Source organism: Callionymus lyra, chromosome 6 (genome assembly GCF_982586985.1).
Source record: "Callionymus lyra chromosome 6, fCalLyr1.hap1.1, whole genome shotgun sequence".
Classification (NCBI taxonomy): Eukaryota; Metazoa; Chordata; class Actinopteri; order Syngnathiformes; family Callionymidae; genus Callionymus; species Callionymus lyra.
In genome coordinates, this window is record NC_141823.1 from 2038189 (window position 1) to 2110277 (window position 72089).

A 72089-nucleotide genomic window follows, 5' to 3' on the forward strand; every position below is an offset into this window, starting at 1 on the left:
AGTGACGTCATGTTTCTGTGACTCTAGAGAAGAACCTGAAGTGACGTCATGTTTCTGTGACTCTAGAGAAGAACCTGAAGTGACGTCATGTTTCTGTGACTCTAGAGAAGAACCTGAAGTGACGTCATGTTTCTGTGACTCTAGAGAAGAACCTGAAGTGACGTCATGTTTCTGTGACTCTAGAGAAGAACCTGAAGTGACGTCATGTTTCTGTGACTCTCGTAGAGAAGAACCTGAAGTGACGTCATGTTTCTGTGACTCTCGTAAAGAACCTGAAGTGACGTCATGTTTCTGTGACTCTCGTAAAGAACCTGAAGTGACATCATGTTTCTGTGACTCTAGAGAAGAACCTGAAGTGACGTCATGTTTCTGTGACTCTAGAGAAGAACCTGAAGTGACGTCATGTTTCTGTGACTCTAGAGAAGAACCTGAAGTGACGTCATGTTTCTGTGACTCTCGTAGAGAAGAACCTGAAGTGACGTCATGTTTCTGTGACTCTCGTAAAGAACCTGAAGTGACGTCATGTTTCTGTGACTCTAGAGAAGAACCTGAAGTGACGTCATGTTTCTGTGACTCTCGTAAAGAACCTGAAGTGACGTCATGTTTCTGTGACTCTCGTAAAGAACCTGAAGTGACATCATGTTTCTGTGACTCTAGAGAAGAACCTGAAGTGACGTCATGTTTGTGTGACTCTAGAGAAGAACCTGAAGTGACGTCATGTTTCTGTGACTCTAGAGAAGAACCTGAAGTGACGTCATGTTTCTGTGACTCTAGAGAAGAACCTGAAGTGACGTCATGTTTCTGTGACTCTAGAGAAGAACCTGAAGTGACGTCATGTTTCTGTGACTCTAGAGAAGAACCTGAAGTGACGTCATGTTTCTGTGACTCTAGAGAAGAACCTGAAGTGACGTCATGTTTCTGTGACTCTCGTAGAGAAGAACCTGAAGTGACGTCATGTTTCTGTGACTCTCGTAAAGAACCTGAAGTGACGTCATGTTTCTGTGACTCTCGTAAAGAACCTGAAGTGACATCATGTTTCTGTGACTCTAGAGAAGAACCTGAAGTGACGTCATGTTTCTGTGACTCTAGAGAAGAACCTGAAGTGACGTCATGTTTCTGTGACTCTAGAGAAGAACCTGAAGTGACGTCATGTTTCTGTGACTCTAGAGAAGAACCTGAAGTGACGTCATGTTTCTGTGACTCTAGAGAAGAACCTGAAGCGATCAAACGCGCATTATTTTGTTCGATATATTATTTAAAAAAACAAGCTTATAATTCTATATCGTTTTTCTGAATTGCGTAAAATGACTGTCGCACGTTTTGCTATTTTTATTCTCGATTCATATGATCTTTTCCGTGCATTCAGTGGAAGAGGCGGGAGCTCTGATTGGCTGCTGTGCATGTCAATCAAATTTTCAACCAATCGGCACAATAACCATTTGATTGATATGCACAGCAGCCAATCAGAGCTCTCTTTACTATTTTCTTATATCATATTTTATTAAATCACGCGATCGACGTATTGCCCACCCCTGAAACAAGTGATAATATTTTATGTTTTATCTGAAAAGCCGAAATCTGCGAGCCAGATGCAATCATCAAAAGAGCCACACCTGGCTCGCGAGCCATAGGTTCCCGACCCCTGGTCTAAAGGGTACACCCAACAGGAAGTAGTTAAGTGTCCACCCAACAGGAAGTACTAAAGGGTCCACCCAACAGGAAGTAGTTAGGTCTCCACCCAACAGGAAGTAGTAAAGTGTCCACCCAACAGGAAGTAGTTAAGTTTCCACCCAACAGGAAGTAGTTAAGTGTCCACCCAACAGGAAGTAGTCAAGTGTCCACCCAACCGGAAGTAGTTAAGTGTCCACCTAACAGGAAGTAGTTAAGTGTCCACCCAACAGGAAGTAGTTAAGTTTCCACCCAACAGGAAGTAGTTAAGTGTCCACCCAACAGGAAGTAGTTAAGTGTCCACCCAACAGGAAGTAGTCAAGTGTCCACCCAACAGGAAGTACTAAAGGGTCCACCCAACAGGAAGTAGTTAAGTGTCCAACCAACAGGGAGTACCAACCAACAGGGAGTACTGGTTGGAAACTTAACTACTTCCACCCAACAGGAAGTAGTTCAACTTCGACCCAACAGGAAGTAGTTAAGTGTCCACCCAACAGGAAGTGGTCAAGTGTTCAACCAACGGGAAGTAGTTAAGTGTCCACCCAACAGGATGTACTAAAGGGTCCACCAAACAGGAAGTAGTAAAGTGTCCACCCAACAGGAAGTAGTTAAGTGTCCACCTAACAGGAAGTAGTTAAGTGTCCACCCAACAGGAAGTAGTTAAGTTTCCACCCAACAGGAAGTAGTTAAGTGTCCACCCAACAGGAAGTAGTTAAGTGTCCACCCAACAGGAAGTAGTCAAGTGTCCACCCAACAGGAAGTACTAAAGGGTCCACCCAACAGGAAGTAGTTAAGTGTCCAACCAACAGGGAGTACCAACCAACAGGGAGTACTGGTTGGAAACTTAACTACTTCCACCCAACAGGAAGTAGTTAAACTTCGACCCAACAGGAAGTAGTTAAGTGTCCACCCAACAGGAAGTGGTCAAGTGTTCAACCAACGGGAAGTAGTTAAGTGTCCACCCAACAGGATGTACTAAAGGGTACACCCAACAGGAAGTATTTAAGTGTCCAACCAACAGGGAGTACTAAAGGGTCCACCCAACAGGAAGTAGTCAAGTGTCCACCCAACAGGAAGTAGTAGTCGCGCTAACGTCGCGGAAGAAGGAAGCAGTAGAACGTCACACAAACAGGAAGTACCTAAAATATATCAGATGAGGTTTAAAGTCACAATAGTTTTACTTTATTTCTCTCACTGAGCTGTTAGTTCGCTGTTATATCCTTTTTATTTACCATCTAAGTTCCTCCAACAACAACTTGAATGATGTTCAGGAAGTTTCTCCCTCAGCAGCAGTTATGATACGATCAGTGAGAGAATATTGTTGTGTGTTGTTGACAAACATACTTCAGTTCAGCACTTTTCCACCAGACGCCGAACGAGCGGCTCAGTGTCGCCACAACAGGAAGAGAACCTGTGGTGAGAAGATCGTTTTCTCAGAAGTCTATCAATAAATAGATCGTTTTCTCAGAAGTCTATCAATAAATAGATCGTTTTCTCAGAAGTCCATCAATAAAAAGATCTGGTGTGTGTTCTCAGAAGCTCTTGAAATCCTTCCTGATTTGATCCAGTCGCGGTTTTGTGTTGAAGGTTCATGTGAGGTAAGAATTGACGAGTCAGTTTAAAGTTCAATCAAATATCAGAAGAACATGAAGCAACGAGATGTTTCCAGAAGAAGAAGAAGAAAAAAGATGTTTCCAGAAGAAGAAGAAGAAAGAGATGTTTCCAGAAGAAGAAGAAGAAACAAGATGTTTCCAGAAGAAGAAGAAGAAAGAGATGTTTCCAGAAGAAGAAGAAGAAGAAACGAGATGTTTCCAGAAGAAGAAGAAGAAGAAAGAGATGTTCCCAGAAGAAGAAGAAGAAGAAACGAGATGTTTCCAGAAGAAGAAGAAGAAAGAGATGTTTCCAGAAGAAGATGAAGAAAGAGATGTTTCCAGAAGAAGAAGAAGAAAGAGATGTTTCCAGAAGAAGATGAAGAAAGAGATGTTTCCAGAAGAAGAAGAAGAAAGAGATGTTTCCAGAAGAAGATGAAGAAACGAGAGACGTCACCGCGAGCAGATGAGACTCTATTTATATGACGCTGCTGAATTATTTAAACCTTCAGGTGTTTTCGTGGAGATGTTTTAATTGCTCATGAATAATAGAGCGACTGAAGTAAGACCAGGTGGAGATGAAGGTCTTCTGAAGCTCCAGGTTGATGATGTCATCAGAATAGTGTGACATCATCAAGAAGCGCCAGCCTGGACATTTCCTTCACTGTTTAGTACCAAGTCGGGCTTTGAAATACTCGATACACTTTTTTCAATATTCAACAGAACTTTATTGATTGTGAACTATATTTACTGTAATGGTTACTGAGTATTATTGTTGATCATAGTTTATAGTTTTATTTTTCATTAAAGTCTCTTTAAAATAAAATAATACATTTCAAAATATTTATATACAATAAACAAGAAAATATACACTGAGTTTCGTGTTGCAATCAAACATCCGGCCTCTAGATGGCAGCAGTCATTATGTCCTCAACAGCTAAAGGATGAATGATGACTGAGGACGAGAGGATACAGTGAGTCCAGCAGCTTGTAAAACTGATGTTTGGACATATTTTGGTTTGAAAACAAAAGAAAGTAGTTACGACTTCGTCAAGAGTCATGTGGTCTGTAAATACTACAACACCAGAGTCAAGTACTGGACAATACTACACATATATACTTGTTACTACACTATCACAACACCAGAGTCAAGTACTGGACAATACTACAAATAAATCCTTGTTACTACACTATCACAACACCAGAGTCAAGTACTGGACAATACTACACATATATACTTGTTACTACACTATCACAACACCAGAGTCAAGTACTGGACAATACTACACATATATACTTGTTACTACACTATCACAACACCAGAGTCAAGTACTGGACAATACTACAAATAAATCCTTGTTACTACACTATCACAACACCAGAGTCAAGTACTGGACAATACTACACATATATACTTGTTACTACACTATCACAACACCAGAGTCAAGTACTGGACAATACTACACATATATACTTGTCACTACACTATCACAACACCAGAGTCAAGTACTGGACAATACTACACATATATACTTGTTACTACACTATCACAACACCAGAGTCAAGTACTGGACAATACTACACATATATACTTGTTACTACACTATCACAACACCAGAGTCAAGTACTCAACAATACTACACATTTATACTTGTTACTACAGTATCACAACACCAGAGTCAAGTACTGGACAATAATACACATATATACTTGTCACTACACTATCACAACACCAGAGTCAAGTACTGGACAATAATACACATATATACTTGTTACTACACTATTACAACACCAGAGTCAAGTACTGGACAATACTACACATATATACTTGTTACTACACTATCAAAACACCAGAGTCAAGTACTGTACAATACTACACATTTATACTTGTTACTACAGTATCACAACACCAGAGTCAAGTACTCCACAATACTACACATATATACTTGTCACTACACTATCACAACACCAGAGTCAAGTACTGTACAATACTACACATTTATACTTGTTACTACAGTATCACAACACCAGAGTCAAGTACTCCACAATACTACACATATATACTTGTCACTACACTATCACAACACCAGAGTCAAGTACTGGACAATAATACACATATATACTTGTTACTACACTATTACAACACCAGAGTCAAGTACTGGACAATACTACACATATATACTTGTTACTACACTATCACAACACCAGAGTCAAGTACTGGACAATACTACACATATATACTTGTTACTACACTATCACAACACCAGACTCAAGTACTGGACAACACTACACATATATACTTGTTACTACACTATCACAACACCAGAGTCAAGTACTGGACAATACTACACATATATACTTGTTACTACACTATCACAACACCAGAGTCAAGTACTGGACAATACTACACATATATACTTGTTACTACACTATCACAACACCAGAGTCAAGTACTGGACAATACTACACATATATACTTGTTACTACACTATCACAACACCAGACTCAAGTACTGGACAACACTACACATATATACTTGTTACTACACTATCACAACACCAGAGTCAAGTACTGGACAATACTACACATATATACTTGTTACTACACTATCACAACACCAGAGTCAAGTACTGGACAATACTACACATATATACTTGTTACTACACTATCACAACACCAGAGTCAAGTACTGGACAATACTACACATATATACTTGTTACTACACTATCACAACACCAGAGTCAAGTACTGGACAACACTACACATATATACTTGTTACTACACTATCACAACACCAGAGTCAAGTACTGGACAATACTACACATATATACTTGTTACTACACTATCACAATACCAGAGTCAAGTACTGGACAATACTACACATATATACTTGTTACTACACTATCACAACACCAGAGTCAAGTACTGGACAATACTACACATATATACTTGTTACTACACTATCACAACACCAGACTCAAGTACTGGACAATACTACACATATATACTTGTTACTACACTATCACAACACCAGAGTCAAGTACTGGACAATACTACACATATATACTTGTTACTACACTATCACAACACCAGAGTCAAGTACTGGACAATACTACACATATATACTTGTTACTACACTATCACAACACCAGAGTCAAGTACTGGACAACACTACACATATATACTTGTTACTACACTATCACAACACCAGAGTCAAGTACTGGACAATACTACACATATATACTTGTTACTACACTATCACAATACCAGAGTCAAGTACTGGACAATACTACACATATATACTTGTTACTACACTATCACAACACCAGAGTCAAGTACTGGACAATACTACACATATATACTTGTTACTACACTATCACAACACCAGAGTCAAGTACTGGACAATACTACACATATATACTTGTTACTTCAGCAGCTTCTGTCAGAGAATGTTTGAGTCGGAGACAAAGACGGATCAAAACACCTGCTCTGTCCAGAACCTGTTGCCATAGTTACGCCATGAGTTTCAGAACCAGACGATATTTCCTTCTTTCTCTCTCAGAATAAGTCGTTAGAACCTCAGACCACGTCTCTGTCAATCACAGTGTTGCCGTGGTAACATGATGGTGGAGCCCTAACATTATGACCGTCTTGAAGAAAACTGCAATATATGTAAATCATAAAACTGTTAATGATGATATGAAGTTATTTAAACTGTTGGACATGAATAAATAACATTATATAATATTGTTTTATTAAATCATTTTAAAATGATGCCCTTTTTAAAAATAAATACTTATCTAAATAGATTATATTTGTACCACAGTTTCAAAAACCCGTCACACTTTTATTCTTCAAAGTGTTTATTTTAAGTGACATCACAGATGGCATCAATCAAATCCTGGCAGGAGCCGAGGTCTCAAACCATCAAGTTAGATAGTGATTGACTTTACTTACACATGAAGTTTGTTTTAACCATAACTTTAACTTCATTAACCTGTAAACAAATAACTAAGATCAGGGCTGTTTGAATTTAAATGTTGTTTAAGAATTAAATGATATAAATATTATTATAGTTTGATACTTTGAAAAGCTGCAGGAACACTGTGGCAGATCCTTCAAACCACCACTAGACCTCGGACCATTAACATTAGTGACGACTGCTTTTATTTCTGTCCTTTCATGAGTTTGACAAGAGATAATCCAGTCAGATGGAGTCATCAACACCTTTGTTCTCAATACTGCTGAACCATGGCCATGCTAGGTCACCCCCCGGGTAGAAATGAACAATCTGTCACTTCTAGACCATTCCTAGGAGTTGTCAACCTGGGATGATACTACTTTCGGCTGGTGATATATAATCTAATCCTGGTCCATCTCTATAGGGGCTAACTAGGCAACTACACTACACAACTACATGGGCTAACACCATTTTAGCTAGCTGGGCAACTTGGGCTACCACCTCTGCAGCTACCTGGGCTACCACCTCTCCAGCTACCTGGGCTACCATCTTTACGGCTAGCTGGACCTGGGCTGCCACCCCTGCAGCTACCTTGGCTAACATATCCACAGCTGACTGGACAAGCATCCTTGCAACTACCTAGGCTACAATCTCTGCAACTACCTGGGCTACAATCTCTGCAACTACCTGGGCTACAATCTCTGCAGCTACCTGGGCTACAATCTCTGCAACTACCTGGGCAACAATCTCTGCAACTACCCTAGGTACATTCTCTGCAACTACCTGAGGTACAATCTCTGCAACTACCTGAGGTACAATCTCTGCAGCTACCTGGGCTACAATCTCTGCAACTACCTGGGCTACAATCTCTGCAACTACCTGAGCTACAATCTCTGCAACTACCTGGGCTACAATCTCTGCAACTACCTGAGCTACAATCTCTGCAACTACCTGGGCTACAATCTCTGCAACTACCTGAGCTACAATCTCTGCAACTACCTGGGCTACAATCTCTGCAACTACCTGGGCTACAATCTCTGCAACTACCTGGGCTACAATCTCTGCAGCTACCTGGGCTACAATCTCTGCAACTACCTGGGCAACAATCTCTGCAACTACCCTAGGTACATTCTCTGCAACTACCTGAGGTACAATCTCTGCAACTACCTGAGGTACAATCTCTGCAGCTACCTGGGCTACAATCTCTGCAACTACCTGGGCTACAATCTCTGCAACTACCTGAGCTACAATCTCTGCAACTACCTGGGCTACAATCTCTGCAACTACCTGGGCTAAAATCTCTGAAACTTCCTGGGATACAATCTCTGCAACTACCTGAGCTACAATCTCTGCAACTACCTGAGCTACAATCTCTGCAACTACCTGGGCTACAATCTCTGCAACTACCTGGGCTACAATCTCTGATACTACCTGGACTACAATCTCTGCAACTACCTGAGCTACAATCTCTGCAACTACCTGGACTACAATCTCTGCAACTACCTGGGCTACAATCTCTGCAACTACCTGGGCTACAATCTCTGATACTACCTGGACTACAATCTCTGAAACTACCTGGGCTACAATCTCTGCAACTAACTGGACTACAATCTCTGCAACTACCTGATTTGTTAAAACTCACCTTTTCAACCTTCTCTCAGAGGTGGGCGTGGCCAAAGTATTTGTCGTCACGCGTCAACAAGTAACTTTGTTCTGAACTTTTCATTTCACTGACGAGGAACGTTTTCTACGTAATGTTCTTGTTGAAAATCACTGACTCAGGATCTCTGATGTCTGTGGATGACGTGGAGCTGATCCAGGAACTCTGATGTCTGCGGATGACGTGGAGCTGATCCTGGATCTCTGATGTCTGCGGATGACGTGGAGCTGATCCTGGATCTCTGATGTCTGCGGATGACGTGGAGCTGATCCTGGATCTCTGATGTCTGCGGATGACGTGGAGCTGATCCAGGAACTCTGATGTCTGCGGATGACGTGGAGCTGATCCAGGAACTCTGATGTCTGCGGATGACGTGGAGCTGATCCAGGAACTCTGATGTCTGCGGATGACGTGGAGCTGATCCAGGAACTCTGATGTCTGCGGATGACGTGGAGCTGATCCAGGATCTTTGATGTCTGCGGATGACGTGGAGCTGATCCAGGATCTCTGATGTCTGCGGATGACGTGGAGCTGATCCAGGAACTCTGATGTCTGCGGATGACGTGGAGCTGATCCAGGAACTCTGATGTCTGCGGATGACGTGGAGCTGATCCAGGAACTCTGATGTCTGCGGATGACGTGGAGCTGATCCAGGAACTCTGATGTCTGCGGATGACGTGGAGCTGATCCAGGATCTTTGATGTCTGCGGATGACGTGGAGCTGATCCAGGATCTCTGATGTCTGCGGATGACGTGGAGCTGATCCAGGATCTTTGATGTCTGCGGATGACGTGGAGCTGATCCAGGATCTCTGATGTCTGCGGATGACGTGGAGCTGATCCAGGAACTCTGATGTCTGCGGATGACGTGGAGCTGATCCAGGAACTCTGATGTCTGCGGATGACGTGGAGCTGATCCAGGATCTTTGATGTCTGCGGATGACGTGGCGCTGATCCAGGATCTCTGATGTCTGCGGATGACGTGGCGCTGATCCAGGATCTCCAGAGATGAAGCGTGTTCTCATCTCAGGGTTTATTTTTACGAGTGAGCGATTGACGATCAACGGATCAGTGAGAGTCTTCAGCTGAGGTGAATTAAGAGCTGAGCTAAGAGACAAAGGTCTCCACTGACAGTGCTTTTCTAAAATGAACCGACCCTGACGAGTGGTGCTGATGTCTACAGTATAAAGTCACGTTCCATGGAATATTCTCTGAATTCTATTCTCAAGTAACTTTGACATGGATGATAAACCAGTGTACCCGGAGTAGACTGGGTCGAGCTCTGCAGACAGAACCATGCGTGAGATGATGCTTCACTAATGATTCTTTCTCTCCAGCTTCACATTCGTGGCCCAATAAGATTAAATCTCCTCGGTTCATGTTCAGGTCCTCGGAGACGTGAGTGGTCGCGAGCGGTAACACAACACCCGCTATTATCACAACAAATGAGTCAGAGTGGAACTAATGAGTCCTGAGAGGACCAACAAGACTCTTAGTGGCTCCAGAAGATGCTGCTCCACGACTCCTGACCACTGCGGACGTGACTGCGGATCCATGCTCTGCTGCGAGACTGAAGGTCAGTGACACAGATGGACATGAAGAAGAGAGTGTACCTGAGAAGCTGCAGTTCTCTGGTGACACCTTGTGTCGAGTCAGTGTAACTGCAACAGAAGTTCATACTGTGATACAAGCGAGTACTTTACTGTATTTATCATATTAATATATACGAATCATACTCAGACTGATAGTTTGACACAGAAGTTACACTTTTCTTCAAGACGACACTAAAATAATTTACAACTCTATGTATTTTGTGTCTCTGTTGGACTAAACACATTCGTTTAGTTAGCATTAGCATTAGCATCAAACATGTAGCTTTTCGTTGACGACAATTTTGACGTTTTGAATTTTAATTTCCTGTAAAAGATAAATCAACTTTATTAAAGTAGAAACAAACACCAGAGTGTTTCATAAACGTCATAAATAAATTAAAAGAGACTCAATCTGGGAAACAACAGACATTCTTCAACTGACGCCTGGAGCTGCACTGCCTCTAGTGGACGAGCGAAGAGCTACACATCTTCCTCTCCTTCCCGGTTACTTCAGGGCCACCGTAGCTGACGGACCAGAACCTTCACACTCGACTCAAACCATGGATTCACAGACGTTCGTTCCCACCTCCTTTATTTAGACGAGAGTTTCCTTCACAATCAACAAGAAACGTTCACATCGTCAATCATTTGATTATCAAACGTCATAAGAATCTACTTTGTAGACAAAAGTTGGTCCAACACGTCCGTGTCAGTCGTGGAGCGGGTTCACATTACGACGAGGGGGGGGGGGGGTCCGAGGGCTCCTCACTGGTGGGTCGGAACCAGAAGAGTGGGTCACAAAACTGCTTCCAGATTGTAGCAGAACCCATGATGTGTTCGGGTCATGGAGGTTCTGCTGGTCCAGCTTCTGCAGGTCCAGGTTCTGCAGGTCCAGCTTCTGCAGATCCAGCTTCTGCAGATCCAGCTTCTGCAGATCCAGCTTTTGCAGGTCCAGGTTCTGCAGATCCGGCTTCTGCAGGTCCGGTCCAGCAGTGGGTCGAGGCCCGTGGATCCATAAGGCTGAGTGACATGTTTTCTCAGGATCATCAATGGTTCGTAGATTCATTGATCAGCGAAGTCGTACTTTGATCACGTGTCCTCATGTTTCAAGGTCAAGGAGGTCAACAAGGTCAACAAGGTCAACGAGGTCGACGTCTGAGAACATCAAATCAACGGTAACAACACAACGGACGTAGATGGCGAGAGGACGACGGAGCGCCCCCCGGTGTAAACATGAAGAAAGTGACAGTGATGCAAACATTTAAGACATTTACGGTGAACACAGTTCGGTCCCCGCGCGGCCCTGAACGGGACCACGAGCCCCGCGGGTTGGTCGGGCGTAGAAAAAGTGACTTTAAAGTTTACAAGAGATTTCAGCGTAAATCGACGCTCAGTAGCTTCGTCACATGACGCAGTAACCAGCGCGGAGGAGGATCAGCACCTCCAGGTCTGAGGGTCTTCACCGGTGATGAAGTGTCATAGCAGCTCCAGGTCAGAAGGTGGCGCCAACAGTTTCAACATGGTTTCAACAGACGACGGAGAGCGACCCCTAGTGGACAAATAAGTACAGTCCTTGTGTGTGTTTCACTTAATGACTTTGATTTAGGTGTGTTTGTGCATATGTGTTTGATGTGTGTTATGTTTTTGTGGGTTTGATGTGTTTTTTGTTGGTGTGTTTTGTGTTGGTGTGTTTGATGTGTGTTTTTTTTATTTTGTGTGTGTTTATTTCTTCAGTGTGTGTTGAAGGGTGTTTGTGTGAGTTTTAAATGTGTGTTTTTACAGCATGTGTGTTTAAAGTGTATTTGAAGTGTGTTTTGTGCGTGTGATTTGTGTTGGTGTGTGCTTTTTAATTTTGTGTGTGTTTATTTCTTCAGTGTGTGTTGAAGGGTGTTTGTGTGAGTTTTAAATGTGTGTGTTTAAAGCATGTGTGTTTAAAGTGTATTTGAAGTGTGTTTTGTGTGTGTGTGTGTGACCTGATTGTTGACCTCATGACAACAATCCGACAGGGAAAGGTCAACATGTAAATGTCTTTGTTGTACATGTCGCGTCCGTCGCTATGGTTACGCTGGCATGTGGCGAGAGCTACTGGCGCAGGTGAGTGACATCATCAGACCGCAGCGGAAACATCTCGACGGTGAGTCATACAAGGTTTTTGATGTCAGTGGTTTGGAATGTAGGGGGCGCCATCTGGTCTGAAACCGGGGTGTAAAGTGCAGAGCGCCTCCTGCAGGTGGAGCAGAGGAACAGCACCTGCACCAGGTCAGTAGAGGGCGCTGTCGTTGTAGGAGCTGGAGCTGGGGAAGCTGGGCGTGGGCTTGTTCCAGGGCAGCGAGCCAGAGGGGTCCGAGGTGGGCAGGCTCAGCATGCTGGCGCTCCTCAGCTTGTTCTTCAGGCCCCAGCTGATGAACGACGCCTTCTTGGACACTTTTCGAGACTTCTTGTCCTCGTCGTCCAGGTCCAGGTGGATCATGGAGTAGGTTTTCGGGAGGTTCCCGGAGAAGGTGGCGCTTTTGGCATTCTGCAGAGACCAGAGTGTGTCGTCAGTCCAGGTGTGTGTGCGTGTGCGTGTGCGTGTGCGTGTGCGTGTGCGTGTGCGTGTGCGCGTGCGCGTGTGCGTGTGCGTGCGTGCGTGCGTGCGTGCGTGCGTGCGTGTGTGTGTGTGCGGCAGGACTCACCATGGAGGGCAGCATCTCCATCACACTGACCACTTGTATGTCCACTCCATCTTCGTCCACGTCCTTCAGCAGCTTCATCACTTCACTGATGCTCATCCACTTACAGTCAGTGTCGCCCACGGCAACAACAAAGTCTCCTTCTTTCAGCCCGTCAGCCTGACGACACACGTGTGTAGAGGTCATGAACAGTCGGTAGAGGTCAAGTACAGTCGCATAGAGGTCATGAACAGTCACGTAGAGGTCATGAACAGTTGCATAGAGGTCAAGAACAGTCACGTAGAGGTCATGAACAGTCACATAGAGGTCAAGAACAGTCATGTAGAGGTCATGAACAGTCGCGTAGAGGTCAAGAACAGTCACGTAGAGGTCATGAACAGTCGCATAGAGGTCATGAACAGTCGGTAGAGGTCAAGTACAGTCGCATAGAGGTCAAGAACAGTCACGTAGAGGTCATGAACAGTTGCATAGAGGTCATGAACAGTCGGTAGAGGTCAAGTACAGTCGCATAGAGGTCAAGAACAGTCACGTAGAGGTCATGAACAGTCACATAGAGGTCAAGAACAGTCATGTAGAGGTCATGAACAGTCGCGTAGAGGTCAAGAACAGTCACGTAGAGGTCATGAACAGTCGCATAGAGGTCATGAACAGTCGCATAGAGGTCATGAACAGTCGCATAGAGGTCATGAACAGTCACGTAGAGGTAATGAACAGTCGCATAGAGGTCATGAACAGTCGCGTAGCGGTCATGAACAGTCGCGTAGAGGTCAAGAACAGTCGCATAGAGGTCAAGAACAGTCGCGTAAAGGTCATAAACACTCGCGTAGAGGTCAAGAAAAGTCGCTTAGAGGTCAAGAACAGTCGCGTAAAAGTCAAGAACAGTCGCGTAGCGGTCAAGAACAGTCGCGTAGAGGTCAAGAACAGTCGCATAGAGGTCAAGAACAGTCGCGTAAAGGTCATGAACAGTCGCGTAGAGGTCAAGAACAGTCGCATAGAGGTCAAGTACAGTCGGGTAGATGTCATGAACAGTCGCGTAGAGGTCAAGGACAGTCGTATAAAGAAACAGTTGTGTAGAGGTCATGAACAGTCGTGTAGGGGTCATGAAAAGTCGCATAGGGGTCATGAACAGTCGGGTAGGGGTCATGAACAGTCGCGTAGAGGTCATGAACAGTCGGGTAGGGGTCATGAACAGTCGCGTAGAGGTCATGAACAGTCGGGTAGAGGTCATGAACAGTCGTGTAGAGGTCATGAACAGTCGGTAGAGGTCATGAACAGTCGGTAGAGGTCATGAACAGTCACATAGAGGTCATGAACAGTCACGTAGAGGTCATGAACAGTTGCATAGAGGTCAAGAACAGTCACGTAGAGGTCATGAACAGTCCCGTAGAGGTCATGAACAGTCGGTAGAGGTCATGAACAGTCGGTAGAGGTCATGAACAGTCACATAGAGGTCATGAACAGTCACGTAGAGGTCATGAACAGTTGCATAGAGGTCAAGAACAGTCACGTAGAGGTCATGAACAGTCGTGTAGAGGTCATGAACAGTCGGTAGAGGTCATGAACAGTCGGTAGAGGTCATGAACAGTCACATAGAGGTCATGAACAGTCACGTAGAGGTCATGAACAGTTGCATAGAGGTCATGAACAGTCGGTTAGCGGTCATGAACAGTTAAATAGAGGTCAAGAACAGTCACGTAGAGGTCATGAACAGTCGCGTAGAGGTCATGAACAGTCGCATAGAGGTCATGAACAGTCGCGTAGAGGTCATGAACAGTCGCATAGAGGTCATGAACAGTCGCGTAGAGGTCATGAACGGTTGCATAGAGGTCATGAACAGTCGCGTAGAGGTCATGAACAGTTGCATAGAGGTCATGAACAGTCGCGTAGAGGTCATGAACAGTTCTATAAAGGAACAGTTGTGTAGAGGTCAAGAACAGTCGTATAAAGGTATAAAGGAACAGTTGTGTAGAGGTCAAGAACAGTCGTATAAAGGAACAGTTGTGTAGAGGTCAAGAACAGTCGTATAAAGGAACAGTTGTGTAGAGGTCAAGAACAGTCGTATAAAGGAACAGTTGTGTAGAGGTCAAGAACAGTCGTATAAAGGAACAGTCGCATAGAGGTCAAGAACAGTCGCGTAAAGGTCATGAACACTCGCGTAGAGGTCAAGAAAAGTCGCTTAGAGGTCAAGAACAGTCGCGTAAAAGTCAAGAACAGTCGCGTAGCGGTCAAGAACAGTCGCGTAGAGGTCAAGAACAGTCGCATAGAGGTCAAGAACAGTCGCGTAAAGGTCATGAACAGTCGCGTAGAGGTCAAGAACAGTCGCATAGAGGTCAAGTACAGTCGGGTAGATGTCATGAACAGTCGCGTGGAGGTCAAGGACAGTCGTATAAAGAAACAGTTGTGTAGAGGTCATGAACAGTCGTGTAGGGGTCATGAAAAGTCGCATAGGGGTCATGAACAGTCGGGTAGGGGTCATGAACAGTCGCGTAGAGGTCATGAACAGTCGGGTAGGGGTCATGAACAGTCGCGTAGAGGTCATGAACAGTCGGGTAGAGGTCATGAACAGTCGCGTAGAGGTCATGAACAGTCGTGTAGAGGTCATGAACAGTCGGTAGAGGTCATGAACAGTCGGTAGAGGTCATGAACAGTCACATAGAGGTCATGAACAGTCACGTAGAGGTCATGAACAGTTGCATAGAGGTCAAGAACAGTCACGTAGAGGTCATGAACAGTCGCGTAGAGGTCATGAACAGTCGGTAGAGGTCATGAACAGTCGGTAGAGGTCATGAACAGTCACATAGAGGTCATGAACAGTCACGTAGAGGTCATGAACAGTTGCATAGAGGTCAAGAACAGTCACGTAGAGGTCATGAACAGTCGTGCAGAGGTCATGAACAGTCGGTAGAGGTCATGAACAGTCGGTAGAGGTCATGAACAGTCACATAGAGGTCATGAACAGTCACGTAGAGGTCATGAACAGTTGCATAGAGGTCATGAACAGTCGGTTAGCGGTCATGAACAGTTACATAGAGGTCAAGAACAGTCACGTAGAGGTCATGAACAGTCGCGTAGAGGTCATGAACAGTCGCATAGAGGTCATGAACAGTCGCGTAGAGGTCATGAACAGTTGCATAGAGGTCATGAACAGTCGCGTAGAGGTCATGAACGGTTGCATAGAGGTCATGAACAGTCGCGTAGAGGTCATGAACAGTTGCATAGAGGTCATGAACAGTCGCGTAGAGGTCATGAACAGTTCTATAAAGGAACAGTTGTGTAGAGGTCAAGAACAGTCGTATAAAGGTATAAAGGAACAGTTGCATAGAGGTCATGAACAGTCGCGTAGAGGTCATGAACAGTTCTATAAAGGAACAGTTGTGTAGAGGTCAAGAACAGTCGTATAAAGGTATAAAGGAACAGTTGTGTAGAGGTCAAGAACAGTCGTATAAAGGAACAGTTGTGTAGAGGTCAAGAACAGTCGTATAAAGGAACAGTTGTGTAGAGGTCAAGAACAGTCGTATAAAGGAACAGTTGTGTAGAGGTCAACACTCACAGCGACTGGGCTGAGGGGGTCCAAAGACACCACCTGGACAGGTGATCCTCCCTTCAAGGTAAAGCCGAGGTCTCTGTCTTGGGGGCGGAGCCTCAGAGTCCGCGGGGGCGTCCAGCGCTGCTTGGCTGAGAAGACTGACGGAGGACCCTGAGAGGAACCATTGTGAGTCTTTGTGCGACTGCTTCAGATGTGTATCAGTGTGACTTAGTTTGTGTGTGTGTTACTGTTGAGATTTGTGTTGTGTTAGTTTGCGTTTGTGTCAGAGATAGTAAGTTATATGTGTGTTTGCTAGAATGAATTTGTTTGTGTGGGTGAGTGTGTGTTCAAGAGTGAGTGTATGTGTGTGTTCAAGAGTGAGTGTATGTGTGCGTTCAAGAGTGAGTGTATGTGTGTGTTCAAGAGTGAGTGTCTATGTGTGTGTTCAAGAGTGAGTGTATGTGTGTGTTCAAGAGTGAGTGTATGTGTGCGTTCAAGAGTGAGTGTATGTGTGTGTTCAAGAGTGAGTGTCTATGTGTGTGTTCAAGAGTGAGTGTCTATGTGTGTGTTCAAGAGTGAGTGTATGTGTGTGTTCAAGAGTGAGTGTATGTGTGCGTTCAAGAGTGAGTGTATGTGTGTGTTCAAGAGTGAGTGTCTATGTGTGTGTTCAAGAGTGAGTGTCTATGTGTGTGTTCAAGAGTGAGTGTATGTGTGCGTTCAAGAGTGAGTGTATGTGTTTGTTCAAGAGTGAGTGTATGTGTGTGTTCAAGAGTGAGTGTATGTGTGTGTTCAAGAGTGAGTGTATGTGTGCGTTCAAGAGTGAGTGTATGTGTGTGTTCAAGAGTGAGTGTCTATGTGTGTTCAAGAGTGAGTGTATGTGTGCGTTCAAGAGTGAGTGTATGTGTGTGTTCAAGAGTGAGTGTATGTGTGTGTTCAAGAGTGAGTGTATGTGTGCGTTCAAGAGTGAGTGTATGTGTGTGTTCAAGAGTGAGTGTCTATGTGTGTGTTCAAGAGTGAGTGTATGTGTGTGTTCAAGAGTGAGTGTATGTGTGCGTTCAAGAGTGAGTGTATGTGTGTGTTCAAGAGTGAGTGTCTATGTGTGTGTTCAAGAGTGAGTGTCTATGTGTGTGTTCAAGAGTGAGTGTATGTGTGCGTTCAAGAGTGAGTGTATGTGTGTGTTCAAGAGTGAGTGTATGTGTGTGTTCAAGAGTGAGTGTCTATGTGTGTGTTCAAGAGTGAGTGTATGTGTGCGTTCAAGAGTGAGTGTATGTGTGCGTTCAAGAGTGAGTGTATGTGTGTGTTCAAGAGTGAGTGTCTATGTGTGTGTTCAAGAGTGAGTGTCTATGTGTGTGTTCAAGAGTGAGTGTATGTGTGCGTTCAAGAGTGAGTGTATGTGTGTGTTCAAGAGTGAGTGTATGTGTGTGTTCAAGAGTGAGTGTCTATGTGTGTGTTCAAGAGTGAGTGTATGTGTGCGTTCAAGAGTGAGTGTATGTGTGTGTTCAAGAGTGAGTGTCTATGTGTGTTCAAGAGTGAGTGTCTATGTGTGTGTTCAAGAGTGAGTGTCTATGTGTGTGTTCAAGAGTGAGTGTATGTGTGCGTTCAAGAGTGAGTGTATGTGTGTGTTCAAGAGTGAGTGTCTATGTGTGTTCAAGAGTGAGTGTATGTGTGCGTTCAAGAGTGAGTGTATGTGTGTGTTCAAGAGTGAGTGTATGTGTGTGTTCAAGAGTGAGTGTATGTGTGTGTTCAAGAGTGAGTGTCTGTGTGTGTTCAAGAGTGAGTGTATGTGTGTGTTCAAGAGTGAGTGTATGTGTGCGTTCAAGAGTGAGTGTATGTGTGTGTTCAAGAGTGAGTGTCTATGTGTGTTCAAGAGTGAGTGTATGTGTGCGTTCAAGAGTGAGTGTATGTGTGTGTTCAAGAGTGAGTGTATGTGTGTGTTCAAGAGTGAGTGTCTGTGTGTGTTCAAGAGTGAGTGTCTGTGTGTGTTCAAGAGTGAGTGTATGTGTGTGTTCAAGAGTGAGTGTATGTGTGTGTTCAAGAGTGAGTGTCTGTGTGTGTTCAAGAGTGAGTGTATGTGTGCGTTCAAGAGTGAGTGTATGTGTGCGTTCAAGAGTGAGTGTGAGACATCATTTTTCAACTTCTCTCGAGACTCACAGCAACACACAGTTGTGTTCATGTGATGACAACAAGGCTTCAGCACCACAACCAAGAGTTACACAAACTGGACCTGACGGTGAAAGTCACAACACAGCCAACACCAGATGACCTTTGACCTGAGAGAGAAGAACCTCCAGGAGAGACATCATCACATGCTGCTCGGCCGTGTTTGTGGACGCAGCATGTGTGTGAGTCTGGACGCTGGTGTGTGTGTGAGTCTGGACGCTGGTGTGTGTGTGAGTCTGGACGCTGGTGTGTGTGTGAGTCTGGACGCTGGTGTGTGTGTGAGTCTGGACGCTGGTGTGTGTGTGTGTCTGGACTCTAGTGTGTGTGTGTCTGGACGCTAGTTTGTGTGTCTGGACGCTGGTGTGTGTGTGTGTGTCTGGACTCTAGTGTGTGTGTGTCTGGACGCTAGTTTGTGTGTCTGGACGCTGGTGTGTGTGTGTGTGTGTGTGGACACTAGTGTGTGTGTGTGTCTGGACTCTAGTGTGTGTGTGTCTGGACGCTAGTTTGTGTGTCTGGACGCTGGTGTGTGTGTGTGTGTGGACGCTAGTGTGTGTGTGTGTGTGGACGCTAGTGTGTGTGTGTCTGGACTCTAGTGTGTGTGTGTCTGGACGCTGGTGTGTGTGTGGACGCTGGTGTGTGTGTGTGTGTGGACGCTAGTGTGTGTGTGTGTGTGTGTGTGTGGACGCTAGTGGGTGTGTGTGTGTGTGTGGACGCTAGTGGGGGTGTGTGTGTACGCTAGTGTGTGTGTGTGTGTGTGGACGCTGTTGTGTGTGTGTGTACGCTAGTGTGTGTGTGTGTGTGTGTGTGTGGACGCTAGTGTGTGTGTGTGTACGCTAGTGTGTGTGTGTGTGTGTGTGTGTGTGGACGCTAGTGTGTGTGTGTGTACGCTAGTGTGTGTGTGTGTGTGTGGACGCTGTTGTGTGTGTGTGTACGCTAGTGTGTGTGTGTGTGTGTGTGTGTGTGGACGCTGGTGTGTGTGTGTGTGTGTACGCTAGTGTGTGTGTGTGTGTGTGTGTGTGTGTGGACGCTAGTGGGTGTGTGTGTGTGTGTGGACGCTAGTGGGGGTGTGTGTGTACGCTAGTGTGTGTGTGTGTGTGTGTACGCTAGTGTGTGTGTGTGTGGACGCTAGTGTGTGTGTGTGTGTGTACGCTAGTGTGTGTACGCTAGTGTGTGTGTGTGTGTACGCTAGTGTGTGTGTGTGTGTGTGTGTGTGTGTGTGTGTGTGTGTGTGTGTGTTAGACAGTGAAGGAGAAGGTTAGTGACCCACATACCAGACAGTGGAAGAAGTCTCTGACGTTCACCTTGTTGATGGGAGGAAGTTGCATCTCTGCTCTGTGCTCCGTCCTCGCTGCAGACACATGACCCCAGTGTACACTTGTTCATACATGCTACACAACTGACACACACACGCATTTATATAAACCCAGACATACACACAAACATAAACTCACACACACTTATAAACACACACAGACACATTTATTTAAACACATTTACACACAGATTTATATAAACAGACACACACACACACACACACTCACTCACTCTCACACACCCCCACACACACACACTCACTCACACACCCCCACACACTCACTCACTCACTCTCACACACACACTCACACACCCCCACACACACACAAACACTCACACACCCCCACACTCACACACACACACACACACACTCACACACACAAACACTCACTCACACACACACTCACACACCCCCACACTCACACACACACACACACACACACTCACACACACACCCCCTCACACACACACACACACACACACCCTCACACACACACACACACACACACACACACACACACACACACACACACACACACACACACACACACACACACACACACACACACACACACACACACACACACACACACACTCACGTATGATGTCAGGAGCTTCCATGTAGTCGGGGAACTCGTCCTCGCGCTCGTGCTCCGACGACTTCTCCAGCGAGCGCTCATGACTGGCTCTCAGGATCTCCTGCAGGACCTCCAGCTTGTTGAGGTGGTGACACAGACTGTAGATCCTCAGCGCCTCCTCGTGGCCCAGGATGGCTCTGCGGATGTGAGCCTTGCCTGGAGGGAGAGCAGGAGGTCAAGGACCCGAGGGAGAGGCCGGTCACTCAGCGCACTCACCGACACGCTCGCGCTCGTCTCTCTTCTTCAGGATGTCCGACGGCGAGCGACTCTCGGGGATGGAGTCGTAGACCTGAGACAAGGTCTTCTCCTGCTGGTCCTCGTCGTCTCCGGGCCCCACTGGACCACGAGTCAGGGAGAGAGACCACGTTAACACCTCAGACATTGTGACTCCCAGAGGAGGAGCATAAGAGGTGTTCCGGGTCAGGTGGTCTTACGTTGGTGGTCCAGGAGCGCCGAGGCCATGAAGTAGTGGGCCATGGAGCGGTAGTGGTGCGTCTTGACCTGAGCGTTGGTGGACCAGAAGAAGGGCACGTTGTCTTTGACCGGCGACTGGATCATGGACTGGTGGACCTTATCGTAGATGTCCGACACCTGGAGGAGAAGAAGTCGTGAAGAAGAGGAGGGGTTGGGACCTCCTCCGAGGTCTAGAGGTGACCCACCTTGGAGGCCTCCTGGGCCATCCTGAGGAGAGGCAGGAACCGGTTCCTGATCCCGGGCAGAGCCGTCTTCTCGAACAGACACTCCTGGGCCTGGGCCAGCATCATGCGGATCAACGTGCTGAGCATGGCTGGACTCATGTCGTAGCTGGGGATGTGAGTGAAGGTCTCCTTCAGCATGTTCAGGACCCCTGAGGACGAGAGCGCCACCAGCAGGAGGACCAGGGTAGCACTTGCTCAGTGGCATCCAATCAACACATTCAATTTAATATAAAATAAGTTATTACTTATAATCATGATTATAATTTATAAGGATGATAATCATAATAATATGAAAACGTTTCAATAAATGTTAAATCCAACAACTTTGACACTGATTCACTGAGACACATGTTCAGACACGACAGGTTGTCAATCATCCGTGACGTACCTGCTGACTTCTGGAAGGATGAAATGGCTTCTTCCAAACCCACGACCGTCTGTCGGTCGCAGCGGGTCCCGATCTGGGAGAAGAGGGCGGCCATGTTGAAGAGGACGCTGGCCTTCTCCAGAGACAGGTTCTGTTGGCACAGCGGCTGCCCGGTGAAGGAGTCGTACCTGCAGCACAACCAGCATCACGACCAGCATCACGATCAGCATCACGACCAGCATCACGACCAGCATCACGACCAGCATCACGATCAGCATCACGACCAGCATCACGACCAGCATCACGACCAGCATCACGACCAGCATCACGATCAGCATCATGACCAGCATCACAACGAGCATCACAACCAGCATCACGACCAGCATCACGACCAGCATCACGACCAGCATCACGACCAGCATCACGATCAGCATCACGACCAGCATCACGACCAGCATCACGACCAGCAGCACCACCAGCAGCACCACCAGCATCACGACCAGCATCACGACCAGCATCACAACCAGCATCACAACCAGCATCACAACCAGCATCACAACCAGCAGCACCACCAGCATCACGACCAGCATCACGACCAGCATCACGACCAGCATCACAACCAGCATCACAACCAGCAGCACCACCAGCATCACGACCAGCATCACGACCAGCATCACGACCAGCATCACAACCAGCATCACAACCAGCAGCACCACCAGCATCACGACCAGCATCACAACCAGCATCACAACCAGCAGCACCACCAGCATCACAACCAGCATCACGACCAGCATCACGACCAGCATCACGACCAGCATCACAACCAGCATCACAACCAGCAGCACCACCAGCATCACGACCAGCATCACAACCAGCATCACAACCAGCAGCACCACCAGCATCACGACCAGCATCACAACCAGCATCACAACCAGCAGCACCACCAGCATCACGACCAGCATCACAACCAGCATCACAACCAGCAGCACCACCAGCATCACGACCAGCATCACGACCAGCATCACAACGAGCATCATGACCAGCAGCACATATAAAACAATACTACACATATATACTTGTTACTACACTATCACAACACCAGAGTCAAGAACTGGACAATACTACACATATATACTTGTTACTACACTATCACAACACCAGAGTCAAGTACTGGACAATAGTACACATATATACTTGTTACTACACTATCACAACACCAGAGTCAAGAACTGGACAATACTACACATATATACTTGTTACTACACTATCACAACACCAGAGTCAAGTACTGGACAATACTACACATATATACTTGTTACTACACTATCACAACACCAGAGTCAAGTACTGGACAATACTACACATATATACTTGTTACTACACTATCACAACACCAGAGTCAAGAACTGGACAATACTACACATATATACTTGTTACTACACTATCACAACACCAGAGTCAAGTACTGGACAATACTACACATATATACTTGTTACTACACTATCACAACACCAGAGTCAAGAACTGGACAATAATACACACATATATACTTGTTACTACACTATCACAACACCAGAGAGAATGATATAACCAAAACCCTCGCAGGAGCCAAGGTCATAAACAGTTACCAGTAATTGTGTATATTTTCTGGTTTGGCTAGTTAGATAATGGTTTGTTTAAATAACCACCTGTAGATAAAAAGTGTTTCAACTTTAACTGTGAAGTGAAAGACATTAAACTGAATGCTACATTTGTTAGCTTAGCTAGCCGCTAGCACTGTTGTACATTGTAAATTATGTGAAGCCACATTAAATGACAAATCTAATACAAAGACATTTAAAGACATTTAAAAACATGGAAACATGAATTCAACGGACAGAGTCTTGTCTGTTACGAGGTGCTTGAGATGAACGAACGCTCACGTCACATATTGAGCATAATGTTAACCTAGATATAGACGCCAACACGCTCTGATCTCGTACCATGTGAAGAAGATGCCGCTGGGACGGTTGGCGCCGAAGAAGCGAGACTCCATCATGGGCAGGAAGCCGTAGTACTTGGAGAGCAGCTCCACGCCGGCTTCGTTGCGACTCGGCGTCCTGCAGGCCTGTGAGGGAGGCGAAGAGAAGTTGAGGAGCGGCGACCACACCTGACATCCAGCACATCCTGACACTCCATGAATCAGAGGAACATCATGACGTTAAAGGTTCAAAATCATCAATCAATCAAGACGCCTCAACAGAAACCTTTGATTGACAGTTACGAACCACACCAGAAACAACAACAATCTCTCTCATCACCTCGAACACACCACGGTGCGTTCAGGTGCCTCGTGACTTCTCTAAGATAGTTTTAGAGTAAAGTTCTCTCAGATCTACAATTTCAACGATCAATTTAATGTTGTGATTTACTTCAATTACATACTTGTGTCAGTATAAATAATAAAATAATATTAAAAGCATTTTTACATTCTCTGAATCTGGAAGTCACATGATCCATGCGCCTCAAATGATTGGCTGAAAGTTTGATCCAGTAGCTCAGTGCTCTGTTGGTTTTGTCTAGTGACTCTATTATACCAACATTTATATTGAACTTAAAAGTCTATCAATTACAAGATACTGAATTTAAAACATTAATTATTTCATTATTAGAATTAAAATACCATCTGTTTGTGTAAAAATAATTTGGAAAATATTTTAAAATCATTCAAGGAAAGATTTCTTACTAGAAATAATTGAATTAAATTATTTAAATACTACATTTCAATGTTACAATTCAAAGTTTCAACATTTTAAATGTTAAATTAAACTGATATACTTGCATTAAAAGAGTAAAATTCCCTCTTAAATATGAATTTGTGTTAAAAAAAAACAACTGAACGTCTTTAATAGACAGATTAAACACACAATGAAAGTTTCTGATTCTAATGTCGACTTCTCACTTGAATCTCTTGGCCTTGAACCATGTTTGTTTTCAGTTGAATTAGTGACAGTTTTTTAACACAAAAAGACAAAAAACGACAAAGAAAACATCAAACACTGAAGCACAAGGTTGAGCAGCACAAACTCTGATGTTTATGATCATCAATGTATATTATACATGTTTTTACGGTAATGGAGATACAAACTACAGGAGCTCACCTGTCGCAGGTCCATCATGTCGGCGATCTCATCCTCGTACTTGTTGCCGTCCTCGCTGTAGTGCTCCGAGATAAAGTCCTGTTGGAGACAAACATGTCAGCGTTTCACTCAAATCATATCGTGAAAAAAATGATTTTGTGATCACAGACAGAATCAATTACGTTTAACCTTGAATGTCACGGAAATCCACCTGATCTGCCTGATAGTCTGTCATGGATTATCTTGAACCAAACAAACAACTGGATGAACGAGCCTCCCTGTTGTAATACACTAGTTCGCCGGTGGATGGCAGTATCACTCTGTGTGGTTATGCTGGAGTAGTTTCAGGTCATTGTTGAAGATTGAAAACCAAACCTTTAACTCTTCGACGGTGACGTCATCAGAAGGCCCGTCAACCGAGTCATCGGTTAAATTCAGTTTTCAAGATGTCGTCACAGATGCCTCGGTTGTGTTTTTTCTGTTCCTTATTTACCTTTAAATACTTTATTATGCGACTCATATTCAAGAGAAATGCTTGTAAACATCAGGTCCACAACTCTCGCTGATTTATTTCCACCATTTCTCACCCTAGTGCTAAAAGTTTGGACATTTGGGTGTAAAACGAACGAGTTCCTCAATTAATCAATCAAATTAATTTATTCAAAATCAGTTTATGAACTATTTATTGTATTTTATTTACTATGTTGTAATGTATCCAAACACCAAAGTGTTTATATTTTCTATAAATGTATATATATAAATATAAAAATAAATAAATAAAATAAATAAAATAGATAAAATAAATAAAATAAATAAAATAAATATTTATATTTTATATTAGTGCAATATTTTCACATTTCTTAGGTTTATTTAATTTTGAAAGTCAAGCAGTGCCTTAAAAAACTTTCATCTTTTAGTAAATGAATTCCTTTTTCACAATCAAAATCACTATGGGGCGCGGTGAAGGACAACAACATTATGAGGTACATCAGTGGACACTTCTTGACACCCACTGACCAACGCTGACCCCAGTTCACTTCTTTGACCTCTTGAACCGAGGGACACGTCAACACAAACTTCCTACCGACGGGACGAGGAAGAAAGGTTTCCGTCACAGGAGGAAACCGTCAAGACTTCATCGCGTCGAGGTCGTGACACTTGATTGTCGTTAAACGCTCTTTCATTTAGTCGGCGACGCCCAGAGTTGAAGCGACGCCATCGTGAAACACAAAACTCCTCGTTATTCCGAACGTTTACGAGGCGTCGCGTCGTCCTGCGGTCGGTCTGACCCACTTTTTTTAATTGTCACTTTGAAAGTAGTTCAGACGATGTAACCTTTCAATCATCACGGACTAGAATTTTAAACCTCGAGTCCTCAGCAGGTGGTTTTTACCTGTTAGCATGTTAGCATGTTAGCATGTTAGCCACGAGGACACCGTAGAGCAGAGTTATAAAGTTCTGCGACTGTTTTATCAGTATTTTTTATAAGTAGACATTGTTTTTCTGACCTCACAACGAGAAATTTAACTGTGACAAATTTTCTTTAAAAAAAATGTTATTAACATTGTAATTATTAATATTAATATGTGACAAATACTATACATACTATATATACTATGACAGCAAAACATATCCTAAGTATAAACCCAGGGTGGAGATATTTTAGATTAAAATGGTCAATAATACATTATTATATTAATGTAATAAAACACATTATTGCCATCATGTTATTTTTGTATGTGTAACTCTTGACTCACGTGAGGTTGAACCTGATCTATGTTTGGGTAAATTCGCTGCAGAAATATTTTGTCATGAAGAGTTTTAAAAATAAAATTTTAACTTATGAGTGTCATATTAAAACAGGCAAACGGACACGTAACAAAGTACTAAAACTGCATGGATTTGAGCTCAAACACGCTCCACTAGGGGGCGCTGAAGTTCCTCCCACTGCTCCAGCTAAACATGGAAGTACCTTGAACGGAGTAGAAAAGTCCACTTCCTTGGTTTCCTTCAGGCCCAGAGCGATGAGCGGGATGTTGGCCATTTCACTGGAGACAGAAGAAAACAAAGATGAACAAAATACACCGAAGGCTCAAATCTTTCGTTTAAACTAATCTTCTTTATGATGGTTTTGACTCAAACGAATGAATCCACATCTTTGAGATCATTATTTAAACATTTACAATTGGATTGTTGTAAAAAGTCGTTGGGAGGTTCTGAAGAGGTTACTGGGACTGACGGGTCAGAACCAGCCTCTCTTGGTAAACACCGGCTCCTGGACTCAAACCAGCAGCTCCTGCCGTACAAGGGAGAGTCTGGACGCCGGGGAAGTCCATCTGAGATATCAGTGGTCCGACTGAGAAAGTCCAGTCTAATCTCTGGAGCGGTTTAATGAGCGAGGCCTGGATTAGGCAGATGGTTCTGCTCGTGAACCCAGCAGGGGTTCGGGCTTAAATGAGGTTCTGGTCCGAGCTCACGACTCCTAATTGCTCTGAGCTTAATGAGCGCCTGTTAGTTCATCGACGACGAGTGGCTCTCTTGACAGGCCGTCAAAGTCCAGGAACATCAGCCGGTCCGACGGGTCGGTCCTGCTCAGCGTGTCCACGGAGAAGCTGGCGGTGTGTCGGGTCAGAACGCTCCGTCAAGACACTCCGCGCTCATTCATCACTCCATGATAAGACCACATTCCTCTGGCTCAGTGAGTCCATTCATCAGCCGCGCTGTGCGAGCGAGCCAGCGAGCCACCGGGAGAGGCCGGGTCTGGGTCCGGGTCTGGAGGGATCTTTGAAGAAACACACCTTCTCACCGACATGTGTTTCAGACGAGGAGCAGAACCACCACTGACCCGGGTCGACTCTGGTTTACGTCACAGAAACATCCTTCGCGAGAGGTCAGAGGTCACGACGGAGCAGAAATGAAAAAGTTGGATGATTCATGTCTGTTCAGAACCGTCCAGTGGTGCTGACATTTCTTCAGAGTCAGAATAAAGGGTTAACTCTGAAGAACTGCTGCAGGTTTGTATTAGAAATATAGTTTTATTTCCAGAGTTAAACAGAGACTCCAGATGTGTTTGGAGTTGGTCCTCCTCCCCAAGATCTGGGGTCCGGGAGCTGTAGTCGTGTAAACTGTGGTTTCAGTCGAGCATGACTTCACCCTCGAAGCAGCTGAGGAATCAAACGTTTTCGTTCCCCCAGCACGGACCTCTGGACTCTCTGGTACGACAGGTGGTTCTGAACCCACGTGACCAGCAGCGACGGAGACGTCAAGAGTCTCTCGAGACGACAGCGAGAGGAAGAGTTTAAAGAGGAACAAACACGAGAGCCTCGGAAACACCTGAACCGGCTTCTTCATTTCAGAGACAAATCTCTGATCAAACCAAACGTATATCAACCAGGAAGTATGATTTGCATATTTGTTATTCTTTGAAGCTTTTTTAATTGTCACTTTGAAAGTAGTTCAGACGATGTAACCTTTCAATCATCACGGACTAGAATTTTAAACCTCGAGTCCTCAGCAGGTCGTTTTTAACCTGTTAGCATGTTAGCATGTTAGCATGTTAGCCGCGAGGCGCCGTAGAGCAGAGTTATGAAGTTCTGCGATTTATCAGTATTTTTTTATACGTAGACATTATTTTTCTGAACTCACAACGAGAAATGTAAATGTGACATATTTTCTGTTAAAGAAAATGTTATTAAAATTGTAATTATTAATATAAATATGTGACAATTACGAAAAAGCAAAACTTATTTTTAACTCAAACCCAGGGTGAAGATATTTTAGATTAAAATGGTCAATAACATATTATTATATTAATGTAATAAAATACATTATTGCCATCATGTTACTTTTGTATGTGTAACTCTTGACTCAGGTTGAATCTAAGGTAAGGTAAATCTGATCTATGTTTGGGTAAATTCGCTGCAGAAATATTTGTCGTGAACAGTTTTAAAAATAACATTTTAACTTATGTCATATTAAAACAGGCAAAAGGAAACATGTAAAAAAAAGTACTAAAACTGCATGGATTTGAGCTCAAACACGCTCCACTAGGGGGCGCTGAAGTTACTCCGACTGCTCCAGCTAAACATGGAAGTACCTTGAACGGAGTAGAAAAGTCTACTTCCTTGGTTTCCTTCATTTCAGAGACTAAACCAGACGTGGAGTCAAATCTCTTATCAAACCAAATGTATATCAACCAGGAAGTATGATTTGCATATTTGTCATTCTTTGAAGCCGCTTTTATCTTCATCATCTCTGAGTTTGTTCTCACTGAAGATTTACTGCTGTCGTGTCCTTCATCATCTCTGTCTGACTTTTATCAGTACGAACCGTTGTGGGTCGATCCACGATAAGAGCAACACAACGAATATGACGTCGACAACACACACTCTCCAGAAGGTCATGTGACAGGAAGTGACTGAATCCACCTGAGGCTGGAGGACGGACTGACTCATCTGAGACGAAGGAGGGACGTGTCGAGGGAGCTCTAGTGTTTTGTTGTCGTCGAACCGGCCGCGCTGGTTCCGCCGCACAAAAGATGGATTAACGAGGCCGACACTTGAACCGGTTTCTCCTGATGGTTCTGGAGAATCGTTCGTGGTCCAGAACCAGTTTCACCGACGTCTGAGCTTCATGTTGGCGTCGGAGAGCTTCAGTTTGTGTTGTCGCTCCAGAGCCACCAGTTTCCTCTTAGCAACCGTAACCTCGCACACAATCACACACATGTTGTGTTGAGTCTGTCCAAGAGTTCGGCAGCAACTCATCGTGTTGTGATTCCATTGATTGTAACACAGATCGTTTTTTAAGATTACTTTGATGATCTAATGCTATAAAAATGTTAGGCGTGAAAAAATCTGACACACAACTATTTCTCAGTGATACGGTTTCTCACCGCAGGCCTCGTCATTTTCAAGACTTCATTTTGATGCTTTTAATCCCAAAAAATGGCAGTTTTCAGCCTTGCTAAGAAGCTGCTTGGCTGCCTCCTCACTCTCCTCCAGTGCAATGACCAGAAATAACATCAAAGTCTCCATGTTGTGATCAAGTGAACATAAGCAAAGCTACACAGTTGCAGATTGTGTCGTTTCTACGACATATTTTTGAATATTTATTGATGACAATACTGCGTTTGAGAAGTAAAACCTCTGATGAAAAAAAACACGTGGAAAATCAAGTGTTAATGTCACAGATAAATATTTGTCATCATCACAATATCAAATCCATTTAAGGCAAAATGACACACTTGTGTTGAACGTGTTGTTCTCAGTATTATCTTGATCTTTAAAGTATATACTTTATTGAATATTGTTTTGATTGTTTAAGCGCTTTGTGACCCTGGTCTGGAAAAGCGCTTTATAAATAAAAATTACTTACTAACTTACTTACTTGACCTCGTGTCGCTATGTAGGTCGCAAAGAAAATATGTTGTATCCTGATACAATACTAACTTTCAAGTATCAGTAAGTAAGTTGGAGCAGTATTGATACCATGTCATTGTTATTGTATTCTTTTCTTTTTTATATTGCTGCACTACATCAGGCACATGGATCCTGTTCTTTGTTTGTAACAGATTATTTTGCTTTTTTTTGTTAATTCAAATACTTCTTTTAAATTTGGGTTTATTTTATTTAATCCCAGTTGTGTGTATCAAAACTGTTCCTGAGTATGGGTATCAGGTGGAAAACTTTAGTATCGTGACAAAGCTAATGATGCTAACAATGCGAGAAGAATGAGATTTAAGAAGAAGTCTAATCCAGATACTTCTTCTCAGGATCCGAACAAAGAGCCGACTGTGTGAAGACTGGAGGCGGTCGGACGTCAGATCTGATACACCAGATTATCTACGAGCTTAAATCTGGATCAGAAAGTATTTGGGGGACAGATGTTCGGACAGGAAGGAAGAGGGGACACAGTGGGACCAGGAACATTGTAGGTGAAGAAAAAGAAGACAAACATTTTGGGTCTATTTCCTTAACTTTGTTACCTGCACTCGAGCTAGTATTTATACACCGGTGTCAGGATGTGTTGATACGTATCACGATACAAGGATACGATATATAGTGATGTATAGTGATAGTGTAGTAACAAGTATATATGTGTAGTATTGTCCAGTACTTGACTCTGGTGTTGTGATAGTGTAGTAACAAGTATATATGTGTAGTATTGTCCAGTACTTGACTCTGGTGTTGTGATAGTGTAGTAACAAGTATATATGTGTAGTATTGTCCAGTACTTGACTCTTGTGTTGTGATACTGTAGCAACAAGTATATATGTGTAGTATTGTCCAGTACTTGACTCTGGTGTTGTGATACTGTAGCAACAAGTATATATGTGTAGTATTGTCCAGTACTTGACTCTGGTGTTGTAGTATTTACAGACCACACGACTCTTGACGAAGTCGTAACTACTTTCATTTGTTTTCAAACCAAAATATATCCAAACATCAGCTTTAAAAGCTGCTGGACTCACTGTATCCTCTCGTCCTCAGTCATCATTCTTACTTTAGCTGTGGCGGACTTAAGTCGGCTGACATCTAGAGGCCGGGGGTTTAATTGCAATACAGAAATCAACAAATGCTGTGAATATTTACATGTTAATTAACTGTCAACATGTGTGATCAACTGCTATTAACCCGCCTGTCAAGAGGGCAGAAGTCAAACTTCTTGAGTTTTTGTCCTGAGAAAAATGTTCTCGCTCCATGCAGCAGTCCTAGTATCTAATTCCACCACCAGGGTTTTATTTTTCTAACCTGCTTCCTAAAATTCTGACTCACCACATAGATATCCAGAATATATCTGGCGCACCTGTTGGTTCAGTGATTATTTTAAAAAAGGTTTTTCCACTAAATGTGAAACATCTCACACATATTTCTCCAGCTCCTCATGGAAGATGGTGAACAAGAGTAGAGAACACTGTGGTTTGTGGTTGACCTGAGGCTGAAGATCATTTCAAAGGGTCACAGGAACTCACTGTGTGTTCTGATAGACCTCCACGGAGCTGTTGAGACCCTCCAGTTGTCCCATGAGCAGCTGCAGGTTGGAGTTGACGTAGCTCAGCTCCAGCAGGACCATCTCCTTCACCTTGTTGTTGGACGTGGCTCTGCAGGGAGGAGAGGAAGACTCGTGTCATGGTGTCGTCCAGAGAAGCCACGGTTCAGTCGTCAAACATCGTGACGATCAAACCTCAGACCAGTCACTACTTTAGATCTTTCATACCCATGTTGAGATGTTATAAACATCAAGTCAATCATATATTTATCTAAAACATTTTATATATCACATGTATATAAAGTCATCTATGCTGGAGCTCTACTGTGTTCAGTGTTACATCCGTTGACATCCCTGTTGTTCTGGTAACCATGACGACAGGGGCCAACACACCTCCTCGTCTCAAGACTCCACGAACTATGTTTTTAAACCTGTACGACCAGAGATGATGTCTGTCAACCCCTCGTCCTCAGATCACGGAGACGCACCCCGAGTGTCACCACAAACTCAAGCTCGACGCCATCACAACACAAGAGAAACACACGGCAAAACAAACACAACAGAAAAAGTACAACGATGAAAAGTAACAACACAATAACAACACAATAAAAATCAGTCAAACATCCTGACGAGAACCATAGAATTCTATTGGAGGACCAATGTTTCTACTCCGAGTCTTCTAGAGAAAACTGTCGTATCTTTAATCTTGTTCTCGAGTCACTATGAATCCACTTTGTCTTCTGGCTCAGCTCTTTCTGTCACACATGAACAGAACGTTCCACACTTGAAAACATGTATTTCTCTTTATCTACTTCCTCGTGTCCTTGATCGTGTTATTTGGTCTTGAGTTCCCGGTCTGAGACGTGGGAGGAGCTAAAGACCTGTTAAAGGCTGGTGATAAGACGCCGAATAAAAACATGAAGAAAAGAAGTGAAATATGTGGACACAGGTGTGTTCAGAGAGAAGGTGGGTCATCAGAGGACACGAGAGGACGGAGCAGCTTCACCTGATAACGATCAGCTGAAGAATGCACGACTCAAGATTCCACCAGGACTCACGGCTTCAGCCACAGAAGTTTTATCAGCACAGAGAGGTCCGGGACGTACAGCTCCCGCACATGGACGGCAGATCTCAGGCCTGTGAGTCTTCATGAGAAGCACCTGAGGTATTTATCTTCTCCCGCTGGCCAAGAAGAAGCTGCTGGGGAGTCTGGACCTTCATGAGGCTCCAGATAATGTTCTCCTCCCTGGTCTCAGGCAGGAGTCACAACCTCCAGAGCCTTCCTGACCTCACTGGTGCTCAGTAGTGGAGGAGGTCCTTCTTCAGGTGGAGGAGGACGAGTATCTCAGAGTCTTGTTCACGAGTCAGGGAAAGACTAGTGAGGTTTTCCACAGGATCATTTAATGACTGAACCTACGTCATGAACACTGAGTATTGAATCTCATTACTTTTTTAAATAAAATAAAAAGTCGAAAATAATTACTGGGGGTGTGAGAAAATAATTTATATTTATAAACCTAAATACCACAATATTCTTTACCATACCATGTCAATATTAACAGTACTGTATCGATGTTTTATCCATTTACAATAAACATGTAAATATTCACAACCCTTGTTCATTTTTGTGTTTCAATTAAACCTCCGGCCTCTAGATGGCAGCAGTCATTACGTTCTCCACAGTTAAAGGAAGAATGAGATCCTGCAAGATTTCCTTGTTTCTCCAGTATCACAATTATCTGTGTTTAAGAAACTAGATGGCGTCTCTGCACTATTTTCCTATGTTTGTAATGAAAGATCACATCATTTTTGAACTGACGGCGCCACCTACTGACCTCTGAACAACATGACACTGTTTCATGAAGCGTCACCAACACATCACTTATCACAATATATCAAAACATACTGTAACATATCGTAGGATTCACAGCCCTAATAATTACAAGGTCTATTCTATTTGCCTGTTCAAAGAACAACAGCGGTGAAAACTGCAATATTTGCAACATTAATCAGTTTTAATGATTTAAAAAATAAAACTTGATCCTGAACAAGGAAGAGCAGAAGAGCCAGTTACAAATGATGATTTCTCTCTGAAACATACATTCAGCTCCGTGAAGATGTGGCAGTAGAACTCAGTGAAGTATAAAGCAGACCTCTGCCAAGCAGCTCACTTCCTACGAATTGATTTTCCTACATTGAATGCATGTCTTTATAATTAGTACCTTTTTTTAGCATGTGAAATAACATTGAGCAATGAGCTCAGACAGACAGCAGGAGGCAGTAGCATAACTCTCATCACACAAACAGTAGGCGAGGAAGAAAGCACTTAGTCCTCTTTTTAGACCTTCTTATTCCAGACCAGGACCAATGTAACCATCTTCATCCTTTCAACCTCATTTCCTGAAAGTTGAATTTAAATGTTTCCTTGTTGATAATTTGTCCAACAAACAAACTGACTTTCAACCGTGAGAAGATCATCAGAGACGGTAGCTTTAATGCTAACCGTAGATTCTTCTTCGTCCGATCTCCGTGGAAACAATGGACTATTAAACACATCAATAGATCTTCGAAAGAACAATAACGTATCAGGAAGTAGGACAGTCCGTCGGCAATAAAATGTTCTCGTGTGACGCTGTAAAAACATCACTGATTAAACACCATGTTGATCCAGCGAGGAGTGGAAGATTCCAGGCTCTTGCTGGACCAGAATTCAACAAACTGTTGACAAGCGAGACTTCCAGAATTGACAGAACGATGACAGATGCACGACTGGTCTCGGCCCGAGTTCACCGGCGGTCACGACGATCTTACCTGAGCAGGTTCTCGGCTCCGGCCCTCATCCTCATCTGCTTGATGATCTGCTGGTTCAGACTGGCTCGCTTGTTCTGCAGTTTGCTGCGTCCAGTTTGAGCGAACGGGTTACATCCCTGCGAGAAGAACCAGATTCATGAAGACACGCGTGTGAAGATGATCATTAACCCTTCGGTTAACACTTGTGTGTAATGTTTTTTCTTCACGATAATGTATCAATAATCAAATCATATTTTATTTTTTTATCATAGTTCTTGTATGGTTTATATCCAAATATGTTTGTGTTGTAATCAAAATTCCATTCTCTGGAAAATACTATACATATATCCTTGTTACTACACTATCACTACCAGAGTCAAGTACTGGACAATACTACACATATATCCTTGTTACTACACTATCACAACACCAGAGTCAAGTACTGGACAATACTACACATATATACTTGTTACTACACTATCACAAAACCATAGTCAAGTACTGGACAATACTACACATATATACTTGTTACTACACTATCACAAAACCATAGTCAAGTACTTGACAATACAACACATATATACTTGTTACTACACTATCACAAAACCATAGTCAAGTACTGGACAATACTACACATATATACTTGTTACTACACTATCACAACACCAGAGTCAAGTACTTGACAATACTACACATATATACTTGTAACTACACTATCACAACACCAGAGACAAGTACTGGACAATACTACACATATATACTTGTTACTACACTATCACAACACCAGAGTCAAGTACTTGACAATACTACACATATATACTTGTTACTACACTATCATAACACCAGAGTCAACTACTTGACAATACAACACATATATACTTGTTACTACACTATCACAACACCAGAGTCAAGTACTGGACAATACTACACATATATACTTGTAACTACACTATCACAACACCAGAGTCAAGTACTGGACAATACTACACATATATACTTGTTACTACACTATCACAACACCAGAGTCAACTACTTGACAATACAACACATATATCCTTGTTACTACACTATCACAAAACCATAGTCAAGTACTGGACAATACTACACATATATACTTGTTACTACACTATCACAACACCAGAGTCAAGTACTGGACAATACTACACATATATACTTGTTACTACACTATCACAACACCAGAGTCAACTACTTGACAATACAACACATATATACTTGTTACTACAATATCACAAAACCATAGTCAAGTACTTGACAATACTACACATATATCCTCGTTACCACACTATCACTATATATCCTTGTATCGTGATACGTATTAACACACTCTTAGTTAAGAAATACATATTTAAATGACTAACAATCCTCTGAGGAAACATCCTGATGTTTCTACTCGAGTCATGGATCCACTCCGAGTCTCTTCTGGGTGATTGAGCTTCAGAATACTCCAAGGTCTCAGACATTACTAGTGACAGGATCATGACACTGCACAAGAGCAGCTGAGACCCACCCTCGCCCCCCACTGTGAACAAATCCCACTTATTATGAAGTGACTGGATCGACCCCCACTCCGTGAGTTGCTGTTCCATTATAAAACCTCTTCTTCACTGGTTTGTTTTGTGTCACTGAAAAAAAATCTCTACTAGAAAAAAAAGAAAATCTAAATAAGTTTTACGGATAGTCTTGATTTTCAAGTGTAAGATTTTTTCTACTGCAGGGATTCTACGCAAAATATCGTTGATTGTTTTGAGCAAATTACTCTCAGTATTAGTTAAATAGTTTACAACGAGTAACATTCTCTAAATACAAGATTTTCTCATGTAAAGTTCAAAGGTGGTTATTTTTGGATAAAACATTTATCCAAAATGAATAAAAAAATCGACTACTTTATTTCCTTTTTTCACTCATTTCTTATTAATTTTGCGACATGATTATATGTTTATCAAACATGATACATTAACGTTAATAACAATCTCATAAACCACAACAATTATTAACACTTATTAATTATTAAGATACTTTTATGACGGACGACTCAGTGTTCAGGTGTTTTGAATTAAACATGTTAAACTAAGACTGAACAACTAGTCTTCTAACGATAAATTATCTTTATTCAATTTACATGTTTCTGCTCAATCCCCCTCAGTGAACTCATCGATGCTGCCAAGCGTGTTATTTTAAATTGAATTATTTCAAGCACATCCATGGTTCGGTGGCTGTTGAACCGAGGAGTCTGACTCTTGACTCAAGTGAAGCTGCTCTGTGTTCAGACATCCCTGCTTCACTTCTGTGTTTTTCAGACGCTATTTGAATTTTATACTTTCAGGAGTCGATATAAATGTCAAAGATGTCATTAAAAAGGTTTGTTAGAATCGAATCATTATGAATTTCTTTCTGAGAACCAGAATGTCGTCAGTTTTGATGACCGCAGATTAATGATGGAACTAACTTTTATTGTTCGGTGTGTGCGTCAATGTTTGCGACACATGCTGTAAAATCTCTCCGTCACTTCCTGTTGTTGGACTCATTTCAAAGGTATTTCAAATCATAAAGTGATCTCAAGAAAACGTACAGTTCAAACTATAACAGTCGAAGAGCTGTCGTGATGCTGTCGTCGTCCTTCAACGCACATCCGTGACCGTTCGCACACGCGTGGCTGGTCACGGCATCACCTGACGGAGTAATGATTAACCATCAACCAGGTGAGTCAGCTGGAGGGAGTGTAGCGACTATTCTTGGATCAGGACGTGAGTCAAATCAAAACTGTGGACGACATGTCGGCGTGGGAGTGGTCGTTGCCATGGAAACATTCAACCATAAACCTGTTGACGCGATGAAACTCGTGATAACGCACAATTTTATCAGTTACTGTTGTGGCTCGATCTACACTAAGATCAACACAACACATCTGACGTCGACAACACAATCTTGTTCTCAACAACAAGCGCGGATCCTTTTGTCTTACAGGACTCAGGCGGTCATAATTCAAGCTACACTTCTAGACGACCAGTGATAACCGTTGACCAGGACTAGTTACAACATCTACACGTGGCTCAGACTAACCGAGAGATTAATCCATTCACTCGATCCTGTTGTAGAGGTGAATTAAAATATAGATATGTTTAAATATCACTTTACTTTTAATACTTAAAAGCACTGTACCAATAGTTACTTTATTTTTGTTTGCAAATATTTTATGTTGTATATTTCAATAAAGTCATTGAATTCGTTTTTTATTTACACTTTATTTACAATTAACATACAAATATTCATGAATTATGGTAATTGATTAGGGTTATTAACAAGAAAACTATGGAAAACATATAATAATATCAGATCTTAAACTGAGCTTTTGTTGTTCTTAAAGTATATTTGTCAAAACAAATTAACTTTTCTCTGTTATTAATTAAATGCATTATTATCATTCATTCATTCATTCATTCATTTTCTACCACTTTATCCCTTATGTGGTCGAAAGGAGACTGGAGTCTATCCCAGTATCATAGGGCGAGAGGCAGGGGACACCCTGGAAAGGACGCCAGTCTGTCGCAGGATATAACAAAGACAGACAACCATTCACACACACACTCATACCGACGGACAATTTCCCCAAGTTCTCAATCAACCTCTGTATGTTTTTGTACTGTGGGAGGGAACCGGAGTGTCCGGAGTAACACGGGGAGAACATACTAACTACACACAGACAGGTCACAAGTTGGTTCTGCCTGGAACTGAACCAGCAACCTTCTTGCTGTGAGGCGACGTGCGAACATCATAATAGTGTATATTTGACAAAGAGAAATCATGATTTTTTTAAAACAATATTGTAAGAGATGAAGTTAAATTAGTTTGTTTCTCAGTAATTCTGTCACATTTGGAAATGTTTGCTCCGTAATAGTTTTGTTTTTAAACGTCTTCATATTTGACGTCTGTTTTCTGAGCTTGAAAGAACAAGATAAAAAGGTATCATCGGAGCGGATGATACTTCGGGGCCTCAGACGGCGAGCTGGTCATAATGGCTCACGAGTGACGAGCCTCTTTGTTCTGGAACCACTCGAACCCGAGCGTTCGTTAGAGCCCGTGACAAAGACGGTTGTGTCCGGCGACGATTACGTAACGACTCATTCACCGGCCGGCAGGACTGACCCACTTCTGGACCCTCCTGAGCCACCGGAGCCTCACCAGGGACTCGGAGCTCAGGAGCGCCGCGAGGATCTGCACCGCGACTGTGGAGAGTCTGGTCTGTGGACACATGTTGTCAATTTGCGCGTGTGGTCGGAGCGAAGGACCCGGGCCAGGATCTACGTCAATGAGACCAAACCTGCAGCGTCGGCTGTTTACGCTGCCATCTTTCCATCCTTCCATCCTTCCATCCTTCCTTCTTTCCGTCTCTGAGCCACAACAAGAGCGTTAACTCCTCGCGGTCTGAGTGTGGAACCTTCAGAGGATCGCTCCAGGATTCCACTTCACATCCCAACTTTTCTGCTGAGGCACACGTTTTACTAACGTGTCGTCATGTTGTAACACTTTTGTAGGAAATTACACCGAGAAAACTGAAAAGAAATACAGTCGACCTCCATTATCGTTTCGTATAAAACGTTGACGTCGAAAGAAAAAACATTTGATCACAGATTGAAAGTATTCGTCGTGAGGCGCAGAAGTGCAAGAAAATGCCATCTTAACAACGCCATCATTTCTTCTAATCAATATTCAAATTATTTTTTCAATGGCAGCAGTCATTACGTCCTCCACAGCAAGGAAAATGATGACTGAGGACGAGAGGATACAGTGAGTCCAGCAGCTTTGAAAGCTGATGTTTGGACATATTTTGGTTTGAACACAAATTAAAGTAGTTACGACTTCGTCAAGAGTCATGTGGTCTGTAAATACTACAACACCAGAGTCAAGTACTGGACAATACTACACATATATACTTGTTACTACACTATCACAACACCAGAGTCAAGTACTGGACAATACTACACATAAATACTTGTTACTACACTATCACAACACCAGAGTCAAGTACTGGACAATACTACACATAAATACTTGTTACTACACTATCACAACACCAGAGTCAAGTACTGGACAATACTACACATATATACTTGTTACTACAGTATCCCAACACCAGAGTCAAGTACTGAACAATACTACACATATATACTTGTTACTACACTATCACAACACCAGAGTCAAGTACTGGACAATACTACACATATATACTTGTTACTACAGTATCCCAACACCAGAGTCAAGTACTGAACAATACTACACATATATACTTGTTACTACAGTATCCCAACACCAGAGTCAAGTACTGGACAATACTATACATATATACTTGTTACTACACTATCACAACACCAGAGACAAGTACTGGACAATACTACACATATATACTTGTTACTACACTATCACAACACCAGAGTCAAGTACTGGACAATACTACACATATATACTTGTTACTACACCATCACAACACCAGAGTCAAGTACTGGACAATACTACACATATATACTTGTTACTACACTATCACAACACCAGAGTCAAGTACTGGACAATACTACACATATATACTTGTTACTACACTATCACAAGTAACAACGATATATTGTTATTTGGAAGAAAAAACACTTTTTCTGGCTTTTACAGCAAAGAAATTAACAAATACTTTCTCTAATCAAATGTATTTGAAGTAAAGTGCTTCTCAAAATATTAACAAACATTTAACAATAAACAATGAAGTAAATAAAGTGCATTAACATCTCAAACAACCTGGAGCAACATGTAATATCCAGTATCTGTGTTGTATTATTTAACTTTAAACTGTGTTTTAAAATGAGTCCAAACATCAGCTTTAAAAGCTGCTGTTAAATATATATTTAACCATTGAAATAATAATTTACTTTAATTCAAAGTTATGTTCTTTATTCGACTAAAGTTTATCTCGTCTCTACAGAACAGAAAAGTTAACTTTGTCTCGTTTCTTCTTTCTTGTATCTTTAGATGTTTAATAAAGTTAGTGTTGAATCTTCTAGTGAGATTTCTCCTCCACACGTCCTTCGTCTTCACTGCAGCAGAGACGCTGCTTCACAGACGTCAGCGCAAAAATAAAGATACAGTATTGTGAGTAAAAATATTGCGATCTATAGTTTAATCAATATTTTCTCACACCCATAATCGTGATACGCATCATATCCTCACATTCTTTCAAATACGAAACTCTTCTGTTTAGGAAGTTAAGCTCAAGTCTCCATTGGTCAGTATTCAGCGTCACGATCCGAGTTAAAAAAGTAACGACGCAGTAACAACATCGTACACTCGTGTCCCGAAGCTTATCAGTCCAGAGTCACCCCTTCATTCATGAGCAGCACGAGGCGTCACAGCAGGATGTCCTCCGTCTGAGTTACAGTAATAAAGACCCCCCTCACAGCCCCCCGGGTCCGTTACGACCCGGTGACGGCCGACCCGATCCCCTGCTGACCTTGTTACAGACACAGGAAATGAAGGGAGCCTGGATCCAGACTGTGTTCGGAGGAGGATTTGGGAGACGGGACGTCACAAAGGCTTCGTTCAGGAGCCAAACAAACACACTCGCCTGTCAAAACACTCCAGTTAAGAGTGTGAACCGTGACCCGTGAGAAAACTGTGTCGAGCGGCCAAGAGTCCACTCGCGGTCCAGAACCTCCATGAAGACTGGATCCTCAGACACTGTCTACTGTTTCCACAGGTTTATTGGTGATAAAATGTTGCAAAGGTATGTTTATTGATTATTTTTAACAAACACTAAAATGTAAATTAATATTCAAGTTAATATATCAAATTAATACAATGAAAACACTACAAATATGCAAACATGATTTATTTAATGAAATGATTTTAATCATTTTATGATTAAGTAATGAAGTATTAAGACTGTTTTACAGTCTTTGGTTAAATAGTACAGTTAGTTTTAATTTGTTCGGTTTATAATTTATTTTCCCAGTGACATAAAAGAGCAGAAAAGTAAAAGCTAAACAGTACAAACAATCAAATGTATATACATGCAATCTGCTTTTCATTCTACTTTTTTAAATAGTATTAAATAATTCATTAATTTAGTAAACTTTTTTTTTTGTACAAACAGTAATTCATGTTTTTTTTATTCCTAAAATAACGTCTTAACGGAGCCTCAGAAATAAATGATGATCAAAAGAATGACAGAATATTTTAACTGCACAGGAATGTTTTGTGGTGTTGAATTGAAAGAAATAGAAATAAATAATATTACATTAATTTAATTGTTACTTAAATATTATATTGGGTATATGAAAATTAACAATTAAATAATATTAAGAAAAATTAAAATGGAATAAATAGAAACGTTATAAAAATCAAATTAATTAAAATAAAATCAATTAAATGAAAAAGTCTCTCGGTAAAGACGGGACAGGAAGAGATGCACGTTTACGTCTCACTGTTCCTGCACATCTTTCTGGGTTCAACCATCAGCTGGTCCCAGACGCCTCACAGTGACACATGTGATCATTATGGGATGTCTCACAGCCTATTCAACACGTCTCTTATCAGCGGCGGCAGGAACTTCTCCGACCCTCTGTCCAACAACCTGACCGGGCTGAGATAAGGAGCCTCAGAGAAGAAGCAATGCTACACACAAGTGTGATTTATGACCACAAACAACGATCCTGTTTAAAGGCTCGGGTCCAGATTTGTGTCTTGTGTGGATCTTCTCCTGCAGACCAGCATCTGACAGTGACACCTTCACTGCTGCCGCCGACAGTTCCTGCGTCACGACAGACACGGACTGAACTACAGACTGAACTACAGACCGAACTACAGACTGAACTACAGACCGAATTACAGACTCCAAGTGTTGACGAAAGACAAGCGTTTACTTCCTGTTCCTAAAAACTCTATTTCCACACCTGCTCCCTATTGGACGTTTGCTGCGTCAACCCCTGCGCCAGTTAGCATAAGCTAGCTAGGAGCTAATAGCTAACGTGCATCGCTTTAAAAAATATACATGTTATTACACTAGTGTTGTACTCCTTTAATGTGTATTGTCTATTTGTACTTTGAAATATTGTTGTACGTCAGGTTGGACATTTCCTCAGGGGCCACATTATAAACAGTGACTGTTGTAAGGTAAGGTAAGGTAAAACTTTATTGATCCCTCAGGAGGTCTCCTTCTGGTGAGGGGCCGTGCAGCCGGAGAGGAGGAGCCAAGAGTCAAAATATGATGGAAAAACTTAACATAACTTGAAAGAAATTGTAAAAAAAAACTAGTTAGAAGAAGAAAAAAATAATTAAAAACATAACATAAACCTGTTATGCCAGTTAAATAATAATAATAACCTCTTCTGATAGTTAAACAATGTAAAATACTTTTCTAAATAAGAAATATATATATATATATTTGAAAAGAAATGTTCACCTGAGCACGTTGTCCTTATAAAATAAAAGTAAAAAATAAATAAAAATAAACAAAAACATTCCTGAATAAAGACCTCGAACAAGTTGTGTTTAGAGTTAATATTATGATAAATACAAAATAACATAGTTAGCCATCACCGTCCATGTAACACACGGGTCACGACCTCACGAGGGCCACAATAATCCAGCCAAATGGTCACATTTTGTACTTTTCCAAGGTCAGTTATTTAATGACCTGATTTTAAAGTATTAAAAGTTATTTTGTGTATTTTAGTATCGACAGAAACCATGTCGTGTAACCAACACATTAATAAATGTAGTTTATGTCGACAGTTAAATATGGTCCTGGTCAAAGCTAGCTTGAGCTAAGCTAACTTGTTTTCTTGGTGTTCCACTTATTTAATAAAACCTTAACTCAACTTTCTTATCTTATTTACTCAGAATCCCTCCTTGTTTCTTCGTATTCAGTATTTATTTTAAAAAAATGTTATTCATTGTCTTCATTTCAAAGTGTTAAAAGTTATTTCTGTGTATTTTAGTTGCATTGTTATATATTGTTTGTATATGTTGACATTGATGCAGTTTAATGTCAAAGCTAGCTTGTGCTAAGCTAGGCTAACTTGTTTTCGTGGTATTCCACTTATTTAATACAATTTTAACTCAACTTATCTTATTTACTCAGAATCCCTCCTTGTTTCCTCTTAGTTAATAATAATAGTTGAATGATCTTTGGATAAAACTGTTTAAGAAAATCAAACAACATAATGACATTTGTATTCACAGAAGCTAACTACGAGCTAATAGCTAACACCGACAGGTTAACGCTAATGTTGATATATTTCTCCGTTTTTAATTTAAAAAAAATGTTATTCATTGTGTTTATTTCAAAGTTATTTCTGTGTATTTTAGTTGCATTGTTATATATTGTTTGTATATGTTGACATTGATGCAGTTTAATGTCAAAGCTAGCTTGTGCTAAGCTAGGCTAACTTGTTTTCGTGGTATTCCACTTATTTAATACAATTTTAACTCAACTTATCTTATTTACTCAGAATCCCTCCTTGTTTCCTCGTAGTTAATAATAATAGTTGAATGATCTTTGGATAAAACTGTTTAAGAAAATCAAACAACATTAAATGACATTTGTATTCACAGAAGCTAACTACGAGCTAATAGCTAACACCGACAGGTTAACGCTAATGTTGATATATTTCTCCGTTTTTAATTTAAAAAAAATGTTATTCATTGTGTTTATTTCAAAGTTATTTCTGTGTATTTTAGTTGCATTGTTATATATTGTCTGTATATGTTGACATTGATGCAGTTTAATGTCAAAGCTAGCTCGTGCTAAGCTAGTTTTTCTGGATCTTCCAGTAAAGATCAGCGTCACAGGTTCTAGTGCGAGGATCTCACGGATCACTGAGCTGAAGAATATCTTTATTTACTATTTAAATCACTAAATACATAATACATTAGTATTGAACAGTTATTATTTGAATCGATCTTTAAATGACGTGTTTATTTAAATCCAATCCTTCACTTTTATAATGTTTACAAAGTGTTGCGCAGGTCGTGACGACATCAACTTCAAACGACGACGTACGAGTCGCCGCCGTGACGTCATCCGACACGACAGGTGACGCACGCGCTCACCTTCTTGAAGTAGTCTCTCTCCCCGCGAGCCTCCTTGTTGTGCAGCAGCGTGTCCGTCATGACGGGGGTCAGGGGTCAGGGGTCAGAGGTCAGAGGTCAGGTGGCGCGTCCTTCTCTCTCGCGTGCGTGAGCTGCGACTGAAGCGAGCGCGAGCGGGAGCACGAGCTGCACGCACCAGGCCCCGCCCACCGCACGGGGAGGGGGGCGGAGCCTGCGCTCAGAGGGAAGACGATTGGCTTGTGCGGGCTGTCAATCAACTTCAGAGAACGCGCAGGACTGTAACGCGCAGGCGCAAACTTTGAACGGCGACCTTTGGAATAAATATCTTCTGAAACCTAAACGTTGTTTTACTGATAAAGTTAGTGATAAGTTTTAGTGTTTAGTATTAAACTGATCGAGTTTTGATGTGTCTTTATTTACCGGTTTTAACGTTTGAGTTTTTCTCGTTTAAACTTTGATTCGATATGTTGTCAGAGTGTAGTTTGAATAAACATAAACATGTCGTTTATTTTCATCCATCTGTGAATACTTTTAAAAATGTGTGTAAAAATCTGCTAAAACTTTGATATTTGAAGTGTTTTTTGTGTTTCAAACTGAAATCAATGATTAAACAAACTGAAATAAAAGTATGAAATTGTTAAAATCATTTAGAAAAACATTATAAAGGACTGAAATGTAATGTATTTTATTTAAAGCGAGGGGAAATACTACATATATACCAGTTAATATATCAAATAATGTGCAGGTATTTCATTTGAGTTTGTGTTCAAAGCTTTTTTCTCCACATTTGTCCTTATTTGGTGAAAGAAAAGGTTTTAAAAACATTAATTTATTATTAATATCGTGTTATTTTCTTAAGAGAAGTTATAAAAACAAACGTATAATGTACTGTAAGTGTATTATATTGAAGCCGTACATGTTGATGTTCTTCATCTCAATAAAGATAAACACAAACCTGTTGTTTTTGTTTGATTGTGTGTTTGATTGTGTGTTTGCTGCACATTCTTGAGGCGAAGAAGAGGAACATGACGTCACGACTGTCATGTATGATCAGGAACCGGCCGGTCCGGTCCAGGCACCGGTTCTGGTCCCAGGAACCGGTTTCTTTCAGTTTCACACAGAGTTCTCTGTCCCTGAGCAAATACTCGAGGAACGTCGTGTGTTTTTGTGGAAAGAGAGTCGACGATACTGGACGTCGAAACATGTATTTGCATCATATTTTAGTTTATTCATGAATTCATCGTCACGTCAATCTTTCCAGACGTTCTTCAGATGAGATCAAGTTCTTTAGGTTCTGCTCGTCATCAGTTTGTTCTTCTGGAACCTTTTGAAAAGACATGTTTACATTCATTTCACTGGTTCTTTCAGAATTTAAATAGTTTTTTTTTTACATAGAGTTTGATAATAATTTAATTATTTGTGTTGTTTCTGTTATTAATTGTGTTCGTATTTGTGTTGTAGTTGTTTTTGTCCTAAATGTTGTTGATTGTGTCTTTTATTGTATTATTTGTTTTATTTGTGTTCCTAGTTGTATTGTTGTTTGTGTTATTAATTGTGTTGTTGTTTGTGTTCTTATTTGTGTTGTTGTTTGTGTCCTTAATTGTGTTGTTGTTTGTGTTCTTATTTGTGTTTTTATTTGTGTTGTTGTTTGTGTCCTTAATCGTGTTGTTGTTTGTGTTCTTATTTGTGTTGTTGTTTGTGTTTTTATTTGTGTTGTTGTTTGTGTCCTTAATCGTGTTGTTGTTTGTGTTCTTAATTGTGTTGTTGTTTGTGTTCTTATTTGTGTTGTTGTTTGTGTTTTTATTTGTGTTGTTGTTTGTGTTCTTATTTGTGTTGTTGTTTGTGTCCTTAATTGTGTTGTTGTTTGTGTTCTTAATTGTGTTGTTGTTTGTGTTCTTATTTGTGTTGTTGTTTGTGTTATTAATTGTGTTGTTGTTTGTGTTATTAATTGTGTTGTTGTTTGTGTTATTAATTGTGTTGTTGTTTGTGTTCTTAGTTGTGTTTTTGTTTGTGTCCTTAGTTGTGTTGTTGTTTGTGTTCTTATTTGTGTTGTTGTTTGTGTTCTTATTTGTGTTGTTGTTTGTGTTATTAATTGTGTTGTTGTTTGTGTTCTTAGTTGTGTTGTTGTTTGTGTCCTTAGTTGTGTTGTTGTTTGTGTTCTTATTTGTGTTGTTGTTTGTGTTCTTAATTGTGTTGTTGTTTGTGTTCTTAGTTGTTGTTTGTGTTCTTATTTGTGTTGTTGTTTGTGTCCTTAGTTGTGTTGTTGTTTGTGTTCTTAATTGTGTTGTTGTTTGTGTTCCTATTTGTGTTGTTGTTTGTGTTGTTGTTTGTGTTCTTAATCGTGTTGTTGTTTGTGTTCTTTTGTTTGTTTTAATAAAATGTTATTTTTCAAATAATTGAATTTGATCATTTTTTTGTTTTGTTTTTTAAAGTAATTGAATAAAGATTTTTCATGATGAATCTAAAATAAAAATAAAGACAAATAGTCTTTGCTGTGAAGAATTAAATGTATGTTTCGTGATATTCAACGAAACAATGACTCGTCATTACAGGTAATTATTCAATGAAGTGAGATCATCAACGTTCTACCGTCTGCTCTGTATAATGAATATTGTTCGATTAAATTGAATGTATTTCATGTTATTTTTCATGGATTATTCATAATTTATTATGTCATTTAATGCTACTTTGTATTTTAACTTGTTGTATTTTATTTTATCAATATCTTTGTATTTCATTTTTATACTCTGTAATGACACAACAATACATTGATACAAGTTTTCTGATTCTAAATAGTTGTTGTAATGCCCCAGTTGGACCAGCAGGTGGCGCTAGCACATTATGTTTTAGTAGAATTTAGTGTTTATTTGTCTCTTCTTTGCCACTTTAATGAACCTTTAGTGTGTATTTCCCTCAGTTTATATTGTGAACTCTCAGTGAAATAAAAATACATTTGTGCGTCTGAATAAAATCACAAAACCTGCTTTTTAAAAATAGATTTTTAACTTTTGAAGTGTTTTGAAACTAATTATTTTGTCGAAGTATTTTAAAGAAATAAAGTCATTCATTAATTATTAATTATTTACATTACATTTTATTTTTATCTAAAAAGACAGAAAAACATATTTATTAAAATATTTGGAGGATAAACTTTTGTTTTTGTTTCCTACTCAACCATCTGGAGCAACAAATCTTTTGAAGAATCCTTCACTCGTGCGCATCTTCACTTTTCCATTCAGTGTGTGTTGCTTCTCAACTGTGTACCGATACTGCCCCCTGCTGTCAGAAGTATTTCTCTAAGGACTTGTTTTTAACTGGTTTCTCAGACAATTATAGGTTTTGATGAATAAAAAAACTACGACATTAAATATAAGTATAATGTTTGTACAAGAAGAAGTTTTGTGTTTTTACTTTTCAATTAAAAAACATGTTGCTTCAATAAAAGAAACAATATTTTCAATACAAAAAAGATTGAATAAAAAACACTTTTAAAACTATTTAATTACAACAAAAGTAGCTTTAAACACACACAAAAATTCAATGTTTTTTTATTTTGATTTACGTAAAACACAATTTGAATTTTTTATTTTTTAATAAAGTTTAAAAAGTTGTTTTTTATTGAAGTTTAAAAAGTTGTTGTTGTTTTTTTTATTTCTTATGCAACTTTTTTTCGATTGAAAAAGATTAAAACAGGAAACATGACCGTGACCTCGACAGTACTTCAAAATAAAAGCTTTAATCACGACTCATGACCTCTGACCCGGCAGGTTCTGGTGATCCTGGCGGGTCCGGGACAGAACCACAGGAGTCGAGCGCCGTGAAGCGTTGGACCCTCTGCTGCTCTTTTCTTCTCCGGGTCCAAAGGCTGATTGTGATTCCAGAGGCTTCAGAACCGCTCGGCCCGACAGGAAGCGCCGACGTTGCTACGCAGCCGCTGACGTGCGGAACGTGCTGACGGATGTGTCGGTTCTGAGGCCCGGCCCGGTCTCAATGGAGGCGCCGAGAGACGGATGGTTCCTCAGTTCCTCCTCTTTTCTCTCTCGGAACCCGAGCCGGGTCGGGTCGAGGAGGCAGCAGCCGACCGCAGAGGCCCGGGGGGCGTGTCCTGGGTCTGTCCCGTGGCCTCCACCTAGAGGGTTCTGATCTGAGTCTCTGTCCAATGAGAAGAGAAGAGAACCACCATGTGACCTGTGACTTCTCTTTTTTGTTGTTTTTTAATAATTGAATAAAGAATTTAAATATTTTTTACACATAGAGTTTGATCATAATTGTGTTTTTTGTGTTGTTTCTGTTCTTATTTGTGTTGTTTGTGTTCATATTCGTGTTCATATTTGTGTTCGTAATTGTGTTATATTTGTTTTTGTCCTGTTTGTTGACTGTATCTGTTGACAGGCGAACAATAAACATCTGGAGAACAACAGCGACATCCTGTGTTCAAGCTGTGAACTGTCCTTGATTGAATCCAATCTTCCTCTGACGTCATGGTTCAGGTAAAGCAGGTGTGTCCCGGGGCCTCCTCCCAGTCGAACACCTTGTGATATCAACGTTCTGAGCTCGATTGTTCATGTCTGTCTAGAGTTCCTGGTGACTTTATATGAATAGAGTCAAAGACTCACAGGAACAAGTTACTGTTTTAAACAACAATGTTATGATTATTACTCAACAATTTAATTAAGAAACCACCAGACTAAACCAACAGATCACAGAGCTACTACATGTTCTTCTGCGTCACATGATCGTCTGCTCTTCACATGATCGTCTGCTCGTCACATGATCGTCTGCTCGTCACATAATCGTCTGCGCGTCACATGATCGTCTGCGCGTCACATGATCGTCTGCGCGTCACATGATCGTCTGCTCGTCACATGATCGTCTGCTCGTCACATGATCACATGATCGTCTGCTCGTCACATGATCGTCTGCGCGTCACATGATTGTCTGCTCGTCACATGATCGTCTGCTCGTCACATGATCGTCTGCGCGTCACATGATCGTCTGCGCGTCACATGATCGTCTGCGCGTCACATGATCGTCTGCGCGTCACATGATCGTCTGTTCGTCACATGATCGTCTGCTCGTCACATGATCGTCTGCTCGTCACATGATCGTCTGCGCGTCACATGATCGTCTGCTCGTCACATGATCGTCTGCTCGTCACATGATCGTCTGCGCGTCACATGATCGTCTGCTCGTCACATGATCGTCTGCGCGTCACATGATCGTCTGTGCGTCACATGATCGTCTGCGCGTCACATGATCGTCTGCGCGTCACATGATCGTCTGCTCGTCACATGATCGTCTGCTCGTCACATGATCGTCTGCGCGTCACATGATCGTCTGCTCGTCACATGATCGTCTGCTCGTCACATGATTGTCTGCGCGTCACATGATCGTTTGCGCGTCACATGATCGTCTGCGCGTCACATGATCGTCTGCTCGTCACATGATCGTCTGCTCGTCACATGATCGTCTGCTCGTCACATGATCGTCTGCTCGTCACATGATCGTCTGCTCGTCACATGATCGTCTGCGCGTCACATGATCGTCTGCTCGTCACATGATCGTCTGCGCGTCACATGATCGTCTGCTCGTCACATGATCGTCTGCTCGTCACATGATCGTCTGCTCGTCACATGATCGTCTGACCGTCACATGATCGTCTGCTCGTCACATGATCGTCTGCTCGTCACATGATCGTATGCGCGTCACATGATCGTCTGCTCGTCACATGATCGTATGCGCGTCACATGATCGTCTGCGCGTCACATGATCGTCTGCTCGTCACATGATCGTCTGCGCGTCACATGATCGTCTGCTCGTCACATGATCGTCTGCTCGTCACATGATCGTCTGCTCGTCACATGATCGTCTGCTCGTCACATGATCGTCTGCTCGTCACATGATCGTCTGCTCGTCACATGATCGTCTGCTCGTCACATGATCGTCTGCGCGTCACATGATCGTCTGCTCGTCACATGATCGTCTGCTCGTCACATGATCGTCTGCGCGTCACATGATCGTCTGCTCGTCACATGATCGTCTGCTCGTCACATGATCGTCTGCTCGTCACATAATCGTCTGCGCGTCACATGATCGTCTGCGCGTCACATGATCGTCTGCGCGTCACATGATCGTCTGCTCGTCACATGATCGTCTGCTCGTCACATGATCACATGATCGTCTGCTCGTCACATGATCGTCTGCGCGTCACATGATTGTCTGCTCGTCACATGATCGTCTGCTCGTCACATGATCGTCTGCGCGTCACATGATCGTCTGCGCGTCACATGATCGTCTGCGCGTCACATGATCGTCTGCGCGTCACATGATCGTCTGTTCGTCACATGATCGTCTGCTCGTCACATGATCGTCTGCTCGTCACATGATCGTCTGCGCGTCACATGATCGTCTGCTCGTCACATGATCGTCTGCTCGTCACATGATCGTCTGCGCGTCACATGATCGTCTGCTCGTCACATGATCGTCTGCGCGTCACATGATCGTCTGTGCGTCACATGATCGTCTGCGCGTCACATGATCGTCTGCGCGTCACATGATCGTCTGCTCGTCACATGATCGTCTGCTCGTCACATGATCGTCTGCGCGTCACATGATCGTCTGCTCGTCACATGATCGTCTGCTCGTCACATGATTGTCTGCGCGTCACATGATCGTTTGCGCGTCACATGATCGTCTGCGCGTCACATGATCGTCTGCTCGTCACATGATCGTCTGCTCGTCACATGATCGTCTGCTCGTCACATGATCGTCTGCTCGTCACATGATCGTCTGCTCGTCACATGATCGTCTGCGCGTCACATGATCGTCTGCTCGTCACATGATCGTCTGCGCGTCACATGATCGTCTGCTCGTCACATGATCGTCTGCTCGTCACATGATCGTCTGCTCGTCACATGATCGTCTGACCGTCACATGATCGTCTGCTCGTCACATGATCGTCTGCTCGTCACATGATCGTATGCGCGTCACATGATCGTCTGCTCGTCACATGATCGTATGCGCGTCACATGATCGTCTGCGCGTCACATGATCGTCTGCTCGTCACATGATCGTCTGCGCGTCACATGATCGTCTGCTCGTCACATGATCGTCTGCTCGTCACATGATCGTCTGCTCGTCACATGATCGTCTGCTCGTCACATGATCGTCTGCTCGTCACATGATCGTCTGCTCGTCACATGATCGTCTGCTCGTCACATGATCGTCTGCGCGTCACATGATCGTCTGCTCGTCACATGATCGTCTGCTCGTCACATGATCGTCTGCGCGTCACATGATCGTCTGCTCGTCACATGATCGTCTGCTCGTCACATGATCGTCTGCTCGTCACATGATCGTCTGCGCGTCACATGATCGTCTTCGCCTCACATGATCGTCTGCTCGTCACATGATCGTCTGCTCGTCACATGATCGTCTGCTCGTCACATGATCGTCTTCGCCTCACATGATCGTCTGCTCGTCACATGATCGTCTGCTCGTCACATGATCGTCTGCGCGTCACATGATCGTCTGCTCGTCACATGATCGTCTGCGCGTCACATGATCGTCTGCGCGTCACATGATCGTCTGCGCGTCACATGATCGTCTGCGCGTCACATGATCGTCTGCTCGTCACATGATCGTCTGCGCGTCACATGATCGTCTGCTCGCCACATGATCGTCTGCTCGTCACATGATCGTCTGCGCGTCACATGATCGTCTGCTCGTCACATGATCGTCTGCTCGTCACATGATCGTCTGCGCGTCACATGATCGTCTGCTCGTCACATGATCGTCTGCGCGTCACATGATCGTCTGCGCGTCACATGATCGCCTGCTCGTCACATGATCGTCTGCTCGTCACATGATCGTCTGCGCGTCACATGATCGTCTGCGCGTCACATGATCGCCTGCGCGTCACATGATCGTCTGCGCGTCACATGATCGTCTGCTCGTCACATGATCGTCTGCTCGTCACATGATCGTCTGCTCGTCACATGATCGTCTGCGCGTCACATGATCGTCTGCGCGTCACATGATCGTCTGCTCGTCACATGATCGTCTGCTCGTCACATGATCGTCTGCGCGTCACATGATCGTCTGAGCGTCACATGATCGTCTGCTCGTCACATGATCGTCTGCTCGTCACATGATCGTCTGCTCGTCACATGATCGTCTGCTCGTCACATGATCGTCTGCGCGTCACATGATCGTCTGCTCGTCACATGATCGTCTGCTCGTCACATGATCGTCTGCTCGTCACATGATCGTCTGCGCGTCACATGATCGTCTGCTCGTCACATGATCGTCTGCGCGTCACATGATCGTCTGCTCGTCACATGATCGTCTGCTCGTCACATGATCGTCTGCGCGTCACATGATCGTCTGCTCGTCACATGATCGTCTGCGCGTCACATGATCGTCTGCTCGTCACATGATCGTCTGCTCGTCACATGATCGTCTGCGCGTCACATGATCGTCTGCGCGTCACATGATCGTCTGCTCGTCACATGATCGTCTGCTCGTCACATGATCGTCTGCGCGTCACATGATCGTCTGAGCGTCACATGATCGTCTGCTCGTCACATGATCGTCTGCTCGTCACATGATCGTCTGCTCGTCACATGATCGTCTGCTCGTCACATGATCGTCTGCGCGTCACATGATCGTCTGCTCGTCACATGATCGTCTGCTCGTCACATGATCGTCTGCTCGTCACATGATCGTCTGCGCGTCACATGATCGTCTGCTCGTCACATGATCGTCTGCGCGTCACATGATCGTCTGCTCGTCACATGATCGTCTGCTCGTCACATGATCGTCTGCGCGTCACATGATCGTCTGCTCGTCACATGATCGTCTGCGCGTCACATGATCGTCTGCTCGTCACATGATCGTCTGCTCGTCACATGATCGTCTGCTCGTCACATGATCGTCTGCGCGTCACATGATCGTCTGCGCGTCACATGATCGTCTGAGCGTCACATGATCGTCTGCTCGTCACATGATCGTCTGCTCGTCACATGATCGTCTGCGCGTCACATGATCGTCTGCGCGTCACATGATCGTCTGCTCGTCACATGATCGTCTGCGCGTCACATGATCGTCTGCGCGTCACATGATCGTCTGCGCGTCACATGATCGTCTGCGCGTCACATGATCGTCTGCGCGTCACATGATCGTCTGCTCGTCACATGATCGTCTGCGCGTCACATGATCGTCTGCGCGTCACATGATCGTCTGCTCGTCACATGATCGTCTGCTCGTCACATGATCGTCTGCTCGTCACATGATCGTCTGCTCGTCACATGATCGTCTGCGCGTCACATGATCGTCTGCGCGTCACATGATCGTCTGCTCGTCACATGATCGTCTGCTCGTCACATGATCGTCTGTGCGTCACATGATCGTCTGAGCGTCACATGATCGTCTGCGCGTCACATGATCGTCTGCGCGTCACATGATCGTCTGCGCGTCACATGATCGTCTGAGAGTTTGATCAGTATCTCTGAGCTCTGTTGGTTTAGTCTGGAGACTCTATTATAACAACATTTATATTTTGAATTTTAAAGACTACGAATGAAAAAATACTGAATTTAAAGTGTTTGTTTTTTGATTATTGGAATTAGAAAATTAAACTGTATGTGTAACAAAAATAATTAATTTTGAACATATTATATACTTTATTCAATTAATACAATTAAGAAATAATTCAGTTTTTTGTTTCTCTAACCGTGTTGTGTTGTTATTTGTGTTGTTTTTCATTATTTGTGTTGTTTTTTTTATAACATTTGTTGTTTGTGTTATTAATTGTGTTTTTATTTGTGTTCTTTTTTGTGTTAGTTGTTTTTGTTTTCATTTTTGCTGACTTTGTCTTTAATTGTACTGTTTATGTCTTTTATTGTGTTGTGGTTTGGGTTGTTTGTGTACTTAATTGTGTTGTTTTTTGTGTTGTGTGCAGCATGTGCTGCTGGTTGTCGTCTAGTTGTCGTATCTTCATCTGTCGTCTACTTCCTCTCACATCACTACTTTGAAACCACCACTTCCTGCTCTTCAGTCACATGACCTGTTTAAACAGTATTTTACTGTAAACTTTTCATTTACATTTTCAAGTAAAACAACAGTTTTTTTATGTAAATATTATTTGTAGGATTAAATATCCAATTCACTAAAAAACGTCATTGTTTTAATGTAGTTATTTCGCCTGGTAAATTAAATGAACATTTTTTCAACTGTAAAATTAACTCTTATGTATATTTTTAAAACAAAGATTTTAATTTTTGGGGTAAAATGTTAAATTGAGTGTTTTATCTACTGTAAAATAAACGTTTTACTCTATTTTATTCATATTTTTACAGTTAGATGGTGAATTAATGAGTTTTCTTATTTATTTATTTTTTTTAAAGATAAAATGTTGAACTTTGTCCATTTTTTCAACATGTTCTTTAATTTTCTGGTTACAAATAATTTATTAAAAATAAAATATTGAATTAAACAAACAGAATCAATTCTGTTTTTTTGTGGCGTGAATAGAAAAATAACGTTTCGATTCTCCGCTAACTTTAGACCAGCTCTACTGAACCAACAGCACCACCTGGTGGTCAACATCGTGAAGGGGCTTCAGACGTGAGGTCTTCTTTGAAAAGGGTCAACGATGACATCTAGTGGCAGCTCGAGGAACTGCACTTACGCTGTGGGAGAACAAACGTTTGATTCTTTACTTGATTGTAAACATGTTGACGCAGGTTGTAGGAGAGGAAGGACACCTGGAGACCTGAGGGAGGTGCAGACGTTGAAGGAACAGGTGGATGGTGAGGTGGGTCAGGACATCTGCTGAGGGGCAGGGATGGAAGTTAAGGATAGAGATCTGTCATCGAATCTGTTGAAGAACTGGTTCAGCTCGTTTGCCATGACAAGGTCACCAGAGCCTCTGCCACAGTCCTGGAGCCACAGATGGTTCTCCCTGGTGTTGCTCTCCTTCAGCTGCTCCTCCAGCTTCCTCTTGTAGCAGTCTTACTTATTAACTTCCTCTTCCTCTTCTCCTCCACATCCTCCTCCTCCTCCTCCTCCTCCACCTCCTCCTCCTCCTCCTCCTCCTGCTCCTCCTCCACCTCCTCCACCTCCTGCTCCTCCTCCACCTCCTCCTCCTCCTCCTCCTCCTGCTCCTCCTCCACCTCCTCCACCTCCTGCTCCTCCTCCACCTCCTCCTCCTCCTCCTCCTCCTGCTCCTCCTCCACCTCCTCCACCTCCTGCTCCTCCTCCACCTCCTCCACCTCTTCTTCTTCCTCCTCCTCCACCTCCTCCTCCTCCTCCACCTCCTCCTCCTCCACCTGCTCCTCCTCCACCTCCTCCACCTCCTCCTCCTCCTCCTCCTCCTCCACCACCTCCTCCACCTCTTCCTCCTCCTCCTCCTACACCTCCACCTCCTCCTCCTCCTCCACCTCTTCTTCTTCCTCCTCCTCCACCTCCTCCTCCTCCTCCTCCTCCTCCTCCTCCTCCTCCTCCTCCACCTCTTCCTCCTCCTCCTGCTACACCTCTTCCTCCTCCTCCTGCTACACCTCCACCTCCTCCACCTCCTCCACCTCTTCCTCCTCCTCCTGCTACACCTCCACCTCCTCCACCTCCTCTTCCTCCTCCTCCACCTCCTCCTCCTCCTCCTCCACCACCTCCTCCACCTCCTCCACCTCTTCCTCCTCCTCCTCCTCCACCTCCTCCTCCTCCTCCTCCTCCTCCACCTCCTCCACCTCTTCTTCTTCCTCCTCCTCCCTGTGAGAGCAGTAACGACTAACGACACCAGCTCATGTTACATCGCTGCAGGTGAAGGAACCTGGCGTCATACACCTGCCTGTCATGTTCACCTTCAGGACGTGAAAGAACTTGTACCAGGTGATCCTAAGCTCAGGTGATCCTAAACTCAGGTGATCCTAAGCTCAGGTGATCCTAAACTCAGGTGATCCTAAGCTCAGGTGAGTGTTCTAAGCTCAGGTGAGTGTTCTAAGCTCAGGTGAGTGTTCTAAGCTCAGGTGAGTGTTCTAACCTCAGGTGAGTGTTCTAAGCTCAGGTGAGTGTTCTAACCTCAGGTGAGTGGTCTAAGCTCAGGTGAGTGTTCTAAGCTCAGGTGAGTGTTCTAACCTCAGGTGAGTGGTCTAAGCTCAGGTGAGTGTTCTAAGCTCAGGTGAGTGTTCTAAGCTCAGGTGAGTGTTCTAACCTCAGGTGAGTGTTCTAACCTCAGGTGAGTGTTCTAAGCTCAGGTGAGTGTTCTAACCTCAGGTGAGTGTTCTAAGCTCAGGTGAGTGTTCTAACCTCAGGTGAGTGTTCTAACCTCAGGTGAGTGTTCTAAGCTCAGGTGAGTGTTCTAACCTCAGGTGAGTGTTCTAAGCTCAGGTGAGTGTTCTAAGCTCAGGTGAGTGTTCTAAGCTCAGGTGAGTGTTCTAACCTCAGGTGAGTGTTCTAACCTCAGGTGAGTGTTCTAAGCTCAGGTGAGTGTTCTAAGCTCAGGTGAGTGTTCTAACCTCAGGTGAGTGTTCTAAGCTCAGGTGAGTGTTCTAACCTCAGGTGAGTGTTCTAAGCTCAGGTGAGTGTTCTAACCTCAGGTGAGTGTTCTAAGCTCAGGTGAGTGTTCTAACCTCAGGTGAGTGTTCTAACCTCAGGTGAGTGTTCTAACCTCAGGTGAGTCTCATAAGTCAAACAGAGAAACATGACAGGTCTTCAGTGAAGTAGGTCAAAGGTGACAATAAGCTTCTCTTCTTCCTCGAAGTCTGACACCATGGTTCTCTGCTCCAGGTCCAACATCTCACACAGATGAAGGAGTGTCCCAGGGTCTTGTTCGCGAGTGAGGGGGCGGATAAGAAAGACAGAGGGATCCGTGGAAGATTTAGATTCAGTATTGTGAATTTAAATCACATTTAAATTCATTTGATTTGGTTTTTATTCTCCAGGTTTATTTGTTTTGTATATGTATATATTATATATATATACATATAAATATATATACTGTCTTTATATACACACACACACACACATATATATATATATATATATATATATATTTATAGTTTTAATTCATTTTGATTATTTTCACCTTGAAATTAATTCACCTCAGAACTTCACCGTTTGTAAATAAACAGTCGCCATGAGAGACTCGGACTAGAACATGTGTGTCTTCAGGTGGGTGGAGGTCCTGGGGCAGCCCCGGGACACTGTCAGTGAAGACATGTGTAAACTGTGCTTCTTCAGTCCAGCCGCTGCCGAGACGAAGACTAAACATGAAAGTTTCGTCAAATATTGACTCATTATTTGAATGTTATTGGATTCCTCCGTTTTGATGACGTCACGAGACGAGACGAGTCAGTTTACCTGAGGGTCTGCTGCGCATGCGCACGCGCCTGACATATACTAGTTCGCAGGCGCTGAGAGAGGAGGTCAGTCTGCAGCGTCTGGACCAGAGCGAGTCCGGGAGATGGAGGACCAGGAGCAGAAGACGGAGGAGGACCAGGAGCAGACCCAGGAGGACCGGGTCGCTCTCAAGAAGGAGATCGGGCTCATGAGCGCGTGCGCCATCATTATAGGTAAGTTTGGCTGAAGTTCGACTGGAGTTCTGGTCCGACAGATGCCCATCCCAGTGAGTCTGGATCCATCGCTGTCGGAACACGGTCCGGTCCAGAAGATCCGTCTGTCGTAGAACCAGAACCACATCCGAACTTATAGAGTCTGGTCTGGACCGTGTTGCGTTCACGTCCCGTCGGTGAGAACACTCGCGGCAACTCTTGCATCAGTCGGATTGGACCGAACCAGAACATGTCTACGTGGCTCGGTCTGGTCCCGTTGGGCTCGTGCGTGGGTTCTGCTGCGCATGATCGTAAATAACCGCCGTGGAAAATGCAGTCACGTGACGTGGATGTATAGCTCGCACGCGAGTGTGTGAGTGCGTGTGTGTGTGTGTGAGTGTGTGTGTGAGTGTGTGTATAATGACGTTCATGTTACACTTGAGATCAATTAGCTGCGCGTGAGTGACGTGTCATTTATCTTTGATCTTGGTTAGTTGTGTTATTGTAAGTCTGGGATCATAGTTCGGTGGTTTTGAGAAACACAAAAGAACACGAGAGCAACAAACACAAGTACCATCATGAACTGACTCAACTCGTTCTCACTCAACGTTAATCATCTGGTTGTGACCCGTTTAACACGTGACTGTTCATGTGGCCCTCGTTATGAAGAGCCTCCTCTGATGAGACATTTGACTTTTAGTGTTTGTTTCAACACATGACAAACTTGTTTTTACGACACTTTCACCTTTTTCTCAGCGTTTTCTTCCCTCCTTTAATTGAAATTGCATTGAGGAGGCGTTTATGGTGCGTTCAGGTGCTGTTGCGTCCTGTACAAGTTCAGTTAAACTTCCTCAACAACACTCTCAGTAACGTGACAGCTACCCTGATGCTTTGCCGCCCAGCCAACCAATCACAGCCAATAAACATAAACCTTAAACAATATTAACTTTAATTATTTATATTTTTGCATGATCCACAAGAAGGATGTGTCTCGCCTGCAGTTCATACAAAACTCTGCTCTAGTATAAGAACTCACATTTCTCCTTCAAACTCTTCACTGGCTGCCAGTTTCTTTCCATCAGTGATCTGATCCAGACTTACACCCCAGCTCGGGCTCTGAGGTCTGTGGATCAGAATCTACTGATGGTTCCTGAACTTCCGGACCAGAGGAGAGAAATCCTTCAAGGCTGTTGCTCCTAAGCTTTGGAACCATCTCTGTGTTTGATGATCTACTGACTCCTTCAAGAAACATCTGTGTTTGATGATCTACTGACTCCTTCAAGAAACATCTGTGTTTGATGATCTACTGACTCCTTCAAGAAACATCTGTGTTTGATGATCTACTGACTCCTTCAAGAAACATCTGTGTTTGATGATCTACTGACTCCTTCAAGAAACATCTGTGTTTGATGATCTACTGACTCCTTCAAGAAACATCTGTGTTTGATGATCTACTGACTCCTTCAAGAAACATCTGTGTTTGATGATCTACTGACTCCTTCAAGAAACATCTGTGTTTGATGATCTACTGACTCCTTCAAGAAACATCTGTGTTTGATGATCTACTGACTCCTTCAAGAAACATCTGTGTTTGATGATCTACTGACTCCTTCAAGAAACATCTGTGTTTGATGATCTACTGACTCCTTCAAGAAACATCTGTGTTTGATCATCTACTGACTCCTTCAAGAAACATCTGTGTTTGATGATCTACTGACTCCTTCAAGAAACATCTGTGTTTGATGATCTACTGACTCCTTCAAGAAACATCTGTGTTTGATGATCTACTGACTCCTTCAAGAAACATCTGTGTTTGATGATCTACTGACTCCTTTAAGAAACATGTGTGTTTGATGATCTACTGACTCCTTCAAGAAACATCTGTGTTTGATGATCTACTGACTCCTTCAAGAAACATCTGTGTTTGATGATCTACTGACTCCTTTAAGAAACATGTGTGTTTGATGATCTACTGACTCCTTCAAGAAACATCTGTGTTTGATGATCTACTGACTCCTTCAAGAAACATCTGTGTTTGATGATCTACTGACTCCTTCAAGAAACATCTGTGTTTGATGATCTACTGACTCCTTCAAGAAACATCTCTGTGTTTGATGATCTACTGACTCCTTCAAGAAACATCTGTGTTTGATGATCTACTGACTCCTTTAAGAAACATGTGTGTTTGATGATCTACTGACTCCTTCAAGAAACATCTGTGTTTGATGATCTACTGACTCCTTCAAGAAACATGTGTGTTTGATGATCTACTGACTCCTTTAAGAAACATGTGTGTTTGATGATCTACTGACTCCTTCAAGAAACATCTCAAGACACTTTTCCACACTTTTGCAGACTTTTCCTTGATTCTCTGAGACTCTTGTGTTTGTCTCAGTTTTATCTTGATCTTTAAAGTATATATTTATTGAGTATTGTTTTAATTGTTTAAGTCCTTGTGACCCTGGTCTGGAAAAGCTCTACAAATATAAAAGACTAACTTAATTTATTTGCTCACATGATTGACACGAGAGTTCTGACTCTTGTTGGACTAGAAACTGATTGTATTAGTTTAAGAATTTCTGAATATTTTCAAGGCTGTGAAGTCGAGGAGTTTCAATGTTTCGTTGAGAAAGATTCAGATAAAATGAAAATATGTCGTTAAAGACACAACTTTTGTCAGAACCGAGTAAAAGTGTGTGAAACACTCAACACTTGTTTTACACTGTTTTACATGTTGTTCACGACAAACTCCTGGTTTGCCTTCAGTCTTTAAATGTTGCAAATAAAATACACGTGTTTCAAACACAGCACTAATGGCTACAGGACCTTTAAACAGTTGTTTATCGGACGGATCGTAAATAAAATCTCATACTTGCTTTGGTTTATGTTTAAATGTAAAATAGAGATGAATTTAGTAACAAACGTCAGCATGTTTTTAAAGTAATGCAGGATAAAATAAAGTTTATTTAAAGTGCGTCAATAGCCGAAATATCTCAGGTTTGTGTGTGTGTGTACACATGTGATGTGTGTGTGTGTTTACACATGTGATGTGTGTGTGTGTTTACACATGTGATGTGTGTGTGTGTTTGGTTACAAGCTCAACAACAAGAACAAATGATAAACATGTTTTCTTTATATTTGACAGAATGATGCCAACGTTTGACTCATTAACTGCAAGAAGACATTGTATATAGTATATACAGTATATCATGTATATTTAAAATGAATATTCAGAAGAAGGATTTAACAGTATTATCTTTATTAATGCCTAATATAATGTGTATTAAACAAGAGTCTGTTGGAAAAAGTTAGACGTCGTTGTGTAACTTCAGCTCATGTGACTCACAGTCGAATTAAAAACTGATAAATGTGTTTGAAACGAAGCAGCTTTTTGTTTACGACGAGTTTAGTTACTACGTTTATAAATCTGAGTCACGGTCGAGCCAAGATTAGAAAAAACAGCAGAAAAGAAGATTTGAAAATAACTTACTGTAAAAAAGAAAGATAAATACTGAATGAATAAGTCTGAATCTTCCTATCTTGGCTCAATGTTCGTTTTTCAAAGTTTTTCACACTTTAATTTTTTTAATTAAATTAAATTAAATCACCTTTTTTTTAGTCTCTGTTTTTAGTGAATTTGGTCACAAAGCTAAAAAACATTTATTTTTCTCCTTCAGGTACAAACTGACGTTTTCCTTTGATGTTTCTTTATCTTATAGTTAAAAAACTAGTTGAATTAGCTTCAGTGCTAAGAGTTAGCTCGCTGCTGGTTTAGCATTCCTAGCATTAGCATTAGCTGCAAGTTGTGTCTCGTGTCTGTATTGATTTCCAGAGTGTTGTTGTTGTCATGTTGTGTTAGCGTGCTACACACGAGCAGACAGACACACACGAGCGCGTCCTCGTCGTAACATCCTCCGACATATTGGATTTTTAATGGACGCACTCAGTGAAACCACGACTCGGCACTTTAGCCACGAGAGCGTCGACGCCGCGAGACGAAAGGTTTGTGAGTCGAACATGATTTATGTGAAGACGGTCATTTGAAAGTTTCTCCGCAAATATTGAGTTAGTGGATCATTTCAGACGATCATGACTCATGTTTGAGCGTCGAGTCACGACCAGAGACTCGAGTCTGTCACGAGTCGGATCTTCAAAGATCTCGTGATTCATGTGTGAGAAAGTATTGATACTCTTGAATATCACAATATTTATTTTCACGATACTGGATCGATATTCACTGTTTTAATATAGTTTTATTTTTTAATATCATTTTTATTTCAAATCATATGATGTTTTTATTGTTTATATTTCAATAAAGTTTGTGTAGTTCAAATAGTTCTATTTTTTTTATTTAAAATTAACATGTAAAAATTCTATATATAATTAAAGCATTATTGTTGCAATTAACCTTCAGCCTCTAGATGGCAGCAGTCGTTACGTCCTCCGTAGCGAAAGGAAGAATGATGACTGAGGACGAGAGGATACAGTGAGTCCAGCAGCTTTTAAAGCTGATGTTTGGACATACTTTGGTTTGAAAACAAATGAAAGTAGTTACGACTTCGTCAAGAGTCATGTGGTCTGTAAATACTACAACACCAGAGTCAAGTACTGGACAATACTACACATATATACTTGTTACTACACTATCACAACACCAGAGTCAAGTACTGGACAATACTACACATATATACTTGTTACTACGCTATCACAACACCAGAGTCAAGTACTGGACAATACTACACATATATACTTGTTACTACACTATCACAACACCAGAGTCAAGTACTGGACAATACTACACATATATACTTGTTACTACACTATCACAACACCAGAGTCAAGTACTGGACAATACTACACATATATACTTGTTACTACACTATCACAACACCAGAGTCAAGTACTGGACAATACTACACATATATACTTGTTACTACACTATCACAACACAAGAGTCAAATACTGGACAATACTACACATATATCCTTGTTACTACACTATCACAACACCAGAGTCAAGTACTGGACAATACTACACATATATACTTGTTACTACACTATCACAACACAAGAGTCAAATACTGGACAATACTACACATATATCCTTGTTACTACACTATCACAACACCAGAGTCAAGTACTGGACAATACTACACATATATACTTGTTACTACACTATCACAACACCAGAGTCGAGTACTGGACAATACTACACATATATACTTGTAACTACATTATCACAACACCAGAGTCAAGTACTGGACAATACTACACATATATACTTGTTACTACACTATCACAACACCAGAGTCAAGTACTGGACAATACTACACATATATACTTGTAACTACATTATCACAACACCAGAGTCAAGTACTGGACAATACTACACATATATACTTGTTACTACACTATCACAACACCAGAGTCAAGTACTGGACAATACTACACATACATCCTTGTTACTACACTATCACAACACCAGAGTCAAGTACTGGACAATACTACACATAAATACTTGTTACTACACTATCACAACACCAGAGTCAAGTACTGGACAATACTACACATATATACTTGTTACTACACTATCACAACACCAGAGTCAAGTACTGGACAATACTACACATACATCCTTGTTACTACACTATCACAACACCAGAGTCAAGTACTGGACAATACTACACATATATACTTGTTACTACACTATCACAACACAAGAGTCAAATACTGGACAATACTACACATATATACTTGTTACTACACTATCACAACACAAGAGTCAAATACTGGACAATACTACACATATATACTTGTTACTACACTATCACAACACAAGAGTCAAATACTGGACAATACTACACATATGTACTTGTTACTACACTATCACAACACAAGAGTCAAATACTGGACAATACTACACATATATACTTGTTACTACACTATCACAACACAAGAGTCAAATACTGGACAATACTACACATATGTACTTGTTACTACACTATCACTGTTAATAACTGTGCACGATGATGTAATGATTGCTTGATATTACATTACGATGTTAGAGACTCTAGTTCACTGATGGTTATGTTTCCTGTCGTGTTTTCTCCAGTAGCTCAGGTGTAACATTCCAGGAAAACCCACGATAAGTGAGAAATCTGTGAAGTAGTAACACAATATATATTTTGGAAACACTGTAAACGATGTTTATCACCAGGATACTGAACTAATGCTCACGTGGCGTTAGTTGCACATGTGACAGGAAACCTGTCATTAAAAACACCAGAAACATAATCTGTGCTGAAGCTACAAGTAGAACGACTGCAGACTCGTTCGTTTACGGCTCAGTTTTGACCTTTTTTGTGTTGCTGTGACTTAAGGTCGTCGTCAGTGACCGTGTTCACTCGTACTCGCTGTCAAAGTTATCCTTCATAACTCCGGACGTCGACTCATGGAGAAACTGATGAATGAACCAGACAGAAGTAGTCGAGCAACAAACCTGTTCAGATGTTTATGGAGCTTTTACACAAACGTTCTGGTCCGACTGGACGCGACATACGACATACCTTCACTTAGTGTTTTGTGTTTTTATTGATGGTTCTTTAGTTTGTGTACTGTAAAGCAGCACACAACATAGTCGTCGTTTGTCGTCTCTTCTGAACCAGCAACGTGTCTCTATTGTGTATTTACCGCAGGTGTGCGTCTCGGATTTCTTGTTGTGTTTGTGTAACCAGCGACCGTTCCCCTGAGAACCCTCGAGCTCGTTGCCCTGGTTCCAGATCCACGACCCTCCTCCTGGGATGTCACCGCGCGTCGTGAGCGTCTGGGTCTGAACGGGTCAGTGGGACGCCTTGTCGTGACATAACAACACAACACGAGCGTTACGTAAGCGCTCAACGCCGCGGCCGCGATCGCTTCCGACACCAACACATCTGAAGCTGCATCATTAGCGAGCCTCGCTGGCAGCTAGCAAGGGGCGGAGGGAGGGGGGTCGTGGCGTCCCTGTGTCAGAGACCGTGGTTCGAGACTCTCACGCTCTCAGGGACAGATGCTGGTCCTGAGCCTGGATCTGGTGAAGCTGGTCCTGAGGTGAAGCTGGTCCTGAGGTGAAGCTGGTCCTGAGGTGAAGCTGGTCCTGAGGTGAAGCTGGTCCTGACACTCATGAGCTCCGGCTCTGACTGAAGTGAACAAATGATCAATAATTAGAGAATTATTGATGATTTTAAGACGACACTGTTCACTGTCAGTCACTGTTTGTGTAGAATTGTGAGTTTGTTTCATGGAAGAAACATTTCCGGCTTGGCTAGTGCTGAAGCTAAGCTAAAGATGCTAAGCTAAAGTTGCTAAGCTAAAGATACTAATTATTGTAGTTACAGCTGTGCTGTGTCTCAAATCGCATACTTGTGTACTCAAAGTTAGTATATTTAGTGCATAAGTGCGTCTCAATTCTTAGTATGTAAGTGTAGTGCTTCATACACACTAGATTGACACTAAAACACACACAAAACTGAGTATGGATCGATGGACACTTTCTACACTAAACGACTCCATCTTAGTGACGTTGTAAACGGAAGTTACTTCATATATATATATATACATATATATATATATGTATATATATATTCATATACTTCCAGGTGTATTTTCAGCAGCAGTACGAGGATAAACACGTCTTCGCTGCTGATACCGGCGTAAATATCTCGTCAGTATTTCTCATATTTCTTGAAACCAAACGTGCTGCCAGCAGGTGGCGATAGTGTTCCTACAGCTGCTTGAAATCATCCTTAAATAGTAGTAGAAGAAGAAGCTGTCGCGTCATTTCCTGTTAGTGTGTAGCAGCAGAGTTTGATTTGAGACATACTATCTGTGGAGGATTAGTTACTAGTTAGTACGTACACTATCCTGATGATACTAACTTCTAGTGTACTAAGAGAAGTATTTGAGACACAGCTCAGGTGTGTACACACTTTCTGACGCACAAAAACGACTGAACATGTCGACAATAAGTTTAAAGAAGTTTAAACATCGTCACAGAATCATTATTATTCAGACGTGCTAACGCTAACTAAGCTAGCATGAGTTTGTTAGCACGAATGTTTGTTACGATTCAAACAGATTTTTAAAGTGTTGTTATTGTTAATGTGTTATATTTGTGTTATTGTTAATGTGTTATATTGGTGTTATTGTTAATGTGTTATATTTGTGTTATTGTTAATGTGTTATATTTGTGTTATTGTTAACGTCTTATATTTGTGTTATTGTTAATGTGTTATATTTGTGTTATTGTTAATGTGTTATATTTGTGTTATTGTTAATGTGTTATATTTGTGTTATTGTTAATGTGTTATATTTGTGTTATTGTTAACGTCTTATATTTGTGTTATTGTTAATGTGTTATATTTGTGTTATTGTTAATGTGTTATATTTGTGTTATTGTTAATGTGTTATATTTGTGTTATTTTTAATGTGTTATATTTGTGTTATTGTTAATGTGTTATATTTGTGTTATTGTTAACGTCTTATATTTGTGTTATTGTTAATGTGTTATATTTGTGTTATTGTTAATGTGTTATATTTGTGTTATTGTTAATGTGTTATATTTGTGTTATTGTTAATGTGTTATATTTGTGTTATTGTTAATGTGTTATATTTGTGTTATTGTTAATGTGTTATATTTGTGTTATTGTTAATGTGTTATATTTGTGTTATTGTTAATGTGTTATATTTGTGTTATTGTTAATGTGTTATATTTGTGTTATTGTTAATGTGTTATATTGGTGTTATTGTTAATGTGTTATATTTGTGTTATTGTTAATGTGTTATATTTGTGTTATTGTTAACGTCTTATATTTGTGTTATTGTTAACGTCTTATATTTGTGTTATTGTTAATGTGTTATATTTGTGTTATTGTTAATGTGTTATATTTGTGTTATTGTTAATGTGTTATATTTGTGTTATTGTTAACGTCTTATATTTGTGTTATTGTTAATGTGTTATATTTGTGTTATTGTTAATGTGTTATATTTGTGTTATTGTTAATGTGTTATATTTGTGTTATTGTTAATGTGTTATATTTGTGTTATTGTTAATGTGTTATATTTGTGTTATTGTTAATGTGTTATATTTGTGTTATTGTTAATGTGTTATATTTGTGTTATTGTTAATGTGTTATATTTGTGTTATTGTTAATGTGTTATATTGGTGTTATTGTTAATGTGTTATATTTGTGTTATTGTTAATGTGTTATATTTGTGTTATTGTTAACGTCTTATATTTGTGTTATTGTTAACGTCTTATATTTGTGTTATTGTTAATGTGTTATATTTGTGTTATTGTTAATGTGTTATATTTGTGTTATTGTTAATGTGTTATATTTGTGTTATTGTTAACGTCTTATATTTGTGTTATTGTTAATGTGTTATATTTGTGTTATTGTTAATGTGTTATATTTGTGTTATTGTTAATGTGTTATATTTGTGTTATTGTTAATGTGTTATATTTGTGTTATTGTTAATGTGTTATATTTGTGTTATTGTTAATGTGTTATATTTGTGTTATTGTTAATGTGTTATATTTGTGTGTCGTTCCTCATGTTCGGAACTCTTGATCTCCTCAGGGAACATCATCGGCTCCGGGATCTTCGTGTCTCCTAAAGGGGTTCTGGAACATGCCGGCTCCGTGGGTCTGTCCATCATCGTGTGGGTCTGTGGGGGGGGCATCTGTGTGCTGGGGTCCATGTGCTACGCTGAGCTGGGGGTCACCATCCCCAAGTCTGGAGGAGACTATTCCTACGTGACCGAGATCTTCGGAGGCCTGGTGGGGTGAGAAGAACCTGCTGAGGCCCTGATCCCTGACACACAATAATAAACACACACACCCACACAATAATAAACACACTCACACACACCCACACAATAATAAACACACTCACACACACCCACACAATAACAAACACACACACACACAATAATAAACACACTCACACACACCCACACAATAATAAACACACACACACACATGCACACACACACACACGTTCACACACACACACACACACACACACACACACACACACACACACACACACACACACACACACATGCACAAACAAACACACACTCACACCAAACAAGCACACAAACACACACACAAGCACACACAAAAGCAGACACACACACTCACCCAAGCACACACATGCACATTCAAACAAAAACGAACACAAGCGCACACAAAAACACACACACACAAGCACACACACACACACAAAAACACACAAACACTCACACCCACATACACACACAAATGCACACACAGTATAATAAACACACACTCACACCAACACACACACACATGCACACACACACTATAATAAACACACACAATAACACTAACACAAGCACACACACGCACGAACACACACTAGTATAAACACACATACACTATTATAAATTAGACAAATGCAGAAACACACACACACATACACTATTATAAATTAGACACACACACACACACACACACACACACACACACAGGCGGCTCACAACAGTGTGTGGATCAGTGGAACTCTCCGTGTCTTGTGACATTCAAGTGGTCACATGACTACACAAGTCCCGAGTGGTTCTTAAACAAGAACTAATTGTGCGACAAACACAACCTTGTGCAAGTCAACAACACTTAATTATCGCACACTTGTGTTTACGTCAGTGACATTAGAATATAATATAATAGAGTCACCAGACATTCATATAGTAGAGTCACCAGATATTAATATAATAGAGTCACCAGACATTAATATAATAGAGTCACCAGATATTAATATAATAGAGTCACCAGACATTAATATAATAGAGTCACCAGACATTAATATAATAGAGTCACCAAACATTAATATAATAGAGTCACCAGACATTAATACAATAGAGTCACCAGACATTAATATAATAGAGTCACCAGACATTAATACAATAGAGTCACCAAACATTAATATCATAGAGTCACCAGATATTAATATAATAGAGTCACCAGACATTCATATAGTAGAGTCACCAGATATTAATATAATAGAGTCACCAGATATTAATATAATAGAGTCACCAAACATTAATATAATAGAGTCACCAGATATTAATATAATAGAGTCACCAAACATTAATATAGTAGAGTCACCAGACATTAATATAATAGAGTCACCAGACATTAATATAGTAGAGTCACCAGATATTAATATAATAGAGTCACCAGATATTAATATAATAGAGTCACCAAACATTAATATAGTAGAGTCACCAAACATTAATATAATAGAGTCACCAAACATTAATATAATAGAGTCACCAGATATTAATATAATAGAGTCACCAGACATTAATATAATAGAGTCACCAGACATTCATATAATAGAGTCACCAGACATTCATATAATAGAGTCACCAGACATTAATATAATAGAGTCACCAAACATTAATATAATAGAGTCACCAGATATTAATATAATAGAGTCACCAGACATTAATATAATAGAGTCACCAGACATTAATATAATAGAGTCACCAGATAATAATATAATGTGTCACCAGATATTAATATAATAGAGTCACCAGACATTAATATAATAGAGTCACCAGACATTAATATAATAGAGTCACCAGACATTAATATAATAGAGTCACCAGACATTAATATAATAGAGTCACCAGACATTAATATAATAGAGTCACCAGACATTCATATAGTAGAGTCACCAGAAATTAATATAATAGAGTCACCAGACATTAATATAATAGAGTCACCAGACATTAATATAATAGAGTCACCAGACATTCATATAATAGAGTCACCAGACATTCATATAATAGAGTCACCAGACATTCATATAGTAGAGTCACCAGACATTAATATAATAGAGTCACCAGACATTAATATAATAGAGTCACCAGACAATAATACAATAGAGTCACCAGACATTAATATAATAGAGTCACCAGACATTCATATAATAGAGTCACCAGACATTCATATAATAGAGTCACCAGACATTAATATAATAGTGTCACCAGACATTAATATAATAGAGTCACCAGACATTAATATAGTAGAGTCACCAGACATTAATATAATAGAGTCACCAGACATTCATATAGTAGAGTCACCAGAAATTAATATAATAGAGTCACCAGACATTAATATAATAGAGTCACCAGACATTCATATAGTAGAGTCACCAGACATTAATATAATAGAGTCACCAGACATTAATATAATAGAGTCACCAGACAATAATACAATAGAGTCACCAGACATTAATATAATAGAGTCACCAGACATTCATATAATAGAGTCACCAGACATTCATATAATAGAGTCACCAGACATTAATATAATAGTGTCACCAGACATTAATATAATAGAGTCACCAGACATTCATATAATAGAGTCACCAGACATTCATATAATAGTCACCAGACATTAATATAATAGAGTCTCCAGACATTACTATAATAGATTCACCAGACATTAATATAATAGAGTCACCAGGCATTAATATAATAGAGTCACCAGATATTCATATAATAGAGTCACCAGACATTAATATCATAGAGTCACCAGACATTAATATAGTAGAGTCACCAGACATTAATATAATAGAGTCACCAGACATTAATATAATAGAGTCACCAGACATTAATATAATAGAGTCACCAGACATTAATATAATAGAGTCACCAGACATTAATACAATAGAGTCACCAGACATTAATATAATAGAGTCACCAGACATTAATATAATAGAGTCACCAGACATTAATATAATATAGTCACCAGACATTCATATAATAGAGTCACCAGACATTAATATCATAGAGTCACCAGACATTAATATAGTAGAGTCACCAGACATTAATATAATAGAGTCACCAGACATTAATATAGTAGAGTCACCAGACATTAATATAATAGAGTCACCAGACATTAATATAATAGAGTCACCAGACATTAATATAATAGAGTCACCAAACATTAATATAATAGAGTCACCAGACATTAATACAATAGAGTCACCAGACATTAATATAATAGAGTCACCAGACATTAATACAATAGAGTCACCAAACATTAATATCATAGAGTCACCAGATATTAATATAATAGAGTCACCAGACATTCATATAGTAGAGTCACCAGATATTAATATAATAGAGTCACCAGATATTAATATAATAGAGTCACCAAACATTAATATAGTAGAGTCACCAGATATTAATATAATAGAGTCACCAGATATTAATATAATAGAGTCACCAAACATTAATATAGTAGAGTCACCAGACATTAATATAATAGAGTCACCAGACATTAATATAGTAGAGTCACCAGATATTAATATAATAGAGTCACCAGATATTAATATAATAGAGTCACCAAACATTAATATAGTAGAGTCACCAAACATTAATATAATAGAGTCACCAGACATTAATATAATAGAGTCACCAAACATTAATATAATAGAGTCACCAGATATTAATATAATAGAGTCACCAGACATTAATATAATAGAGTCACCAGACATTCATATAATAGAGTCACCAGACATTCATATAATAGAGTCACCAGACATTAATATAATAGAGTCACCAGACATTAATATAATAGAGTCACCAAACATTAATATAATAGAGTCACCAGATATTA

At 41.5% G+C, this 72089-nt stretch overlaps 2 protein-coding genes across 3 annotated transcripts in view; one reads left to right on the top strand and one right to left on the bottom strand.

Moving 5' to 3' along the window:
• Positions 1 to 11044: 11044 nt before the first annotated feature.
• rhpn2 (rhophilin, Rho GTPase binding protein 2) lies at positions 11045 to 44986 on the bottom strand. 2 transcript variants are annotated; one of them, XM_087793015.1, is made up of 15 exons: positions 44851 to 44986; positions 34762 to 34877; positions 31934 to 32062; positions 26936 to 27011; positions 24985 to 25062; positions 23827 to 23951; positions 21866 to 22032; positions 21439 to 21626; positions 21214 to 21370; positions 20996 to 21115; positions 20741 to 20935; positions 20129 to 20175; positions 16692 to 16838; positions 13145 to 13300; positions 11045 to 12987 (listed from the first exon to the last, which is right to left on the bottom strand). In XM_087793015.1, the coding sequence occupies exons 1-15, from the start codon at positions 44908 to 44910 to the stop codon at positions 12730 to 12732; spliced, it is 2019 nt and encodes a 672-aa protein (XP_087649141.1). In that variant the 5' UTR covers positions 44911 to 44986; the 3' UTR covers positions 11045 to 12729. The 2 variants fall into 2 exon arrangements, with proteins under 2 accessions (XP_087649141.1, XP_087649140.1); XM_087793014.1 differs by having other exon boundaries at positions 20099 to 20175.
• A 13256-nt stretch (positions 44987 to 58242) lies between these two features.
• The window catches only part of slc7a10a (solute carrier family 7 member 10a), a 41759-nt gene continuing 27912 nt past the window's right edge, over positions 58243 to 72089 (top strand). The window contains exons 1-2 of the mRNA XM_087793024.1: positions 58243 to 58418; positions 68014 to 68218. Coding sequence (XP_087649150.1) covers positions 58310 to 58418; positions 68014 to 68218 — 314 coding nt within the window. The 5' untranslated portion in view covers positions 58243 to 58309. The remainder of the gene's footprint in view (positions 58419 to 68013; positions 68219 to 72089) is intronic.

Excerpts from the sequence above, each read along its gene's own strand:
- rhpn2 (XM_087793014.1), bottom strand. The coding sequence starts at position 44,910 with ATGACGGACACGCTGCTGCACAACAAGGAGGCTCGCGGGGAGAGAGAC. Across the intron at positions 34,878-44,850 it reads AGAGAGACTACTTCAAGAAG|GGATGTAACCCGTTCGCTCA; the intron begins GTGAGCGCGTGC and ends TTCTTCTCGCAG. Across the intron at positions 27,012-31,933 it reads GAGGTCTATCAGAACACACA|TGAAATGGCCAACATCCCGC; the intron begins GTGAGTTCCTGT and ends TTCTGTCTCCAG.